The sequence below is a fragment of the Cajanus cajan genome, chromosome 5 (genome assembly GCF_000230855.2).
Source record: "Cajanus cajan strain Asha chromosome 5, NIPB_CcT2T_4, whole genome shotgun sequence".
Classification (NCBI taxonomy): Eukaryota; Viridiplantae; Streptophyta; class Magnoliopsida; order Fabales; family Fabaceae; genus Cajanus; species Cajanus cajan.
The window spans coordinates 11721463-11793551 of record NC_138521.1 but is presented as its reverse complement, the minus strand read 5'-3'; the positions used below and the strand labels follow the sequence as shown (position 1 = coordinate 11793551).

The 72089-nt window shown below is 30.9% G+C and overlaps 3 protein-coding genes across 4 annotated transcripts; 2 read left to right on the top strand and 1 right to left on the bottom strand.

Moving 5' to 3' along the window:
• The first annotated feature begins 6594 nt into the window (after window positions 1–6594).
• LOC109813836 (uncharacterized) lies at window positions 6595–7896 on the top strand. Its single transcript, XM_083074139.1, has one exon. It carries the CDS (start codon window positions 6769–6771, stop codon window positions 7627–7629), a length of 861 nt encoding a protein of 286 aa, XP_082930265.1. The 5' UTR covers window positions 6595–6768; the 3' UTR covers window positions 7630–7896.
• A 45004-nt stretch (window positions 7897–52900) lies between these two features.
• LOC109813817 (uncharacterized) lies at window positions 52901–56301 on the top strand. The gene is made up of 7 exons (XM_020378079.3): window positions 52901–53294; window positions 53390–53470; window positions 53594–53770; window positions 54256–54426; window positions 54651–54863; window positions 54944–55032; window positions 55277–56301. The coding sequence occupies exons 1-7, from the start codon at window positions 53201–53203 to the stop codon at window positions 55961–55963; spliced, it is 1512 nt and encodes a 503-aa protein (XP_020233668.1). The 5' UTR covers window positions 52901–53200; the 3' UTR covers window positions 55964–56301.
• A 1959-nt stretch (window positions 56302–58260) lies between these two features.
• On the bottom strand, window positions 58261–62385 carry LOC109813822 (NHL domain-containing protein). Of its 2 annotated transcripts, none has more exons than XM_020378084.3 (6): window positions 62202–62384; window positions 61951–62127; window positions 61706–61870; window positions 60325–60525; window positions 58986–59083; window positions 58261–58900 (listed from the first exon to the last, which is right to left on the bottom strand). In XM_020378084.3, exons 1-6 carry the CDS (start codon window positions 62254–62256, stop codon window positions 58430–58432), a joined length of 1167 nt encoding a protein of 388 aa, XP_020233673.1. In that variant the 5' UTR covers window positions 62257–62384; the 3' UTR covers window positions 58261–58429. The 2 variants fall into 2 exon arrangements, with proteins under 2 accessions (XP_020233673.1, XP_020233674.1); XM_020378085.3 differs by having other exon boundaries at window positions 58644–58904; window positions 62202–62385.
• Window positions 62386–72089: the final 9704 nt, after the last annotated feature.

Here is a 72089-nt window from a genome sequence, read left to right as displayed (position 1 = left end):
GATCCAAATGCCCAATTCATTTCCCAACTCTACTGACTCTACTTGTGTTCATTTAAGAAAAGACTCAAAATCCATGGCTAGAAATAAAATGCATTTTGACAGCAAAGAAAATGTTGAAGAACAAGAATTTAGTTTTGCATGTAGTGATCTCCAAGAAACACTTATATTTGCTGATGAGATCTTTGACAATGGCAAGATTCGACCATCATTTGCTACTTTCAACCAATCCATTGTTCTTACCACCACATCTGAATACAACACTTTGCCTCTTCAACCACCACTGAAGAAACTCTTTGTTGTTGAGCAACCCAATGATTTTTCCTTTCACTCAAAAGATATATTGGAAGGATCATGCAATGAGGCTTCACCAAAAGTTACAATGGTTGATGCGGATGCTTTGAATGACAAATGCAAGAAGAGCAAATCTTCGGGTTTTTCAAAGACATGGAGATTTCGGGAAAACATTAAGCTTCGAACAAATAGTGATGGACAAGACGCTTTTGTTTTATTAAGTCCTTCAGGGTCAGTACCAATGAGCTTTCAAGATACAAAGGAAAAAAATAATTTTCCAAATAAAGGAAAGGATGGTAAATGTAAAACAACTTTATCTCCTCACGAGAAGGTTTATGTGATGAATAGAATGAGGACGAAAAATAGTAAACAAAAATCATTCTTACCTTATAGTACAAACTTGATTGGGTTTTTCACCAATAAAAATAGATTTATTAGGAATGTTAATCCCTTTTAATATCCCAATTCTATATTGTTGTAATAGTTTATGGGATTTTATCTAATTATGATAAAGCAACTTTTTCATGTAAATATTCTATGAATAAAATAAGAAGGTTATGTGTAAGTATAATTTGGGAAATTTTTTTGATCTTGATGAGAAAAAAGAGTTTGTATATTCTTGCACAACAATTAAATTGTGTAATTTTTAATTTTTGCATCCTTTAACAAGAGTTTGGAATGCTTGGTCTGAGTGTTGGACGATTCTATGTTATGATGCAAAATAGAGAAAAAAAAAAGTGGAAATGACGTGTGAATCAACCAAGTTTGAAGCGGTTTGGGCTTCAGCCCATAGACCAACCCGGTCCACCTTGAAAATAGACCAGGTCAAGCCAAAAAAAATAAAAAAAAATCATAATGGGTCAAAAAATATAACCCAGCCCACTTTTGACTTGGCCCATCCGGGTTGAGCCTGTGGTGGGCTGGGTTGCCCACCTAACCCACTTACACCCCTATCAACCCTACCCATTTAACTATTTTAACAATATATCATTTTTTTAACAAGATATAATTTTTTATAGATAAAGTCAATGTTAAACAACATGAAATTGTTATAAATTTATCTACTTAAACCTCCAATGAAATTTAATATTGATGAATAATCACTCTCATGAAAGAATTTTTGTTTTTTGTTTTGATTTTTTAAAGTTGTACACTTTTTAATAGAAGTTTAATATTGTATGCATGATACTTATTTTGATAATTTTTACTTTAGATTAAAGATTATTTTATATTGGAGTTTATTTTAAATTAGAATTTTTTTTATACAAAATTAAGTGGGTTGATGGGCCAACCTGTTTAGCCCACCAATCCGTGGTGGACCCGAGTTGGAATAAGAAATTTCGGGCAACAAATTTGGTGGGTCGAGCTGGGTCAACCCATTTAAAAAGTGGGTTGAGGTGGATCGGGTCAAACATGTCAGACTGACCCATTTTGACAACTTTATTTACAACTGTTATGTCGTCTGTCTGTTTGTATGGCTTTTCTTGTATTTTAGTTTCTTTTGAGCACTAGTATGCTAGAAATGTTTTGTATTGTTTTCTTTCAATTGGTTTAAATATTATTATGGCATGGGGAATTATGTATTAAGGAATAAAGTTTGGGTTATGGTATAGGGAAACGTTAGGCGGATGTGTGGATAATTATAGAAATATACTAGGTTATAGGAAAAGAGGTCTTTTGACTTTGGGAAGTTGGAAGATGGTGAATCTGACCCATATTTGGTGTACACATTTGATGTGTTAGAAATCATAGGCCTCACGTTCCACTTCTAATGTTAATGCAAATTGTACATTTAGCCAAGGGATTATATGCTTTGACATTGTATATATCTAGAGCGTTGATCAACCGGTGATTATCCACATGTGGCGTAAGACCATCATGAACAAAGAGGTTTTGATGAAAGCATTTAGGCCCAAGTTAATAGATTAATGTGTTGATGATCCTTTCACAATACTTGAAAGTAAATTTTTTATAAAACCATTAGAGATTGTTGAGTGATAGTGTATTGGTTTATTTTAAGATGTATTACTATATGCTTGTTATTATGTTTGTGGAGTTTGAAGAGTGGGGGAAACTCACCCTTACAACCCATATTTTAGGAGATGATGACACTCCAAAGGACCCTTCATCTCATTGAGTTTCATTACAACTATGAGGAAGCCTATAAAGCCAGAAATCATGTACATTTTAGTTATTATAAGTTCTTAGTAAACCTTAGTAGAACAGTCCTAACCTCAAATCACTATAGAGGTGAATGTGACTTTCATGATGCCTTTCGGGGGAACACCTGGTATGAGGATTCATCATGTATGATACTACTATGTTTACTATGGCATGGAGAGACCTGAAAATGCATTGAGGTTTCTTCAGGAGCTCTTTGATCATGATGCTTATGGAAAACCTACCCATCAAACTTTTCAACAAGAAACTAGTGTTGAAGTATATGTTGATGAGGGGATTTCTGACCCCGACGATGTGACTTCAGAGGATCAGGAGCACTATGATAGTTTGTTTGGGGAGGGTTAGTCTCCATAGGTTTTCCATTTTCCTCTTATTTTGGGTAGACTACTCTGAGTATAGTTTATTTCCTTTTTGGATGTATATTTGGGGTGGGAAATTTTCTATACTCTACTTGCTAATACAAGTGATGTAATCAATGTCTATACCTTATATTTTGTTGGCGGCTACATCTTCTAATTCTTTTTGAAAAAAATAGTTATGGATGTATTAACATACATTATATGTACAAAGATATGACTCACCTTAGGTTCTTGCATATAAAGTTATATATCTTTTAAATTATCATACTCCTTTAATTATGCTTATTTCTTCAATAAAGATTCAATCTATCAATATATTTTGGAAAATGTAATTGAAATAATTCTAGTTACATGTTTGAATATGCACTAATTCAAATACCATTGTGTTTATACATGTTTTTTTTAGAAATTTTATTATTGATTATATTTTGCCAAAATTAATATATTTAAATAAATTAAATGTTAAAAATCTAATTATATTAGTAATGATTTTGAACGTCACAGTGATGATTAAGAACACGTATCCTTTTTTAGGATAAATAACTTTATGGACCAATTAGTGGGAGCTTGTGTGTTCAGTAAGATAAATGTTAGATCAAGTTATCACCTAGGTAAAACCAATATAATGGATGATGCCTTGAGTATGAAATCCTTATATGTGTTAGCCTTGATGATTAGGGAGACAAATTTGATTGTAGAGTTTAAGGATATGAGCTTAGCATGAGAGATTACCCCTAGCAGTGTGAGACTAATTATGTTGAGAGTAACTAATTATTTGTTGGTTGAGATTAGAGAAGGTCAAAAGGTTAATAGATGGTGAGTTTAAATAAGAGTTGATGAAGTGTTAAGGTTTAAGGTTTTTATGCCTAGTGGCTCCGAGCTTAAGAAGTTGATCCTAGAGGAAGAACATAGGAGTGAGTTTAGTCTTCATTCAGGTGCCACTAAGATGTATCAGAACCTTAGGAAGATGTTTTGGTGGCCTAATATGATAAAAAACATAGTTGAGTTTATGTGTGCATGCTTAGTATGCTTGAAAGCTAATATAGAGCACCCAAAATCGTCAAGTTTGTTACAGCCTTTAAGTGTGCATGAGGGGAATTGGAGTAGTGTTTTCATAGACTTTGTGATTGGGTTGCCTAGGATTACAAAGGGTTTTGGTTCCATTTAGGTTATGGTTGATAGACTGACTAAGTTTGCTCACTTTACTCCAATCAACATTAGGTATTCCTTGGAGAGATTAGCTAATCTCTACATTAGTGAGATTGTTTGATTGCACAATGTGCCTTCTAGCAATGTTTTTGATAGGGGTCTTATATCTACCTTTAGATTTTGGAGGAGTCTTCACCAAGCCTTGGGAACCAAGCTTAGGTTAAGTTCAACCTATCATCCTCAAATCGATGGCCAGACCGAGATAACCATCTAATCCCTAGAGGACTTTCTTAAAGCCTATGTATTAAAATAAGGGAGTAGGTGATATAGTTTTATGCCTTTGATAAAGTTTACCTACATTAATAGTTATCATTCTAGTATTGGGATGACACCCTATGAAGCCTTGTATGAGAGGAGATGTAAGACACCTTAGTGTGGTGTGAACTATAGATAACCTTATTTGAGAACCTGATGTAGTATAATAGACCATGAAAAATTGTTAAAATGATCCAGGATAGGATGAAAGAAACCCAAAATAGGTAGAAGAGTTGAGGTAAAAGGAAGAAGAGCTTAGAATTTCTAGAAGGAGATCATGTGTTCTTTAAAGTTACTTTGTGGACTAGGGTTGGTAGGGCATTCAATTCTAGAAAGCTTACACCTTGTTTCATTAGTTCGTGCTAAATTCCAAAAAGAGTTGATGAAGTAACTTACAAAGTTTCTTTACCTTGACACTTGTCAAATTTCCATATTATCGTCTTTCATGTGTAATAACTTCGTAAATATGACCATAATTCGTCACAAGTGATTGAGTCAAACAATCTTAAGGTTAAAGATAACTTGTCTGTTGAGACCTTACCAATGTGAGTTGAAGACCGAATGGTTAAACAACTTATAGGCAAGGATATTTCTTTAGTTAAGGTTGTATGGGAAGAAACTACTTTTGAGAGTGTTACTTGGGAGCTGGAGAACAAGATGAGAGAAGTGTATTCGAATTTGTTCATTATAGATAAAATTTAAGGGTAAATTTCATCAAGAGAGAGAGAGTTGTAACATCCTGATTTTGAAATCAAAAATAAAATAAAATTATTTAAATAATATTTATATTACGGGCTTAATTAATTTATTTAATTGGGTTTATAATATAAGCAAAGGATATTTAATAAATAAAATAAAAGAGAATAAACAGTGGGATAGAGATGAGTCTTTGGGTTAGACTCTTGAGCCCAACCTAGAGCCTTTTTAAAAATAAAAGGAAGAGGGTTTGATTAGTTTTTTGCATCAAACTTCTAAATGCTAAAATGTTGTAAAGGAAAACCCCTTAGAGCCTGTGGAGCAGTTCTAGAGACGACGAAGGTGTGTGCCTATGCCTTAGAGATCATAAGTTGAGGTAAGGAAGTGAATGAGAGTGTCTCATTACAGGCAAATATAAGAGGTATGGGGGTAGTGAGGTGAGGTGACCCTTGAGCCTTTGAAGGATTAATAATTATATTCATTTTTATGAAATTGAAACTATTTAGAGTTAATTGTTGATGTATGAGCGTAGATGAAATTCTTGATTTTTGATGTTGAATTATATTGTGTTGTATATTGGGGGTCAGGGGTTGTTTTCAGCATTTGGGGATTTGGTGTAACTCGTTTGATTCTGAGAATTATTAGAGTATGATGTGAATTTTGGAATGATTGGTTTAAGTTTTAAATGATTCTATGTTGTGATGCAAAATAGATGAAGAGGGGGTGGAAATGACATGCGAATCAGCTAAGTCTGAAGCAATCTCGCAACTTTGGACTGATAAGCACGATCTACTTAAGTGAAGTGCACTCATGCAAGCCTGTGCAAGACATATCATAATTGTGCTTGGGTGGGAGCCTGCTTGTTTTGTGTCAGATAAGTGGACTATGGCCATGATTAGAGTGGTACATGCCTATGCTACAATGAGTGATAATGACAAAGACGTTTATGCTTGAAGATAACAAGCTCATGCTTCTAGGGAGTAAGCTATGTTGCTCCTATGCTCGCCTGAATGAACCATAATTTAATTTAATAAAAAAAAAATTGTAATTGAAGTGGGTTGTGTGAATGCATGACTAACAAGAATTAATAAGAAAAATATATTAGTGATTTGTAGGATTTAGGGGTAATGTAATATCTAAAAGAGATGGTAAGTGAATGGGTTGGGTTATACATGTGTTTCTACTATTTTTACAAGGAGTTTATTGTTCATAAAAACAATGAATGAATTATTTTTAAATATAATTCAAGTTTCTTAGTTAAATTTATAATAAATTAAAAAACTTCTTATATTTATAGATAATTTATATAAAAATTCTCAAATTTATATTTACAAACATATTTTAAAACACTAAAAACTATATATGATCTTATTTTACATAAACTTTTAAATTTTGTTATTAGTGGAAACCTACCTAAATATTTTTAGTAAAGTGTATCTTTTATTTTAAAATCAAATGTGAAAGTTTAAGATCAAAAAAAGTTTCAATTCACATCTTTAATGAGAAGCAACCCATAAGTTAAGAAAGGAAGTTGCACTTTTAGTTGGATTGTTATTGTAAGTTTAGGTTACTAAGATGCGAAGCAATTGCAAAGTGAGTAAAATAGGAAAATAATATATAACAAACCAAAATCTATTATTAGTGAATAAAATAAACGACACAAAAATGTTATCTAACTAGTTTAAGGGATAACTTGCCAATAGTTATGTTGGCTCTCCACACCTTCCCTATCCAACCACCTCCTAAAAATTGTTAAATGAACCTAACATTATAACGCATGTATAAATATCTTTCATCTCTAAATTCATTATCACTTCCATTATTAGTTTCACCTTGTTTCCCATTCACACACTCAAAAATTGAGAACAACATGCAGAACGAGGCTGTTAAGAAATTGACAGTGCAAGCATTGTCCATGATACAAATGCCTAATTCATTTCCCAAATCTAATGACTCTACTTGCATTCCTTTAAGACAAGACTCAGAATTCATGGCTGAAAACAAAATATATTTTGACAGCGAAGAAAATGTTGAAGAACTAGAATTTAATTTTACATGCAGTGAACTCCAAGAAACACCTATATTATTTGCTGATGAAATTTTTGACAATGGAAAGATCCGACAATCGTTCGCTACTTTTGATCAATCCATTGTACTTGCCACCACATATGAATACAACAACTTGCCTCTTCAACTACCATTAAAGAAGCTTTTTGTTGATAAGAAACCCAATAGCTTTTCCTTTCAATCAACAGATATATTGAAAGGATCATGCAACGAGGCTTCACCAAAAGTTACAATGGTTGAAATGGATGCTTCGAATTTCAGATGCAAGAAGAGCAAATCTTTAGGTTTCTCAAAGATATGGAGATTTCACAAAGACATTAAGCTTCAAACAAATAGTGATGGACAAGATGCTTTTGTTTTATTGAGTCCTTTGAAGAAAGAAAATAATTTTCTAAATAAAAGAAAGGATGGTAAATGCATAACAACTTTATCTCCTCACGAGAAGGTTTATGTGATGAATAGAAAGAGGATGGAAAATAGTAAACAAAAATCATTCTTGCCTTATAGGCCAAACTTAATTGGGTTCTTCACCAATAAGAATAGATTTAGTAGGAATGTTAATCCTTTTTGATATCCCAATTCAATTTGTTGTAATAGTTTATGGGTTTTATCTACTTGTGATAAAGCAATTTTTTAATGTAAATAATCTATGTATAAAATAAAGTGGTTACATGAAAGCATAATTTGGGAAATTTTTTCGGTCTTGATGAGAAAAAAGAGTTTTATATTCCTACACTAGAAATAAACTGTGTAATTTTTTATTTTTGCATATCTAATTTTTTTATTTTTGTATGCTTTAAAGGCTATAAGGCCTATATTGTACATGTGTAGAGGTTGGTGGATAATGAAACAAAAAACTGTAATGGGTTACCTTTATACTGATATAGATAAGGCCAAAAAGATTATTCAAATTTCTTTCAATTACAATGACGAGAAATATGAGCATATCTTTGCAATTATTGGTAGAAGATGAGGTTGTCAACTTCATCACCTTTTGCTTCCAATGACATATTATCTAAATCTCGAGCTCTTTCACATCAATCTAAAAATTGACAAATACGTTGAAGTGGTGAATGACCCCTACAAATGTATTAATAAGGTTAGTAAAACTTAAATAATAGACTATTCACAGTTAGTTGCTAATGTATAAGAGGGTAAGAGGCAGGTTTTGTACTCCTACAATAGTGAGAGCAGTGGTTAAAATGATTTTTGATAATTGAAAATTTTCTTAACATCGCTTATAAAGTTGAATGATTATTTAATAATTATGTGTAAATAATATTAAAGCATTGTATGTGAAATGAATTATAATTGAGTGGTGGAAGAAAGGACATACACCAAACTTAAATTCTTACCATTCAATTTCTAAGCTTAACTTATACATCCACTAGTGCAAAAATTAGATTTAAAATCGGAGTTTTAAGATCGGTTATAAGGTAACCGATCTTAAAAGTGGCGCGGTGACAATTTTGTAAATAACATGAACACTTTTAAGATCGGTTAAAATGTAACCGATCTTAAAAGTACTTTTAAGATCGGTTATTTTATGACCGATCTTAAAAGTATGCCTGACACAACTTTTAAGATCGGTTACAAAATAATCGATCTTAAAAGTACTTTTAAGATCGGTTATTTCATGACCGATCTTAAAAGTGGCACTTTTAAAATCGGTTATTTAAGAACCGATTTTAAAAGTGCTACTTTTAAAATCAGTTATTACAGAACCGATTTTGTATGTGGTATACAAAATCGGTTCTTAAATAACCGATTTTAAAAGTATCGTCAGAAATCTTTTATATTCCCATCCATTCTCATTCTCTTTAATCTTTCCCTCCATTCCTTTTTTTAATCTCTGACGCTCTTATTTTCTAAAGTCTCCAAGGTAAATTTCGTTTTCATTTTCGTCTTCTCATGTTCTAATTGTAACTCTTTTCGTTTGCTCATACTTTTCTCATCTCTATTTTCGAAGGTTCAGTTTGGGAAAAATTTGAACCTGGAACGGCCCGTTCTACAAGGAGAACGGGTCGTTCTCCTTGCAGAACGGGCCGTTCTGCAAAGAGAACGGACTGTCCTCCCTTGAGAACGGGCCGTGCTGCAAGGAAAACGAGTCGTTCTCCTTGCAGAACGGGCCGTTCTCCATGGAGAACGGGACGTTCTCCATGGAGAACGGGACGTTCTCCCCCCGTACTGAAAGTTAAGCTTTTGGTCTTTTTGCAGTTTTGGAACGGCCCGTTCCAGTTTAATTTTTTTTCACCGTCCAGACTTTTAAGATCGGTTATAAATCAACCGATCTTAAAAGTATACTTTTAAAATCGGTTTATAACCGATCTTAAAAGTCTACCTTTTCAACATTGACTCTTTTAAGATCGGTTCCATAACCGATTTTAAAAGTCCAAAATAACCGATTTTAAAAGTTTTTTTTCCACTAGTGCTTATTAGGATGTGAGCATAATTAGAGGGCCTTTGAGAATGTAAGTTAATATACATGTGCAATTAAACAATTTAAATTTGAGTTTATCATTGAAATGAAAACTTAATTGACATTCATGTTTTTTTATATTATTATCACTTGAAGAAAAGAAGTAGGTTTGAACACCAAAAGCTTCGAAACTTGGTTTATATTAAATATAACCAAGCTCTTTAAGAATATCTTAAGTGTTGGGATGTAATTGATCCTATTGCTTTAAATGGAATTGATTATAACAATGAGTGAATCTTTGGAGATTTGGATAAAGACAATGATGTTGAAGTTGAGTTGGTTACTTATGATGATGTCTTGACTTGGACATATATTGCTAAGGCAACTAGGGTTGATGAACTTTTAAAATAAACTAGGAGACAAACAAAAAATAAGAAGGCAACAACAATTGCATCTACATCTAGAAAAGTAAAAAGGAAAAAGAGTGATGGGAGTGATGGGAAAAAAGGATTTAAATAAACCAAGTGAAGATGAAGTAATAGAAGAATAAAATTATAATATTAGTGGGAGTGACAAAATTTAAGAAGGTGACTTGGATCTTGATAAGGATGAAGATTAACTTTTAATGATAACTTTTTAGTTATTTAGTACTTTAGTTACTATAGGTTTTAGCTTTATATGATTTAACACTTTAAGCACTATGTTTCCTTGGCTTTTTATTTTCTTTATTTTAAGTACTATGAACTATTATTATTCAAAATAATTAATAAATGAATTTTGAGTTATTTTTCTATTTTTGAGATTATAAATATAGCATAATATATATATACACATTATTATTATTATTATTATTATTATTATTATTATTGTATATATATTAATAGTAGTCATCATGCTATTTCGCTATTAGAGATTGATAACTATGCTATAGACAAATATTGTCATTTGTTAAAAAATTATCAAGACATGATAATCTCAAAACAACAATGAATATTTTAGAAATATGAAAGACATGCAAAATTTTGAAAATTATTCAAAATATGAGATCAAATACAACAAAAATAGTTGAAAATGTTAGTGATATTAAATAATTTGGTTATTGGATACATGTAATTAGAGACGGAGATATGAATTTGAATGAAAATGGAGAAAGACAAATTGACATACTTGGAGATCTTCTTATTCAAAATAATGAAAACCTATTACACACATTGAATACTTTGTGTGGAAGAAAATATGCACAAATGTTTTGATGATGCCAAAGTGATTATAAAGCATTGAAGAAAAATCAAGGTTGAACTAAAGCAAGTTGATGCAAGAACAAGATCTCAAGTATTACATAGATAAGTTTTGTCAACTTAGCTAAGAATGTAAAAAAAATCTTTTAGAATTGCAAGTATGCTTGGCCTTGAGAATAAGTTTTCAAAAATCTCAAATTAATCTCTTTAAATTTAAGCAAGTTTTAAATATTTTAAAAGTAAGTAAAAATATTTTTGAAAGACTTAACAAAAGCTTTAAAGAGTAGTTCAAATCATTTCTTAAAACAGATTTGTGAAAGAAATTATTGATATGAAGTTTTCTACATAAAATTTTTTGAAACAATGCAAAAATATGTTCTGGTAATCCATTACCAGACCTTGTAATCCATTACCAAAACAAGGAAACTTCAAAGTTCATATTCTGAATACAAAATGTGTTCTGGTAATCGATTACCAGACCTTGTAATCGATTACCAGAAGAGGAAACTTCCAAAATTTGAATTTAAAAGATACAACGTTTCAATTATTTTGAACTTAAAAACCGTTGTAATCGATTACCAGAGTATCTTTTCTGAAAAATTATAAAGAGTTACAACTCTTCATGGAAAGACACAACCTAAGAAATAATTATCTATAAATACCTATAATTTTTCATAAGAAGGTTACGAACTCAAATGTAAATCTATTAAAAAAAACTCCTTGGCCAAAGTCATTTGCAAAAATCTCTAAAGAGTTCTTTAAGATCATTAAAGCGTAAAATCTACTCTTCAAATAGAGTTACTACATTATACTCAATTGATCATTTGATCTGTAAAGGAGAAAGCATTTTTTTCTTCTTGTTGGTTTTTTAATCTCAACACAAGGAAAGGGAGTTCCAAGGTGTTGGAGGATTCAAGTCTTGTAAGAGTTACAAGAATAGTGGAAATCTCAAGTGGGAGACTTGAGGACTGGATGTAGGCAAGATTGGCCCGAACCAGTATAAATTGAGTTTGCAATTCTTATTTCCCTACACTTTTTAATTACTTGTTATTAATTGTGATTGAGTAATTTGCATCAACATTCATTCTTTACATATAAATTTATCTAAGGAATTGAATTTGTAAGAAAGTAATTCGAAAAAGTTTTATCAGAGGAAAATTTGGAAAACTTAATTCACCCCTCTCTTAAGTTATACGAGGCTATTTGACTAACAAATGATATCAGAGCAGGTTTTTTGTATAAGGCTTAAAAGCTTCAAGAATAATAATGGCCTCATCAAACTTTCTTTTTCCCGAAAGAAATTCTATTAGTAGACCTCCTATATTTAATGGTGAAGGATATCACTATTGGAAATCCCGTATGCAAATGTTTATTGAATCATTTGACTTAAATATAATGTGTGTTAATTTTTTTTTAGGAGAGTAAAAACCTTTGTTCTATTATAGAATCTATTGAAGAGTTTGATTACTACATTTTATATTTAATACATGCAGATGAAAAAAACTACTTGAGTTTAGACTAATCAGATGCATATCAAGAAATTCAAGGTGATTGGTTCACCAATGTGTTTTTGAATGACATCGAGTGTTTAGAAATAATAAATCATCACTTAAATTAAAATTTGGTGTACTTGTCATGCTTTCAAGAAATATGAATCAAGCTAATAACCGGTGTAACAACACAAGGTTGCAAGTGGGTGATTATGGAACAAATGTCCTATCAACTACTAATATTACTAACAAAAATATTGGTAATAAAACTTTTATACCAGGAATGAGTTTGATACCTTCTAATTATACATGTACATTCAAATTTCAAAGACAATTCCCTGTGTCTTTGTGTTTTGCAATGATGATAAATAAAAGTCAAGGTCAACAACTTTCAAATGTAGGACTCTATCTTTCATGCATAATATTTACCTATTGTCTATAAGTTTTATGATTTTCTAATAAATCATTATAGAAAATTAAAAGGATCTTTGAAATTCATGATACTAACATAATAATAAGAAATGGTATGTACCTTTCTCTATAATGAAAATCTTTTTCGATCCTTATAGTACTTTGATCTTCTTGAGAAGAGAACCAAGATTTCACTCCCTTTGACTTTTCTTTTTACTTTCTCTATCTTCTGTGATGACTAGGGTTTGAGAGAATACTTTCTGTCAAGGGTGTGGACCTTGTTTCACATTAGTGGATATTTATAACCACTAAAGATTTTTATTCCCATCAAATAACAATTATTCTCAAAATTGCTCCATTAAACTCATTTATGATTTAGTCCCTAATTATTTAATTATTTATTTATTAGTCCCTTTATATATCACATGTTTCTCACATGAGACATAATTATCTTACATTCTCCCACTTGACTCGTGTGACATTTCTCATAATGGACAAATAAATAAATTAATTAAATTAACATAATGCGCATTAAAATGACTAAATCATTTTATATGTTGGGTTCATCATAATTTCATAATTAAAAATATGAACTAATTTGAGTCATGGCGGTTGTACATTAGTTTAATCGACATAGTCCCTTCCATGTACTACAAACGAGTCTTCTTCTTAATATGATCATTAATAAGGAGCACATAATTGGTCCAACATGATATCATTATTCAAGATTACACTTATTTACATTACTCTAATACAAATATGCATAAAACCATAGAGAACAGGTACTCAGAAACATATCATTAATGAGCTCAAAATGTCAATCACTTAATATAAAATAAACATAATACTCAACAATCATTAGTAACAATAATGCTCATATTTTTAACATGCTCAATAAATATTTTGGCCGATAATCCCTTTGTTAAAGGGTCAGTTATCATAAGGTTTGTGCTAATATGTTCTATTGACACTCTTTGTTTCTGAACTTTTTCCTTTATGACAAAGTACTTTAATTCCATATGCTTAGCACCCTTAGAGTACTTGTCGTTCTTAAAAAAATACTGCTGCAGAATTGTCAAATTACATTTTCAGCGGCTTGGCAATACTGTCGACAATTCCAAGCCCTGAAATAAAGTTTCGCAACTAATTAGCTTGAATTGTAGCCTCAAAACATGCTACAAATTCAGCTTTCATAGTCGATGAAGCAACAAGTATTTGTTTTGCACTTTTCCATGATATTACTCCTCCATCTAAAAGAAATACATAGCCAATAGTGGATTTTTTTTAATCCACACATCCAGCAAAATCAAAGTCTGAATATCCAATCATCTTAAGGTGATTAGACCTCTTATATGTAAGCATATGAAACTTTGTTCCTTATAAATATCTCATAACTTTCTTGGCAACTTTCTAATGTTTTATTCCTGGATTAATTTGGTATCTTTCTAACATTCCAGCTGCAAAGCCTATATCTGGTTGAGTATAGATCTGAGCATACATGATACTCCCAACAACTGATCCATACAAAATTGCTTCCATTTGTTTTCGTTCCAGGTCATTTTAAGGACATTGAGTGAGGCTAAACTTATCTCCTTTCTAAATTGGAACGGGCGATGTTGAGCACTTTTCCATCCTAAATCTCTATAGTGCTTTATTGATATATGCTTTCTGAGACAAGCCTAACAGTCCTTGTGATCTATCTCAGAATATTTCTATTCCTATCACATAGCTTGCCTCGCCCATATCTTTCATTTCAAAGTTACTAGAGGAAACTTCTTAGTCTCATAAAGAAGACCAAGATCATTAGTTGCAAGCAAAATATCATCAACATACAAAATTAAAAATATAACTTTACTCCCACTGACCTTCAAATATATGCTTCGATCAACAATGTCTTCTTTAAATCCAAAGGAAACAATGGTATTATTAAACTTTAAATACCATTGGAAGGATGCTAGCTTAAGTCTGTATATTGATTTCTTTAATTTACACACCATGTGTTCCTTTCCATCAACTGAGAATCCCATTGGTTGGTCCATGTAAACAATTCTCCTCCAAATTTCCATTTATAAAGGAGGTTTTCACATCCATTTGATGTAGCTCCAAGTCATAATGGGCTACTAATGCTATGATAATTCTAAAGGAATCCTTTCGTGAGATGGGTGAAAAAGTCTCCTTGTAATCAATGCCATCCTTTTGAGTAAAACCCTTAGCAACAAGTCTAGCCTTGTATCGTTCAAGGTTGCCATCAGAGTCACGTTTAGTCTTAAAGACCCACTTACAACCAACTCTCTTGCAACCTTCTGGAAATTCTACAAGGTCCCAAACATCATTTTGTTCCATGGATTTTAATTCTTCTTTCATGGCATTTAAACACCTTTTAGAATTATCACAACTTACAGCTTGTGAAAACGAAACTGGATCATTTTCATTAATGCTTGAGTTAGTTTCTAACTCATGTACCATATAGTCATTCGAAATAACTGGTCTCATTTCTCTTTGTGACCTCCTTAATGTTATTTCTTGTGGTTGTTCTACAATAGGTTCATTATAAATCATGGGTTCATTATTGTGTTGCTCCTCTTCATTTTTATTTGAATCAACAGTTAGAGGAACACTTACTTTATTGCTAGAGGCATAAGTCAAAGGAGCTTGCTCTCTAACTTCTTTGACTTCCACTTTCTGTGGAATTGTACTCCCACTGATTTCACCACTTTCAATGAACCTTGCATTTCCAGTTTCAACAATTCTCATATTATAATTAGGACAATAAAACATATATCCCTTTGAATTTTCTGGATAACCAATGAAATATCCACCGATTGTTCTTGCATCCAATTTCTTTTCTTGTGGATTATAAATCCTTATTTCTGTCTGGAAACCCTAAACATGCAGGTGCCTTAAACTAGGTGTCCTACCAGTCCACAAATCAAAAGGTATCTTTGAAACTGCCTTACTAGGAACCTTGTTTAACAAATACATGGGTAAAGTTGAATTGCTTAACATACTCCTAACCATATCCATTAATGTTTTGTTATGCATTTCTGGTACACCATTTTGTCGTGGTGTTCAGAACATTGTATATTAAGCACAAATGCTACATTTCTAAAGGAGTTTAGCAAATGGACTTGGGTGTTGCACAGTTTTATCATATCTTTCATAATACTCACCACCTCTATCAGATCTTACAACTTTCACACTCTTGTCTAATTGTCTTTCTACTTCATTCAAGTAAACTTCCAAGGCATATACTATTTGAGATTTCTCATGCAATAGATAGACATAACCATAACATGAATAGTCATCTATAAAGGTAATAAAGTAATTTTTTTTCAAAAGAATTGACATCAAAAAGACCACATATATCGATATGCACAATTTCAAGAGGCTAAGTACTTCTTGTAGCTCATTTCTTTCTATGTTTTATTTGTTTTCCTTTAATAAAATCCACACAAATATTTAGATTCGTAAAATCTAGATTCGAAAGAATTTCATTTTTTTTAATCTTTCCATTCTTTTTCTAGAAATGTATCCTAAACATTTATGCCACAAAAAAGTAGAACATTCCCAAGGAAGTTCTTATTCACAGCCATTCCAAAATACTTAAGTCTTGTTGTAATATTTGTCATCTCAATGACATGCTCATGCATAGTACGTGAACCATCAAACTTCATGGTGGTCAGTGTCTTCATTAGTGTCCCAACAAGAGACTTATCAGCTGTTTGAGAGCGCTCTCCCACAAAACCCATAAAGTCTTTAGTACTTTCAATTTTGGGAAGAGTTGTCTTAATATTGTCAATGACAATCATTCTCATGAACATTAGGTAAAGTCTGTTAGACTTTTCTTAAGCTTGATAATAGACTTTCTCTTCATCGCTACTAGAATCAATAATAACAGCAGGTTGCTCTTCCAATATAGCAAGGTCTAAATCCAATACACCGAGGTAAAATTGGACTTGCTCATTCCAGTCACAGAAGTTAAGCCTATTAAAAAATTGGATCAGACGCTACAAGAGAATTCAGTAAATTGGGAACAAATACTTTATAATAAAAATTTCACATGAGTGTTTTGAGACATAAAGTATATGATACACATAATATATTCAAACATCAATCAATAGTATATTGATGTATTCTCTTTTGGGTGATACATATCAACACACAACATACAAACATAATGATACAAATAAATTTAATCATTATTTTGCAACTATACATGCACCAATTAAAATTATCTAATACCTTTGGGTATATAAATAATTTAATAGCACACATAAGTCACACACAATTATATTCATTAATTATGAGAACAACTAATCAACCTTTGGGCGATACATAAATGTCTTATAATAATGAATTTCAATATACTCGTAAATAAACAATTATTTTATTCAGCATCCATTATTCTATGGGCAATTGAATTAAATCACCATTTATTTGGAATTAAATAAATATAAAATTTGGCCACTTTGGTGACTAACAAATTCATCATACAATTAATTCCAAGTAAAGAAAAACTTTACTAGTCCCAATTTAAAGTCATTCATGAATTTCATAAAAGAAAAGAAAATAAAACTTCATGCTTTAGAAATTGAGAACATTGGATTTCTACGTTGAAATACATGAAGGTAGCATGCACAGTCACGAATTTCAAAATTTGATTAAAAGGAAAAAAAATCAATTCTCCAATTTGAAATACAAATTTCTACATTGAAATACATAAGGGTAGAGTGCACAGTCACGAATTCCAAAATTTGATTAAAAGAAAAAAAATCAATTCTTTCCGATTTGAAATACAAATTCAAGCATTTAAAAAAAAGGAAAATTTCTTTCAATCACTTAATTTAAAGAAAATAATTCTTACACAAATGTCATTAGGATTTTGATAATGTGGCATTTAATATATTGATCATAATTCAAAATTAAGAATTTCATTCATGATCCAAATAAACAACATGTAGCGGAAAATTAAATCATAATTCCTAATTTATAAAATTAGGGTTCATTTGAATTGGGATTTATATGTATATAATTGTCCCAAACATCATTTAATATTGCAACAATGACCTTGACAAAATTATTCCACTTCCGGTGGTACTCTTATTTATATCAAAGGATCGAACATAATATTTATATCATATTTGTTTCTTTATCTATCCTTTCCCTTTTCACTTTTCATATTATTTTCTCACTTCTGGTGTGTGGAAAATATTCTTTTATTTTCATTGTTGTACAATTATCTCACTTCTGATGAGAAAAATACTCTTTTATTTTCATTGTTGCACACTTATCTCACATCCGGTGGGAAAAATATACATAAAATTTCTGCATTGACAATGTCTTCTAGATCATTGCAAAATCATTACATAAATAAATATATATAACATTCATGGAAATTATACAATTTCACAATACATATCATTCATGGAGAATCATACAATTTCTAAAACCTTGCTCTGATACCACATGTAAGTTTTATGATTTTCTAATACTTCAATTATAGAAAATTAAAAGGATCTTTGAAATTCATGATACTCACATAGTAATAAGAAATAGTATGTATCTTTCTCTATAATGGAAATATCCTTTGATCCTTAAAGTACTTTGATCTTCTTAAAAAGAGAACCAAGATTTCACTCCTTTTGACTTTTCTTTCTACTCTCTCTTTCTTCTGTGATGGCTAGGGTTTGAGAGAATACTTTCTGTCAAGGGTGTGGACCTGGTTTCACATTAGTCGATATTTATAACCCCTAAAGATTGTTATTCCCATCAAATAACAATGATGTAGTCCTTTTCTCCATGGGATGATCAATGGAGACCAAGAATGAAAATGAACTTCTTCTTCACGGTCGAAGAGGAATGTGAGGGGCTGGATGTTTCTTCAAGGGTGAAGTAAAGGAGAGAATGGACGTGAGAGATGATGATGGGCGAATATGATTTATGGAGGTAGGAAGGTGTTTTTATGGCTCTAGGTTTGCTCACTTCACCAAGGATGGATGAAGGCCACTCAAAGGAACCCTAACACTCACTCTTGAAAGAAAGAAGAGGCTTAGGTCATGGAACCCTAGATGACTAAGGAAAGCTTTTAAGGCAAATAGCTCACTCAAATGCATATAATCCAAAGTGTGTACATGGAAGGAGGCCAAGGGTATATATAGGAGTAGGAAAGCATCTAGGGTTGCATGGTCGTGTAATGCACCCTAAATGATGTGTGGGTTCCCTTCCCCGTAAAAGACTAAAATGCCCTTTGACCTAAAAATAGAAAAAGGTGGACTTTGACCTCATAATTCAATGTTTAAGCCCAAAAATAAATCCTAAGATTATTTGCCCCAAAATACAAAGGCTAAATGAAAATACAAAATAAAACCCTATCATCTAAAGTTCCCTAAAATACAAGGGCAAAATGGGAATAAAAGCAATAAAATCTTATACTACTCAAAATAGGTCTAGGAGAGGGTCAATACTCCACACTCATGATGAGTATAGCCTTAGGCATGGTGTCTCCTCCATCTTCCTCCATTCTCCTAGCCATGAACCTAGTAATGGGTTCCACATGAAGCTTCAAGGGTTGTCCTCCATCAAACAATTATTCTTAAAACTGCTCCATTAAGCCCATTTATGATTTAGTCCCTTATTATTTAATTATTTATTTATTAGTACCTTTATACATCACATCTTTCTCACATGAGACATAATTATCTTACATTGTCAGCTCTATGTTGATTTATCTAGAATTAAAATAAAGATTTGAAAATTCTAATATTTGATAAAGATGAAAATGTATGCACTTTAACCAATAATTTGAGTATAAAGAAGTTCTTGAAAACCTCTAGTAGCAAAGAAATATCAAGTTAGACTTTGTTAAGTGTTGGTCAACTAATTGAAAAAGGATTTAAAGTTTTCAAAGAAAAAAAAATGTTTAATTAAAGATGCAACTGATCAAGACATCTTTAAAGTGAAAATGAAAGAAAAATTTTCTATGAACCCATTGGAGGTGGAGCAACTTGCTTTCTCACTAAATTTTTATGAAAGTTCAAAGCTAAGCTTGAGAATGAAAGTAGTCTTAAAATTCAATTTTTTTAGGTCAAACAATTGTAAGGAGGACACATCTGAAAAGTTCAATAACTTTTGTGAGGATGCAAGCATTACATATTGACTTACCACTCCCTATACTCCACAAAAAATAATGGAGTTAGTGAGAGGATAATATATCTTAGAGAGGATAAGATGTGTTTTGTATGATAAAAATGAGAAGAACTTGTTAAAGAAGTTCTGAGAAAAGGTAGCAAGCATAGTTGCTTTTCTTTAAAATAGAATTCCCACAATGTCATTGATGAGTCAAACACCATTTAAAGTTGATATGGTTATAAAGCATTACTAAAATTTCTTAAAATATTTGATTGGGTGTGCTTTGCTCATGTTTCACCCAACAAATGAGATGAGTGTAACAAACGAGCATCACCAAACATTTTTATAAGGTGTAGTGCAGTCAACAAAGCCTATAAAATCTTCTAGCCATAAACTAGAATAATTATTATTAGCTAGGATGTGTACTTAGTGTAAGAAAAAGAATGGAATTTGGATTATCCAAAGAAGACAAATAAATATCATGCTTCTAAATATGTTAACTTAAAGTTTCTAGCATTAAGTCTAGGAGATGAGAGTTGGTAAAATGAATTAGTTGATGATTTTTAAGTAAGAGGTACTAGATTGCTCTCTAATATTTATGACAACTATAACATTGTTGTATGTGATCCTACAAACTATGAAGAAGTAAAGAAAAATCAAATCCATTTGACTGCAATGAAGGAAGAGTTACTAATGATAGAGAGAAACCAAACTTGTTATCTTGTAGAAAAAATTGAAGATAGGAATAGCTACTAAGCCACGACACACAGTGGAAAGATATGCTCAAATTTTTAATGTTGATTACTTAGATACAGTCCGAATTGGACACCATCAGGTCGTTGCTTACTGTAAATTCTCAAAAAAAATTGGAAGGTTTATCAACTTGATGTTAAATAGACATTTTTAAATGCCTTCTTACAAATATAAATTTATAACCCTAGGTTTTGTAAACGAAGGAGAAGAAGATAAGGCTTATCTTTTGAAAAAAAAAACACTTTTTAGGCTGAAAACAAGCTCTAGAAGCTTGGTAAAATATTAGTTGAGCTTAGGAATTTCAAAAAAAATTTCAAAGTCAACATTATATGTCAAAATAGATTGAGCTTATTGAAAACACAATAATAAAAGACAAAGTATAAGACTAAGCAAAAAAATAACAAGTTGATATTAGAAAATCTACAATTTCACACATACAAAAAAGAGTAAAAACATATATGATGTATCTTAGTTATGGACTTTGTTTTTCATAAATTAAAAGTTTTACAGCAAGTACTTAAAAACTAAAACTAAGTAACCCTTGATTGAGTAAAGCTAAAATGCAAATAATGACTAAGCGATCAAACAAACATCATTTATTGACACAAATTACATTTCTAAACATAAGCAACCTTTAACCAACCTTACAAGAAAAATTTCTTTTGTCAACCTCTAAGCATTGAAAAGAAAAACCATGAGTTTTCCCTCACTAAAGATTAGAATCCATAAGATTTGAAAAAAATGTAGGTTTAGGAGAAAGCATATAAAGGTTGAAAAGAAAGAAAAGTATAAAGGATTAAATAATGATGATATGTTGAGAGTTTTCTCATGTTACTTGTACTTTTGATTTCTATTATCTCTAAAAGTTATAAATAAATAAAAAAGCAAAGAAAAAATAAAATAAAAGAAACAAATGTAATGTGTGTTGTATATATTTATGGTTGTGTATAAGAAAAAAAATCCCCTTATCAATATGTGATTTCGGTTGTTATTTAAGAAAGATAATGGGAAATTAGATTAGCAAAGAAGTTGCAATGGAGGAAAGAAATTGAGAGTGAACTAAAGTTGAAATTTCACTTATGCTCTCTTAACCTTTGGTGTTTTGATTGCTTATCTAGAAAAATTGATTTATTTTGGAGCGCAATCCTGTTACAAGCCTTTAAAGATCTTAGTGATTCATGGCTTGTTTTGCAATTGTGATGATACAAAGATGAACCTTAACATTGATTTCTAGAGACAAATTGGTTGGATTGAGTGAAACAACCACATGTAAATTTGATTGAATTATGAATGAAACACTTTTGAGGAATCATTGAACTAGTTGCAATTTTGGATCATTTCCTTCTTTGATCTCTAAGTGATTTGCTAATTTGTCTTGGATTTGTTGAATCTAGTGGGAACGATATGATCTTTAATGTTGAATGTTCCTGATTCTTCTTAAAGGGTTAATGATAATTAGTGCAATTTGTTTTTAATGATGAGATGAAATCTTTTCAAATCTGATGTGTGAAGTTGATGTCAAAATTGTGAACTTTGTTGTTTTTAGCAAAAAGATAAGTTGTGAGGTAGTAGTTGTTTTTGCTTGAGGGCAAGCAAAGATTTAGGTTTGAAGGAGTTGTTAGATGTCAAATTTACTTGAATTGAGTATTTTTAAGAAGACATTATACTATATTTCCAAGCCTTTTTCTTTGTTTAAATGTCAAAATTAATTAACCTTTGTAATATATTTAGTAAATTACTTTTTATATTTATAACTATTTTGCTAATTAATCTCAATTATATTTTTTGTTCTAGGTGTAACTCATATCAAGTGGAAAACCAAGACTTATGAGAGGAATACAACAAGATCACATTTTGAAGCCAAAATAAGAGAAAAAAGTGGAAGAGTGAACATTTGGCTAGGCTAAGTTTTGTGATCAACAAAATTAAGACAAGACAAGCTCCATTATCCAGCTTAAACATAAAATGGCTGGGCGAATTTGTTACCTTAGTGTGAAGAAACCTCAAATTTGCCACAAAATTTATTTGGCTAGGTGATTTTTGACAAAAATAAGGCATTTTTTTTATTGAAGCTTGGTACAAGGAAGAAACTTGAACTCGTTGTTCTTGATGTTGAAAAAGCGATAGCAAAATCAAGTGATGGAATCATTTTGTAATCTTTAGTTGGCACTCCCTAGTATAAATAGCTAACTTTCTTATTTGTTGGTATCACTTGCACCCGTTGTTCTTGATGTTGTTCTTGATTGTTTGTGACATGATTTATGATCTTAGATTGATAGGAAAATAATCCTTGAATCAATAATTAAGTTGAATCACCTAATGAATTGGATTGTTAGAAATAGAGTTCAACTCATTAGATGTATGAATGGTTGGATTAATCATATGTGAAGATGCTTAGAACTAAATATCAAGGAATTGATTTTTAGATATTTAAGTCAATTGCGTTGATGGAATATATATGACTTAAGCATATGTGCTAGATTAAGGAGTATATTGAATCTTGATTAAAGAAGTTGGTCCAAACAATCTAAATCTATTGAATTAAATTTTTTTTAATATGTGTTGCATCTTATCCTTTACTTTGAATACCAAATTACATCACAAAATATGTTATATATTAATAGAATTATGAATAGTAATTTCTTACTTAATTAGCTTAAGTGCGAGATTTGATTAATATCTACCAAGTTCATGTGGAGATGACCCATACGCACTACTAATTACAAGTTGATATTAGTACACTTTCCAAAGGATCAACAATAATAATCTCAACTAAGTTTTGTTGAACAAATTTTTTATCTCCTCTAATGACATGAAAAATAAGTTTGTGAGCAAATTTTATCCATCTTCTCATTACATTAGTGCTAAGTCAGAAATAGCGACCTTTCAACAAGGGTTAGATGAACTCCTTTTGTGAAGCATGAGAGTCATTCAAGTCTCTTTTAAGAAAGTACCTAAATCATGGCTTTGAGGATATTGCTCAGCCAAATTTATTTTGCTATGGAGTAAAGCCAAATATCAATATGCTTTTAGACGCAACTATAAGAGGCAATATGAAGACTGCTTATATTGATGAAGTCACTAAAAATATTGAATCCCTTGCTTTTACTGATCATCAAGCACACTATAACAACATAATTTTTAGAGGAGGGGTGTTCTTAATTTGAATATCGATGATGCCATTCTAGCATAACATAAGCTCATATCTAAACAAATTAAAGCCTTGACAAAGCAGATGGAAAAACTTCCTCAACATTCACTCTATTAATATAGCTCCTACACAACACCAAGTTCTTAGATGTGACTTTTGCAATGGAGATCATTCATTTGATTTTATTGTAGGCCTCAACAATTTTCAAGAAAATAAAGTTAATTATATGGGCAACAAAAAAAGAGGAGGTAGCTTTAATAATCATAATATTTCTAACAATTTTTTGCAAGGATGGAGGAACAACAACAATCATAACTATGGCTGGAAGAATGAAACAAATGCTTTCAATAGACAACCACCACAACACCAACAACAAGGTCACTACTCTTCTATACATGAAAGAATAACTAAGTTGGAAGATACATTGACCTAGTTCATGCAGGCCTCTTTTGCTAATTAGAAGAAAACAAATAATTCCATAAAATATTTGGAGGTTCAGATTGGTCAGATTGCAAAGCAACTAACAGGTCAACAAGGAGGGTTATTTTCTACCAATACTCAAACTAATCTTAAGGAGAATTGTAGTTCCATTACAACAAGGAGTGGTAAAGTGATTAGGAGGGATAATAGTTAGAATTTCAAAAATAAAGAAAGTGATGAGGAAAAAACAAGAGTGACAAAATGGTTTTTGAGGAGATGAAAGAGAGGGTTGAGAAAAATAAAAGTGAAGGTGTAAATAATGTGAGTTTGAGTGAAAAGGAAAAAAGGGAAGAGAAAAAAATGATCATCTGAGGAAGAGGTAGAAAGGTGTGGCTAAGAATCCCCTTTTGAAGAACATGTCATATCCACATGCTCCATCCAAAAAAAATAAAGAAAGATAATTTGTTTGGTTCTTGGACATTTTTAAGAGACTTTAGATAAATATTTCATTTTCAAAAAGCACTAGAATAGATGTCAACATTCCAAGAAGAAAAAGTTCATTAAGGATAAAATTGTGGAGTTTCAGGTTGGTTGCAATGTCATCATTCAGAAATCTAGGCCTCAACAATTAAGAGATCCTTGTAGCTTTACTATTCTAATCACCATTAGAAGCTTACTTGTGGGAAAAACATTATTGGATTTAAGGGCTAGCATCAATTTGATGCCATTATCCATGATGAGGCAAATAGAAAACTTGGAAACTAGGCCTACTAGGATAACTCTACAATTGTATTAAATCAAAAATATTGTTTTAAGAGAATAGACGATCCTTTAAGTTTTAATGATGACAAACAAAATATTTTCTTTAGGCAAAGTCAACTTTTTTAAAGATATAACATATCAGACAAAATGTGGAAAATATATATCATCTATTAGACAAAGAAAATTAGAGTCATCTATTAGAAACATATTAAGTCACAAAAGGCTGAAGTAATACAAAGAAGCTCTTCATTGTAAATCTTGTAATATTTCTTTGTAGACTATTTGTGCTTAATTTTCGTAGCATCATGTCAAGAAGAGATGAAGCTATCTTTATAACTCTTTTCAAATTTATTTGTAAGAGTTGAGCCTGGAGAGACTTGTTAAAAGAATACTTAGTGTTCAAGCTTGAAGAAGATTGGTTGAAAAGAATACTTGGTGTTAAGCCTAGAGAGACTTGCTGAAAGAATACTTGGTTAGTTGCTTAAAGAGGCAAGTCAAAAACTACTTAGGTTTTAGCCAGAAGTGGCTTGTTGAAAAAATACTTGTATCTTGAAAAAGATAATAGAACACAATTTAATCGGATTAAGAACTAGACGTAGTCTCTGTTTTGAGAGGAACCAATATAAAAGATATGTACTCCTTCGTCTGATTACTTTCAGGTACTTCATCTGCCAAAGTTTCTACTACTTCACTATACTTTAAAAGTGTGAGTTTTTTATATACATTATTCAACCCCCCATTTTAGTGTGTATCTTTTTTTCCAACAAATTGGATGACAAATCTATCAAATTCCTAAATGGTGTTATTGAGGATGTTTTGTTAAAGGTTGACAAGTTCATATTTCCTGTGGATTTCATGGTAATTGGCATGGATGAAGACATGGAGCTTTATTTGATTTTGGGAAGGCCCTTTGTTAAAATTGTCAAGGTATTTATAGATGTGGATGATGGAAAAAGAAAAGTGAGGGAACAATATGAGGAAGTTAACTTTAGTGTGTTTGAGGATAACCAACAACCAAGTTCAAATAAAAGAGAAAAATGCTTCATAATAGACACATTTGATAAGATTCACATTTCAAGTCATTTGAAGAAGTCTAAAAATTCATGGGGCTCCAAAATTGTCAATAAGCTTGTGCCTAAATCAGTTAGGAAAAAAAGAAAATCCCATGATAAGAGGATCCTAAAAGGAGAGTTTAAGCCTGGCCAAATAGTTATTTGTTAATTCCAGGTTGAGACTTTTCTTGGTAAAGTCAAATCCAAGTGGTCAAGTCTATTTTTCATCAAAGAAGTAAAACCTTATGGAGTAATTAAGCTTGAGGATCCTTCTACCAAAAGAAGTTGGATTGTGAATGGGCAAAGGTGAATCCTTACATGGGTGGTGACTTTGAAAGAGTCATCACTATGTTTGAATTAGAAGATAATTGAATATCTTAGGTTCATCAAGATAATGATGTAAAAATAACACTTTTTAAGAGGCAGCCTAGCTGTTTTCTCTTCCTTTTTAAGTTGTTTGATCTTGTTTTGTTCAATTGTTTTAACATAATGTAGTTTATATGTGTGTTTATGTGTAGTTTATAATAGCCTACCAGGTCACCAAACATTACAGCTCAACACTCACAATGAAGAAAATAAATACAATTATCTATATTTAACATACAAATAATTTATGGATATACAAGTAATAATATATGTATAAGAGTAAAAAATCAACTGAAATCATAATATGTTCCTTAGTAGAACTACATCATATCTTGTACACACACACACATATATAGTAATCCATAAACAAAACTATAAATATAAACCTAGGTTTTCAGTTAAGCAATACTACAATGACTAACTAGTTAAATTAGTAGCTTAAAGAGTACCTACACTGCCATCCTCCAGCATGGCTCACAAACAAAAAATTTGCCTCCAACCTATCCTTGCCTTACTCTCATAAAATGATCACCGCCATTCAATCACAAGGAAACATGCAAAGGTAAGCTAGTATTCAAAAGAAATCAATATATCAAGTATAGAAGTAAAATGCAACTATACTACCAACATAAACAACTCAACTGCACCATACAATCAATTCTCAACATACAACACTATCATATAATCGTCACATATCAACATGGTAGGAATAGCACAACACATCATTCAATATGAACAACACCACAACATGGCAATTTATCCATAAACAAAATAGCATATGCATCACACAACTCAACCATATATGTACAACAAATCAACCACACGCATTGTCACACATTCAACTAAGAGATCTCTTACAACAAAAGTGAGTAGTATAAATGGTTTGACCCCTTACCGAAGCAACAACAATGTGATCTTTTTACACCTGCTAGATCATTAACCAATTTAGGTAAAAATTCATAATAACATAGTTTCTTGGATTTCACCACTTAAACTAGGAAAGTCTAGTATTCTTCTCAAGGTAGGACAACATAGGTGTGGGCCTACCATAACATTAGTATGCATAATTAAACCTCTTATGAGATTAGTCCTCGACTACCCTCCAAATACTATGTCCCTTGTAGTACTTAGTTAGGGATTTTGGTCTTCAATTTTGTACCTTACTCAGTTTGATCATTTTGTATATGTATGGCACGATATGGCCATCAATATTGGTCACTTTATAATTAGTATAGACCAATCTAGCCCCTATGTTGTGTCACTTTTAGATAGTATGACTCGACCTTACCGTTAAATCTTATCAACTAAGGTCCTAAAAGAGCCTCACCTATCAACTTCAAGAGTTAACTTCTCAAAAAAGGTTTTCAATAACTGGACTCGTGGAGCACCACAACAATATCCTCATAATGGGATATCCATCTTTTAAAACACTTTCTCCCCTAGTTCTAAGTCAATCAACACGACACAACTTAATGTCTTAAGCATTCTCAACATCATCACCTCAACATTTCAACAATTTAGTCATCAATATACATTATCCCAAATTAATGTATAAGCAACTAACAACATATATCAATATACAATATGTAGTGAATTCAACTAACATATACATATTCAACTCTTATTCAAGAAAACCACATGTTTTCATTAGGCAATCCACACTCGGCATCATTTTCCTGGCACCTAGTGTCATTGAGGTAGAGAGTCTCTAACTCACCCGCGCCTAATGCCAATCAACCAACACCGAACATCAATGAGGTAGAGGGCCTTTAGGACAATCACACCTAGCATGGCTAAAGCCACACTGGCCTTATTTCAGGTACAGAGCCATTGCCTAACTCACACCCATCATTACACCATTGGCACTTAGTGTCAATCATGCAAAGAGTTTTTGGTCTTGATCATGTTATCACCTTTCAACCCACACCCAACATGACTAAGTCAAAAATCTATCCTCAAACTCACACCCAATACTACCAATCCCACGCCCAACGTTAGTGATGTAGAGAGCCTCTAATTTGTGTTATGCCCAAAGTCATGAAGTAATGCCTTGTGTGATGATGAATTTTGTAATTAGTAGGTTCATGTTTTTTTCTCAATCCACCAAAAACTCATAAGAATCCAAGCAAGTAGTGTAAATACTTACAACTTCGCTCAACTTAAGGGAAGGATCAAAGGTCAATTGTGGAATCAAAAGGAAGTAGGGTCACTTATGGTTTTAGAGTTCTTCTCTTTAGACTATCTCTTTAAGTTTCTTTAAAAAGTTAACTTATGAAGCTCAAATCTTAAGGAAACCTTATATAATTTCCCCCTACAAGTCAAACTTGACCTATACTCAAAGGCACTTTCAAATGACTAAAACTCCTGAGAATTCCTAAAGTCCCAAAGTTCCTTAACATATAAGCAATAAATCAACACAACAACATATATTTTAATAAAATCAACAATAATTAAAATGCACAGCGTTACATAGTTTAATTCTTGAAGTATAACTTTGCATTTTAGACATAGCCCTTGCATTATGATTTTTTTTATGTTTGTGTGTTTCAAGACATAATTGTTGCATATTTTAGTTGTAATATGTTTTACATACTTGTTGATACTTATTAGACCTATATTACAATGACAATCCATCTTAAGAGTCATGTGCACTTAGTTCCAATTGAATTTTGAAAGGAAAAAGAAAAAGAAGATGGTTTTGCCTTAATTTAGCTGGCCATGCATTTTTTGCCCAACCAATTATGCAGATCATGCTGAGGGATGTTCTTTTTTGCAAAATTTACTTAATGTATTCCTCATTTTAGCGAAGAAATGGTCACAAATTGCATAAATTAAGATATTGCCTCAATTTTGCGAGGCCACAAAATCTTGGCCTAGTGAAATTTGATGAACTTGACCTAAGATGTTTTTTGGGTCATTTTTTCCCAGCTTCATATTCATTGCCCAATGATTTTTTATTGACCAAATCCAAGAAAGTGGTACTACTTTGATTTGGCCAAGCCAAGGATTCTTGGCCCAACTATTTTCATGAGTATTAGGCCTCAAGTGCAATTTCGCCCAACAAAGATTGTGTCTCCAGTGAAATTCATTTCTCTTGGCCTAGGAGGTTCTTCTCTTATTTTTTCCTAGCCACAAATTTGTGGTCTAGCCAATTTAGGTGCATCTCTAAAAATTAACTTCCAACCACCCATTTTGATCTTTTGTTGCCATCACCAATCCATTTGTTGGTTTTAATGATTTTTTCTTTTCCCCATTTTCACTTACTAGTTTGTTGTATATGGTGGACTTTTTGTATTTTTATTTCAAGAATGGCTCTTGCCATATTTATTGCCCATGCCAAGAAAAAAAAAAGAGCAATTCTTGTAGCTCAAGCCTAATCACCTACTATTATTGGTGCCTCCCCACCACCAAAAAAAATTTCTACTTGTGTTGCTTAGCCTAGAGACCAACCCAATTATAAGAGGTGGAAAAGAGGTATATTTAGAGTGTGCACACTAACCAATATGCCAACTAGAGCCTTTCTTCATTTTTACAGGTTTTATTTACTTTCATGCACTTCATTTTTGTTTTAGTATTTTTGGTTTTGAAATTTCTTGATATTTTGGGTATTTCATTTGGAGTGCAATGTTAATTAGTTTTTGTCTTTTTTAGTTCTTATTTTGTTATGTGCAAGTTTGAATCTTTTCTAGTTGGTGATCTTATTTATCAATGGTTATTTTTTGTTGTTATTTATATGTTGTCTTATTCATGATTTGGAAGAATTAACTTGAATCACTCAAATTGCATACCAAATATATTAATTGAAAAAAATTGAGAATTCAAATTAGGAGTGAATTATGGTTGCACTTAGATTGTAAATTTAAAGATGTTAATGATTCATGGATGAGTTTAAGGATGTGGCATGAAAAAATCTTGAACTAGTTTCAACCCTAAGCCAAATGAATTGAGTGCATCTAGAATACACTAATTTTGTGCCACCATTTTGTTATGTGTGATTAACATTGAATAAATCTTTATTTATCACAATGCAAATGAGAATCGAAGATGATCAAACATTTTGTTATTTTTGTTTCTTTGAACCAAGGGCCAAATAGCCAGCCTTAAATGTTTAAATTTCATTTGAACCCTATTTGAGCCTTAAATATGAAAATTCCATTTGTAAACCTTTAAGCCATGAAAAGAAAAACCATGAGTAATCCCTCACTAAAGATTAGAGAGCATAAGTAAGATTTGTTGAAATGCAGGTTTAGGGGAGCATGTGAGGGTTTAAAAGAAAGAAAAGTTTGGGGGATAAAAGAATGATGTTATGTTGAGAATTTCTCTCTTGTGCTAATTATATTTGTGATTTCTATTATCTCTAAAACTAAAAAAAAAAATGTGATGTGTATTTTATATATTTGTGGTTGCATATAAGAAAGAGAAAAATTCCCTTGTTAGCATGTGATTGGGGGTTGTTATTTAAGGAAGATAATGGGAAATTAAATTAGCAAAAAAAGTTGGAATGAAGGAAAGAAAATTGAGAATGAAATAAAATTGAAATTTTACTTATGCTCTCTAAACCTCTGGTGTTTGATTGTTTATCTAAAAATAATAATTTCTTTTAGAGCCTAGCCTCATTTCAACACTTTAAGGACCTCAGTGATTCATGCATTGTTTTGAGATTGTGATGATACAAGGATGAACCTCAATGTTGATTTCTACATACAAATTGGTTGGATTGAGTGAAACAGACACCTAAAAATTTTATTAAATTTTGAGTGATACACTTGTGAGAAATCATTGAACTAGTTGAGATTTTGGATTGTCTCCTTCTTTGATCTCTAAGTGATTTGCTAGTTTGTCTTGGATTTTTTGAATCTAGTTGGCACCATATGAACTTCAATGTTAAGAGTTCTTGATTTTTCTCAAAGGGTTAATGAGAAATGGTGCAATTTTTTTTTTGTGATGGGATAAATCCTTTCAAATTTGTCATGTGAAGTTGTTAAAATTGTGTACTTAGTTGTTTTTTTAGCAAAAGGATGAGTTGTGAGGTAGTAGTTTCTTTTACTTGAGGGCATGTAAAGATCTAGGTTTGGGGCAGTTGTTAGATATCAAATTTACTTGAATTGGTTATTTAAAAGATGACATCTTTAAAAGATGACATCTTTAAAAGATGACATCTAACTTGATTTCCAAGCCTTTTTCTTTGTTTAAATATCAAAATTAATTAGTTAAATGTTGTTAGTAATATAATTAGTAATTTTTTTATATTTATAACTATTTACCTAATTAGTTCATTTTCTTCTTTGATGGGATCAAATGTAATCAATTGACATTATGTACTTCTCTTGATGAATACATATATGTTTATCTCTATTTATTTTCATTAGTGATTCCCTTCTACTTTTAATGCTTGTCTCATCTTGATTTTTTGTGATATAATTTATGAATATCTTGGATTGATTGAAAAATGGTCCTTGAATACAGAATTGAATTGAATCAACTAATGAATTGGATTGTTGGGATTAGAGTTCAACTCATTAGACATATAAATTGTTGAACTTAACGCAAATTTTCTTCATTAGTCATGCAAAGGATTGATGATCTATGAAGATGATTAGAACTAAATATCGAGAAATTGATGTTAAGATATTTAAGTCAATTGTATTTATGGAATAATTATTAGTTAAGCATTTGTGTTAGATTATATAAGGAATACATTGAATCTTTATTAGTGAAGCTTGGTCCCAATAGTCTAAATCTATCGAATTAAATCTAGTTTCAATACATGTTGCCTCTTATTGTTTACTTTGAATTCCAAATTACATCACAAAATATGTGTTTTATGTTAATAGAATTATGGATAACAATTTCTTACTTAATTAGCTTAAGTGTGAAATTTGATCAATATTTGTCAAGTCCCTATGGAGACGACTCGTACTCACTATCAATTATAAGTTGATATTGTTATACTTGTCAAAGGAACAACAATAATAATCCTAAGTAAGCTTTTCCAAACAAAATGTTTATCTCCTCCATTGGAAAAAGTCATCACAATGATTGTTGTAACTTCCAAGACCCATAAAAAAATAAAAATAAAAAAATAAATTCTATATAAATCCCAAAATATTCAAAACCTTTGTCTCCTTTTTCTCCTCAAATTTATTACACCCAAAGAGGACACTTTCTCTTGAGTAGCTTCTTTTATGAGCCCATTTGATTCACAATTTGGAGCCAAAAATCTTCATCTTTCTTTTTAATAGATTGTATGACCTTTTTTCTTCCATTTTATTGGAAAAATTTTATCTCTCATTTTATTAGACATTAGCTCACACCCAAAATGGTGAAATGTGGTGCATCCCATATTTCTAAAACACAAAGAATTATTATTTTTTAACATTTGTCTCATACTCAAAAGGATTTTGATTTATTTCAAGCACAAATAAAACATCTAAAATATATTTGATACATGAAGTAGTCTCAATAATAACAACTCATTTACCTTTGATATTAACACTTTATCCATTGTCTATACTAATTTTGGAGATGTATGACTAATTTAATTCCTTGAAAATGCTAGCATCGTGAGTCATGTTTTATACATCCACTGTCTATGAGTCATACCTCTTTGCTATTTCTTGTTAAATAACTAGTAGCAAATAAATGTTTCTCATATTATTCTTCATGCTCAAAAATTTAGCCTTGTTGTTCTTGTGGGTTTAATTTATATTTACAAACCTTATACTCATTAATTCAAATTAATGGATAACATGTTTTTATGATAATTCGTCAATTTGAATTAATGAAATGAAGTATCAAATAATTTTTAATTTTTTAAAAATTTGTAAATTTGATATGTACATTAAGAACTTTAAATTCAATGGTTGGATCGTTGAAATTTGATATGGAGCATGAGTTATTGAATGAAGTAAGTCTAGGTAGACTTACTCTTGGAATAAACGAATCCCTCATCTCTCTCTTTCTCTCTCTCTCTCTCTCTCTCTCTATATATATATATATATATATATGTGTGTGTGTGTGTGTGTGTGTGTGTGTGTGTTTGTGTGTATGTGTGTGTGTGTGGATGTATACATCAAGTCTGCAAATTTTTAAAAAATTTAAAAATTATTTGATGCTTCATTTCATTAATTCAAATTAATGGATAATAATAAAAACATATTATCCATCAATTTGAATTAATGAAACGAAATATCAAATTGATTTTCAAATTTTTTAAAAATTTGCAGATTTGATCTATACAAGAACTTTAAATTCAATGAGTCCCTCTTCATATATGTGTATATATATATATATATATATATATATATATATATAAATTAAAGTTAAGATTTTACTTTTTTATAAGTATTAAAAATAAAAATTAATTATTTTAATAGTTAAATAATTTAAATTATAACATTAACTAAGTAACAAACTTAAAATTGTATGTTTAAAGAAAAATATAATTTAATTCTTAAATTTTCTATTTGTAAGTTACTTCTTATTTATTATTTACATTACAATATAATTATTTACTTAAAATTTAAAAAATATAAATCAATTAAAATTATATTAAAAAAATGTGATGAGTTCTTTGTGAGTATACTCAAACTTGACAACACCTATCAAAGATGAAGATAGGTTTTGAAAATATAAATTCATCGCTTACCTGAACTCTTTTTACCTTTTACGAGGTGAGGATGAGTACAACAAAACCCACCATTGGTCTTTCTCATTGTGATTCCTAATATTGTGTCACTTATTTGTAAATGCAACCTAGCTAGTGCTATCTTGGGTGTAACCACAACCTAATTGACATATGAAAATGACCCCAGCCCAAAATTTATTTTCTTTTTGACAAATCGTGAGATTTTTTAATTGCGACAAGTATTTGCTTCTTAATTTATTTATTAAAAACAGTCCTTGAAAGCTCATAGTTTTTACAAAGTAAATGAGAAAGTATTTGAAAAAAGTTGATGATATTGATTTATATAAAAATTTGGATTCACTTTGAGTCAATTTAAAATTACAAGTACTTTTGACTTTGAGAGAGCTTTTTTTAAAAATAAAAAAAAAATCATTTTCAATAGAAAAGTTTTTAAAACTTTATCCTCGTGGATCTAAACGAGCTTTTTATCTAGTTATTAGTTAATTCTTCTACATGTGTTCATTAAAAGAATCATCTAAACTAACTCATAATTAATGTATATAAAAATTTAATTACAAACAACTTACTTTGTCTTCTTCCATCTGGTTCGGTGGACATCCATCCGTTAACATGAAAAACTATGCTTGTGTACGAGTGGAAGGAATGAATGTTTTCACAAAAGAATAGAAAATTGGTCACATATGTGTAGCACTATTACACCATGTTTTCTACCCATGGGTGGTTATATAAATACAGAATAAAATGGTTAAATCTGATTAAGATATGCAAAGCTAACAATCTCATCACGTGGCATGGCATCATTGCCAACTTGCTAGCCTGATAAATGGAGTTAGATAATAAGTGGTAACAATCTCATCTGGTGCAGTATGGCCTTCAAAACAATAATCGATCTTTCGGATTATTGGTGTGTCCTAAACCAATGTGTTGTTTTGTGTTGTATTTCATAGCTAATGCCTTATTGTATCTCTCTAACACACTCCACAAACACCCAATAGAAGGAAACACGTTAATTTTGATGGATGGAAATGCATACCCTGATGCTACAAATTAATCACAAATTATTTCACATAAAAAAAAACTAATGAATTAGTGAATAATAATAATAATAATTTGAAAAAATTAAGATTAATATTCTTTATTAGAAATGATGTGGTACAAAAATCATTTTCTATTTAATATTATTATTTATGATATAAATAAAAAAAATATGTAATCAACATTGTATTAAAAAATTAATATTACATTTATTTTGAGACTTATTTTTCTTCTCATGATAGGAAGTAATTAATAATATCATATCACTCCATGTGCCAAGAGATTATTTATTAGTTACCACCACTACTAGTCAAAACTAAAAACAAAGGGAAAAATTAATGACGGACAATGACAATACCTCATTCATTCATTCATTGAATGTTGGCATTGGCAGGACCGTAAAGCCAATTTCAGTTATGAGGATGTATAATAGAAATGAATACTTGAATTAATTTGCTGTCAAGAAGAAACGGAGTACAAAAAAAATCTTAGCTTGAATGTATGCTTAGATTATGTTTGCCCTACATGAGACTTTTGAAAAATATTGTCCATATACAGTCATATAATATATAATAACAAAACTTTATAAAAATTCTTTAAAAATTGTTGACTAACAATCAAAATCTTATATCATATTAAAATTTAAAAAAGAAATATGGATTTCTAAAGACATATATCTCAATTGATAAGAAATATTTTATTTGATAATCAAGAGCTAAATTATGAAGATTTAGATCTAAAGTGAATAATATCATATTAATGTAGAGATATATGTGTATGAAATTTAGTGTCCAACTATTAGTATTAGAACTGTTAGTAAGTCAATATATGAAGAGTCTTTCTTTTATTAGGAGGTATCGAGACAGAAATTTTCTCATATAAAGAGAAAAGGATAAAATGTATATTATTATGAAATAAAAATTAAAACAAATAAATATAAGGATATGCAAAAAATTTAAACTGATTAATACATATAATCAATCTGATCCATATTAAAAATAAAATTGTTCCATTTTGAGAAAAAATTTGAACCCATTCATTTTACAAAATTGGTTCAATTACCGAATTCATTTTTACAAAATGGATCAATTTGGTTCAATTTTTGTAAAAACAAATCGATCAATATATGAGTATAAGGTGAATAATTACACTATACCAAATCAATCTAATCCATATTTAAAAAATGGATCGATTCGATTAAATTCAAATTTTTAAAAAATTTAATCCATACATACCCCTAAATAAATAAAGGGGTTGTTACTTATAATATAATAACTCATTTATTTAAATAAGTCTAACTCAAAATTTGAGTTTAACTTATGATAAAAATAATAATTTTGAATCTTAAATTGTTTAGCTCATCTATAACTCAATGAATTTTATTTTTATAAAAAAAATAATTGTTTTTTAACCTTATCAATTTAATATTTAATAGATCATTTAATAATAAATTAATAGTAATCTATGAGTAGAAATCTATGTCAAATGTGTGGTATAAGAATGAATGTTAAGTTATTATACTTAATAACTCATTGTATACATTTAATTTCAATAATTTGACCATAAATCAAAATTATTATTGAATAAATCAAGCTTATAAATTCTGTGAAGTTTGAAAGTTATTTAAAATTGCATTACATAAATTGAAATTAATGTGTAATAAAATTTTATGAATATTCATTAATTTGAATTTATATAACAAAGTATTAAATAATTTTTAAACTTTGTAAAAGAAATTGTAAACTTGAGCATTTTAATAAAAAATTTAAATTTAACAGTTGAATTGTTAAAATTCAATGTATATCACAGGTTATTGAATGAAGTAATTATATCAAAAAAAACTTGATACCTAATCTCTAAAAAATGTAAAATATACAAAAAAAAATACAAATAATGCAAGCTTTATATATATATATATGGAGAGAGATCAAATTAGACCAGTGTAATTTTAACAAATATTACATCATTCAATAAAGTTTAATTCAATGATGTTTTCTTAAAATTCACTAGATTAAAACTTTATATTACATTGAACTTGTATGTCAAATTTTATTAAAATTGAACAACAATAAAAATGCAATCAAACTATATATATTTTAGTATATTTTTAAAAGCATGAACTACTTCAATTTTAATTTATATGAATGAGATATTTAATAACTTTTTATTAATATAAAATTTTATATATATAATCTAAATAAAATGAAGTTTTAATCTAGTGATACCTTTTAGAAAAACACTATCAAATTGAAAGTTATTTACACATATATACCATCAAAAATCAATGACTTTAGATATAAATTATTGAAATTACACCTTTAATTATTTTTTTATAAAAATACAAATTTAATGAATCCAATCATTATATTTGATACTCTTATTAGTTATATTAAATGTAAAAAAAATTATACAATACTAAAATTATTTAATAATTCATCCCATCACTTTATTTTAAGATATAGTATAATATTTAAAATATATATAATTATCTATTATTAGATAACATAATTAGAAAATTCTAAATTACATGAAATTTAATATACATTAACATGAGTGTGACACCAAATAATTCAATTAAATTAGTTAAATTTATATTTCATTATAAAATTACTAAAAATATAATGTTACTATAAATTTAACATATATCAACAGATCGAGACTCACACTTTAAAACTTCAACTTGACTCATTTCAATAATAAACTTTATATAAATCTCGTGTTTGTTTATTTATATAATTAAATAATTAAACGGACTCGATCTATTTACCCTTATGCATACAGCTAGCTAAATGAATATTAGTATATGTCTTAAATGGACAAACTTCAACAGTTTTTTTTAACAACACTACCTGGCATGTATATGTAATATGTACAGCTTAGCAAAGCCGTGTTTTAAGTTCTCACATTTTAAAATGGTTTATATAATTATAAAGTATTCATCATATCATTTAATGGCTTCATAGAATAATAATTCAAAATAATTATTTCTATATTCAATGTAAATACACGCTGGAATGGACCTATTTGGTTTCTTAAACCCGCTCCCCATTCTTTTTATTATCTATACCTATAAAAGGATATATTTTGGTAACTACTCTTTTGGTCTTTATTTTTTAGTATACTATTATATTCCTTGGATGTAAAAAAAATATTTTTATATTTACTTGAAACAACTTTCCGCAATTTCTAATATTTGTTTGTGTGTAATTATTAGAGACACGAAGTGCCTTAACCCCTCTAATATATATATAAAAGGAGAGATTCTCTTACTCCTAAAATAAGTTTATCTAATCTTACTTTATTTAATAATTCATGTTTTATATTAAATTTTAACGATCTAATCGTTAAATTAAAAAATTTTAATACATAGATCAAATAAAAGCATTTTATACGATTTAAATTTATGTAATAAAATATCAAATAGTTTTCAAATTTTTTTAAGTTTTACATACTTGATTTGCACATTAAGAACTTTAATCTAATGGTTGAATCATTAAAATTTGATGTAAAATATAAATTATTGAGTGAAATAAGTTTATGTAGAATATTGAGGGATAACAATAAAAATATTTTACACATTGATTTAAATTTATATAACGAATTATCAAATAGTTCTCAAATCCTAAACTCTAAAAAAATTTAATTTAATAGTTGAATAGTTAAAATTTGATATAAAAAAATAAGTTATTAAGTAGATTAAAATAATAAAGATAAGAAGATGTTTCGGAGTTGTTTGTTGGCTAAAATATACACCAAAATAATCAACTCTTATATATTAAAAATACAATTCAAACTATTTATCATAAATCTAAAATATAATTTATATGTTTATAAATATTTATGTATAAAAATTTTAAATAAAATATACATATATTAAACCATAGTATATATATATATATATATATATATATAATTTATCAACTCTTATATATTAAACATGAGTTTGTATCTTACACGAGAATATTTTTAGAGACTTTTCTTCAATGAGAGAATTTGGAAAGATGTTTTTAATTTCTTATTTAATTCAATTTTTATTTATCATAATTATTTATTAATTAAATATTAATATTTTAAAATAAATTGTCAATATCTAAAAATAATTTTTTTGTTACAATACAAATTATTTATCATAAATCTAAAATATAATTTATATATTTAAAAATATTTATGTATACAAATTTTAAATAAAATATACATATATTCAACCATAGTATTTATTTATATAAAATTTATTATAAATTTTAATTATATTATACATAATAAACATATATGTGCATTGCACAGGCTAAAATACTAGTATTTATTATATGCAGATGTTTCGATTCCTATTCCTATGACGAGGTGTAATTTTCAATTAAACTATGACTGTAATAAGGTTGAGGTATTTAAATATTTATATTTATTATATTAAAGTTAAAAATACCTCTTAATTATGGACTCAATGACAACTGTTGTAGGGATAGGTATCATAGACCACCCTTGGAATGGTTCATCTAGTGAGTGCGGTGATGGAGTCGTCACTATGTGATATGAGAAAATATCTAAATGACACTCACAAAATAAGATACCTATGCAAGATTGTAATTTATACAATTGATTAGAACTCAAAATGAACACCTATATTATTTCGGATATGTTCCAAGGCTTAAAGGGGATATGACTCAAGACAAACAAGTCCTTGTATTTTCCTCATGTAAAAGTTTATATATACTAAGTATAAGGCTCAAATCCAAAAGGTTTTTTGTATTGAAAAAATAATATGTCATGCTCCATTACTTTTTTATTTTTATTTTTAAGATTTTCATATATTTTGATTCATTATTTAAATTTTAAAATATTGGAAGATTTTTTGAAAATTTTATTATAATTTAAAATTTAATTAAATGTTTTTATTTAATTAATTTTTCTATTACATTGGTTTATTAAATCAGTTTTATGTTTTAATATTTTTTAATTACTTTTAATTATCATTTAGTATGATTAATTAATTATTTTTTATCTAGTTCTTTTAATAAATTTGACCAAGTTTTATTTTAGGCTAAATTACAATTTTGGTCTCTATTTTTATTAATTTACATTTTTTATCCCTTTATTTTAAAATTAAGATATTTAGTCCCCTATTTTATGAAATACAAAATTTTGGTCCTATCATCAATTTGATGTTCATTAATCGTTAAATTTTGATGTTATTTGGTGATTTGCCTACTTAAGTAATATGATATTTAGTGATATATCATATAGAGATAAAAATTAAAAATAACATATAAAAGATCTCTGTTTATATCTATTTTTAAGAGTGATTGATATTTATTTTATTAATAAAAATCTTATTTGTTTTTTTTTTTAGTTTTTTATTTCTAAATATCATGCTATTAAAGTTATATCACTTAAGCATGAGTAAACATTAAAACTTACTGATTAGTAAATGTTAATTTGATGAGACGACCAAAATTTCGTATTTTTAAAAGTAGAGAGACTAAATGTTTTTATTTTAAAATAGAGGACCAAAATTGTAAATTGGTGAGAGTAGAGGAACCAAAATTATGTATTGATAAAAATAGAAAGACTAAAAGTGCAATTTAACTTTTATTTTACTATTGTGTTGGGAAGGTATTTTTCATTTTGCACATTAGAAACAATGCATGTTACAAAATTTGTTATTTGGTTGCTTATATGTTACATGAATTTTGTTCATTTTTTTGCTATAAATATATCTCTTGATTATTAGATAGAAATAACTATGGAAGACACACTATTGTGAAAATTATCTTTTCCTCTTAGAGAATTATTTCTTTATTATTAAATATACTTTATAACAGTGTTCTTTGATTTAAAAATCTTCCATTGCACACTATCAATCTAACGAGTTGTCTTATCTTGGGGGATAAGTGCATTACAAATTAATTTTTCAGTGGAGTGTGGTGCCTTCCTTCTAAGTATAGAGCCTAGCATACTTCAACCCAATCTTCTCTAAACTCTTATCTTATTTATTTTAGTCTTTGTTATTTTAATTTATCATTTTATTGATTTTCACCTTAATGTAATTTTATTGATACTTAAGATTTTCCTATTTTTATAGTTCTAACAAACCTCACCTTCACCATCCATCATACAACAACATCAAAATCTACGCAATTGTCAGCAATTGACAAGACAACATAGAATTTAACATCAACAACACAAGAATAATCAAAATAACAAGCTTCACATACCACAATTACTTTGAAAACCAAGAAACTCAAGAGGAAAATGGGAGACTATAGACTTTTGAGCGACAATTTCTTTTTTCAATTCTAAGCTCCTCAGCTTGAATCTCAACTTTTACAATAAAATCTAGACTTTGGGAGAAGAAAATATACTACAGGTAGATTTAGATTAAAGAATAGACTTCTTTGACTTTAGACATCATCTTTATAACTTTTCTCTAAAATCCTAAGGAAAATGAACTTAAAAAATTCAAATTTTCTTAAAATCTTCTATATCTTCTCATGATCTTGGTAAGCTTGACCTCAACACAAAATAAGTCTAAAAATTTCAAGTCATAAAAATTTCTTAATCTTTAGAATTCACAACACAACTTAGCAACTCAAGACATCATCAGCCATCAAACAACACACAACATGCATAAAAGCAAACATAAAATGTTACAAAAATAACCACAAATTTTTTAATAGTGACAATTTTTAACAAGACAAAATTCAAGATATTTTAAAATTAGAGAACAAATTTGGCTCCCCTTTAAATTCATCCTAGCTTCGTCTCTGTATACAGGCATGGAATAAAATAACATAAGAGATCAATTGCATGTAAATGATAAATGATATTATTTTTTATTGTAACAAATAAATTTGTATCTGGTTTTCTGATTATTAAACTTATTTGATTATTAGATGACATTTTATGATCCTAGTTTTGTAATAGTGGTAGACATTACAATCTGATGATTATCTTTTGTATAGACTACGTTGAGTTTTGTTTAGGTAACTTTGTATTTTGTAATGGGTTGGGATACCCCTTGTATTCCCCTTAATTTATTTTACTTATAAAAAAAACAAATAAATTTGACTAATGGTCATTTTTCATCGTATAGAATAGTCATAGATCAAAATTGAAAAATGAGATTAAAAGAATCATAAGCAATTAATGGTTTAAAAATACTGCTGAACATGAAAATTAACTAACACAAAATTATTTCATCTTATCTAATAATCTTGAATTTGAGGATTGAATATACAATTACATTAAATACTTAAAATCAGAACTCTATTATCCATAATGATCTCACTTAACTTCAGTAAAATTACAAATATATGTGATCTATATAATTTTTTATCAAAATTAATCAGTAATTATTACAGACTTCACATGCAAAATACGAGAGGAAGAAATTGGGTGTTAAGATTTAAAAGTTGGAATCCGAGCTAAAGAGAAAGGTATATCCATTTAAGCCAGAACTAATGTGTATATTTTTTTTTTCGACAACGGTAAACAACTTTATTCTAAAATGTTAGTTACTTATGAAAGGACACATATATTTTGCATTCGTAAGCACTTACCCCCACCTCCCCTTTGAGTGATTTTTCTTTATGGCTGAACGATAATATACACGTATATGTATATTTCTATATCATATATCAACGAATCAAAAAAATATTTCTATATTATCAGACTTTTATTTATCTATTTTGCACTTGCAAACTTGATTATAAATAATTTTGATTAAATATGATGAATTTCAAGTAAAGTGAGTTATATTTAAAATAAGTTTGTGATAAAATTCAATATTAATTTGTAATATAATGAACCTTTTAGAAAAGTATTTATTACAAATAAAAATCAAGTTTGTTGGTGGCAAACTATTTTACATTAACCACTATAGTTAACTTAATAGTTGAGATAAATGTGTGAAAACTTTGATTTCCATGCCATTTTTGTAATCTTACTTATAAGATAAAAAATATATAAAAAATTAAAATTAAAAAACTAGAGTGCATCTATTTCAGACTCTATAAATTACAATTTTAATAATCGTGTACCAACGAGATACAACATAATTATTAGATATTTAAATTCTTTAAACATGTTATTACAAATTTGATCACTGTATTAATGAAAAAATTACTTCTTTTGACAGGAAAAAAATATTGAGAGACATAAAATTCACTTTAATAATTTTTAAATTTCAAATGCTATTAATCTCGGAGAAGACACTAGGTGCAAATCAATTTGTTTTTTTAATAACCATATTTTCGGTTCGTAGATATTATTCATTTGATATCTCAAAATTAAAAATCAAAGAATAATTTATTCTCATGACGTAATTTTTATAGACTAAATATTATTTTAATAATGCATATTTTTAGTTATCATATGGGTTCGTCTCCATCAATATTTTACACTTTTTTATTGATAACAGCAAAAAATAAAAACAGAATATACGTTGTGGACTGTTTGGTGATGGTGTGGGTTGTTGTAAGTTAACGCAGATTCACATGGTCGACAACAAATAAATATTGATGGCGCGACTGTTTTCAATGTCAAATTAATTTCTCTTATCCAGTATTGCACGTTTTAATATGAAAATTAAATTTGAATGTATAATTTAATTATATTTAATTAGTGGGTTGAGACACTTCGTGCTTGGTTGGTCGTATTCAGGCTATGTCATCTCTGTTTAGAACGTTATGGGGACCACAGGAAAGGGTGGCTCGACAGGAGCGTCACGTTACATGCTTACAAGCTAGCCAAGGGCAAGTCACGGTGCATGTGGATGGCAGTGCGCTTGGTAGCCCGGGTCCAGCGGGTTATGGAGGTTTATGTAGAGACAACTTTGGTCGTTGGCTTATGGGTTTTTATGGGGATGTTGGAGTTGGGGACAATCTCAAAGCAGAGTTATTAGATATCCTACATGGTATGAAGTTGGCGTGGAGAGCTAACTTTCGCAATATACTTTGTGTTTCTGATTCGTTACTGGCAGTCAATTTGGTGTTGGGACCATTGGATGTGTTGCATAAGTATGCTCCTATCATTGCTCACATTAAGGAGTTACTGCAACAATCTTGGAGTGTTTGTGTTTGCCATTCTTTTCGAGAAGGAAACCAAAGTGCAGATTTTTTGTCGAAATTAGGGCCACATTATGGTGTTGACCTAGTAGTTTTGGATACCATACCTGAGGGTTTACACCCGTTTGTGACGGCGGATGCAGCTGGAACAGTGTTCCGTAGGATGTAATCTTCATTTTTTTTTCTGTTTGTTTTCTTAGCTTTGGCTTACCAAAAAAAGACACTTCGTGCCTCTATTATTATTTATATTTATTTTATTAAATTATTTTTAGAAAAAAGGAGAAGCCGATTGGGAAGGATAATGAGTTGAGTTAATCCGGTCCGAGGGAATGTCGAGAAGGGGAGAAAAATTAACCCTCATTAATCTCATTTGGCATTTTCTAATAGAGTAAGAAAAACAGGAAGGAAAATACAAGAGCTCTGAAGAGGAGTACCCAGGAAGAGATCAGGAACGACTTCCACTAAATCAAGAGTATTCTGATTAATGCAACTAGATACAGGAAAAAAAGGATTTTTATGAAATGTGCCTGTTAGTTAAGGTTCATGAGGGATTGAAGTTTTGATAATCGATAGGTTGTTTTGTGAAATTGATGATTCAATCGGGTTTCATATTGATTTATAAATCTGGTTATGATATTATTTGGTAAAATTGATGATCTAGATGATGATTGGATTTATTGGATTGTGCTCTGTAAGTTAAGGTTCTTGTAGATTGATAAACACTCTTAATTATATGAATTGATGAGTAGTTGAGAGATTTTACTTATGGATGTACTTTAGTATTTTTGTAATATCTTTCTATCACGGAGCCAGGATTTCAATACTGGGGGGCCGAGAATTGGAATGATCAAATGAGGCGCTACATTTTTTTAAAAAAAAAAAAATTCCAAAGTGATACCACATAGCAGGCCGTACCAGAAGTCCAAAAGTTGAATAAAAAAATAAATTTGGGTTATTCATTTAATTATACATATGAGTTTATATTAAAAATAGGGGGTGCCATATAGTAATATATATGTATATAAAAAAAAATTAAAATTGTTGGGGGGGCCGTGGCACCCGTAGGTCCCCCCTTGGCTCCGTCCTTGTTTCTATGTGATTAACCAAATCAATTTTCATTTGTTGGGTTAGAAAGTAGACACTTGGGGTTATAATTTAGACTCTAGAATCATGTAAAAATGTTAAGAATTGATTGAGTTATACGAGTTATAAGTTCAGTCTGCATTCCAATGCATGAAAGATTAAGTTTTGTGTTGTCAGCCATGCAAGGTGACCTTAAAGACCTTTTTGGGCTTCATGTTCTTCACAAAAGTTGTAACTTTGGGTGTTATATTTCTAATGGCTTTAGAATCACTCAAAAGGGATGTCTAGAACTCTAGATATGACTATTTTAGTGAACAGGGGTCAAGATACCAGTGTAGATTTTATCTGTTTCAGATTTTGAAATTTTTAGCTAAGTAGATGAATCTTTTTAGAATTTCATGTCTTCATAAGAGTTGTAGATTATTCTCTTATATTTCTTTTGAGATAGGTGAGTATAACTCTCTATGTGTTGTTTTCTTTGACAGTTGTGGAAGGGAGATGTATATTGTTTTAATGTTCTAAGGTGTTATCATGTGGATTGAAAAGTGGTTTAAAGTTGTATGATACTATGTTGTAGAGTTAGTTCATATATGTATGATGATGTGATGTGAGTTCATGGTGAATTGTGTGAGGGGTATGTAAACCATCATTTTGTGTGGATTTATCCATACTATGCATGTGATGTGGAATTGAAATGTAAACTATGATATGATGATTGGACACAGTCGTATGCGTGACACCAGGTCGTAAGGGCGTGCATGTGATACAGTGATATTTATGTTTTTTATGGGTATGGTCGTATGCGTGATACGGTACTAGATGTGTGATGCGTCGATACAATTGTATGTGTGATATCAGTTCTGGTAGTGGAATGCATTGACACAATCGTGTGCGCTCATGATGCTGGGCGTGTGATGCGACAGCAGGGCATGTACGTGATGCGGTGTTGAATGTGTGGCATGGTGTATATATGATTGGTTATGAGATAGTCTGTGCGGGATGTGAGATGTATCGACACGGGCATATGCATGATACAGTATTGGTTATGTGATGTTTGGGCACGATCGTATGTGTGACATGGTACTGGATGTGTGATGTGTCGGTACGTTCGTGTGCATGATATGGTGCTGGTAGTGAAATTCATTGGCATAGTTGTGTGCGTGACACGATGCTAGATGTGTGATGCGTTAGCATGGGCATGTGCGTGATACGGTGCTGGATGTGTGACACGGTGTATATATGATTTGTGATGTGGAAGTGGAATGGATTGAATTTAGAGTTGATGATGTTAAATATGTTTGGATGATGGATATTGGGTTACATATTGTTTGAAATTAAGATTATTTTGTGAAAATTTCCTACTATATTTTTCATCTAAATGTCTTTTTTTCTCACCGTATGTTTTGTGGTTGATTTTAGGTGAGAAAGTTCCGGATATGAGTGACATTTAAGGTGCTAATAGTTGAGTCATGAGATTGCTATAATAATGTGAAATCGGGGCAAGGGATTTTAGAACGCTGATTTCATTGTTATTGGAGTTTATACTCATTTGTTAGTTAAATTTATGAACTTATATTTTATAAATATTTGTTTTAAATCATTTGGATATTGGAAGTATTTTAACTGTGGACCATTTTACCCAAGTTGGAGAATTATTTCTTTATATTTTTATATTATATGTGTGGGGGTAAAATGAGTGTCACATATAGTTTTCTGGAAATCATTTTTATCCCACTTTCCTTCAAAAACAATTTCCATGAGAAGGTGAAAATCCAATTTTTTTGAGTTAGGAGAAAATTTTATATATATAAAAAAATCACAGTTCCTTATATTTCTCTTTCTCCCTCTCTCTCTCTCTCTCTTTCTATTTCTCTTTCTCCCTCTCTCACTCCCCCTCTCACCCTCTCCCTTTTCCCTCTCCCCCTCCCTCTACCTCCCATATTTCTATTTCTCTCTTTCTTGTATCAAAATAATAATTAATTACTTTGTCAAAACTTGGAATTTTTTAAATAAATAGTGAGTTGTGCAAAGACATCACTATAAATCCAAGATTTCACAACAACATTAGTACCCCAAGGACTATATCAATCATTTGCAGCATGTTCAATAAAAATTAATCACAAAATAAAGTAGACAAAGTGGGAGGACTAGACCAAAACCCATAAGAGAAATTTAGCAAAATGAAAGGAAAGAAAATTACAACAATTTCTAAAAAAAAATCCCAAGAACAAACATGAAGAACATCCCACCAAACAAAATCAACTCTAGAAGAAAGGGCAAGAGCAGCCAACCAAGCAATGCATTGATTACCTTCCTTGTAGATGTGTGAAGAAGAAAAAATGCATGGATGCCAACAAGTGAAGACACCTACGCCATCTACCTCTTAGAGGCCAAGGAACAATATTTGCATTAGATAGAGCAAGCAACACAAGCTTAGAATCACGTTTGAGCCATAAATAAGTCACCCCCTATCATAAGCTTTTTCGATAGCAATTATAGCCGCCACCACCTCAGCATAAAAAGTAGTTTGGATACCAATATAAGTAGAGAATCCACCCAAAAATTCACCTTTAGAATTTCTAAATATTCCACCACCAACTCTGTGTCCTAGACAACCAACAGTCGCACCATATATGTTACATTTGACAAAATCACTAGCTGGAGGATGCTAGTCAACCTATATGATCCAAGGAGGCTTGGGAGGATGAATAATGCAAGAAAGTTATTTAAGAAAATGTACATCTGTCCAAGAATGAAAAATACAACTATTTATCAAAGTAATGGATATCGAAATAGCTAGTTGAATCAACACAACGGTCTTCTCCACAGGAATAATGATATTATTAAAATGAACTTGGTTTCTACAATGCCAAATTACCCAAATCATTTGCACAAAAGTAGCAGATAGGACATCATTAAGTTGCCCACTCCAAGATTTGCTAAAGAACGACAATATTGATACTACTGAAGATTGATCTAGTGGATGATTAATAATACATTGCAACCAAGACCAAATCGAAATAATAACAATTGAGAAATAAATGTTCAAAAGTCTCATTAGAGGAACCACACACACATAAACACCACCATGATACCTCTTAACCACAAATTGTCATTAGTGGGAACTTTATTATGAATCAAAATGCCAAACTAAATGGGCTATGGAGGGAGGGACAACTTTGATCATATGACAGATGCCTAAGGCTGTTGCGATACCCTAGGTTGAAGGTATTGATAGGCCTCAAGAAAATTAAAAATTTCACTATTAGAGTGCTTCCAAATAGGTTCATCTTCCTTTTGAAGAGTCAAATATTTTTAACTTGAACTTGGATTTTGATAACCAAATATTTTTAAATAATTATAATTTTATTTTTATTCTCACTTAAAAATATTTTTATTAAATAAATGAGATAATAAAAATGAATTTATATTATTATTTTGAAAATTTATATTATTTAGAAATGTCATTTATCGATTTTTTAAAATATTTTTGAAGAAAAAAAATTATTGCTTTCCGAAAGGATGGATGTTGCGTCACTTATTTAATTAATAATTAACTATTTCTAAAAATAATATTATAATTTAATTCAATAAACCTTTGTTTCTTTAAAACTAAATTACTTATTTAAATTTTGTATAGTTTTTCAATAACTTTTCTTTTAAAAATACCTTTTTATAATTATATTTTTATCAATAAAATTAAAATAAATTATAAAATAAGTAACATAATTAAAAATAAAAATAAAAGTCGTTTAACGACAACAAATGTCAAACGATGATATGATCAAATTCAGCGCCATTTCTATTGAGACTTGAGAGAATAGTGGAATGTAAAAATAGTAGAAGAACGTTAAATTTATAAAACTAAACAAATAAAAAAATGTAAAAAAAAAAACCAAAATGTTAAAGCACTTTCGGAATACTTAAGTATTTTTTATTTATTTTTTATTTCAGATATGTTCTCGGGATCGATTGAGAAATATTTCTATCGATGTTGAAATAATGTTTTACTAATAATAATAACATTTGTATATTAGTTTTTAGTCATCAATTATAACATATTGAGTTAAGTGGAGTTTGGTATATATATCAATTTGATAATATTTGATTTATCTCGTAGTTTGATTCAAAGTTTGGTATGAACCTTTTTTCTTATGTTCAAACTTGACTCGGTTTAAGTTCTTTGGTTCAGTTCGATAATTCGTTAGCTCTAATCACATAAATCAAAAGGTTAAATTTTTTAAAATTTTTATACATTTCAAAATTTCAATATAATAATAACTTTCTGATAAAATAATTGTTTATTATTTAAAAAAATAACTTATTATATTGGTTTTCAAGGTTACAAGGTATAACTTCAAGGAAACATATGATGTTAAATTAAAAGACAATCTTGGATCCTTTAGGATATAAGTTTTAATGATAACAAACTTAAACATTTTTTTAGATTATACTATAAGACGAATCAATATAGATGATTGGTTATGATAATGTATAATCTCTCAGATGAATTACTTTATTTGTAAGATGAATGCATTTAATATATATCTTTTTCTTATTTGATAACCAAATCATATTTGTCTATGATATTCCTTAACAAATCAAAAGGAATAAAAAACTCCTTCAGTACTCACACTTTAAAAAAGAACAAAGACATGTTTTGTGCTAGAGAAAAGATAAACAATAGTTCCTTTCATTTGGTACTATAAAGGTGATAAGTAGCCTCATTGATCAGATAAAAAGTGACAATTTGGTAAAATATATTTAATGCACCAATAGACACCTCTTCTCACAAGGAAGGAAGAGAAAGACAAACGAAGTAAGCTTATGAGAGATGCTTAAGTTTTGCAACTGTCATCTTCATGAAATACTTATACAAAAAAGAGAAAAATCATTGTAAAAGTTTATATTCATTCTTTTTGTAAAAAGTTTTATACTTAATTTGGTCGTATCATGTCTTGATAGTAAGACAAAATAACAAGTGATTTTCTAGTTTTAACTCAATCTTATTACTTGAAGCTTAAAGAGGCTTGTTTGTAAAAAATACTTGTTTGTTGAAGGCTATAGAAGTTTTACTGTAAAAGAATACTTGGTTGTTGAAACTTGTAGAGACTTTATTGTGAAAGAATATTTAGTTGTTGAAGCTTAGAGAAAGTTCGTTGTTCAAAGAGTACTTGAGTAGTTATTTGAAAAAGTAAGTCAAAGAATACTTAGGTTTAGCCTAAAGTATCTCGTAAAAGAATACTTATCTTTGTAAAAGATAGTAGAAATTGATCGAACTGATTAAGAATTGAACATAATCTCAATAGTTGAGACGAACCAATATAAAAATATTTTGTGTTTTTTTTTCCTTAACTCCTCATTTGCGCTCATTGTCTCAAAAAGTGTTGAGTTTTTTTATTGATATTATTCAACCTCCTTTTAGTGTTTTTATTTTCTCCACACATAATTACAACTAAAGTCTATATAAATAACAACTACTTTACCTTGAATAAAATAATAAAAAACACAATCTAGATCATGAAATTCTAAAAATGTTCACTTTTTTTCTCATTATTTTTAACTTATAACTAAGTTTTGAAAGCTTTTTTTTTTCCTTCAAATTTTAATAAGCTAAAATTAAATAGAAAGTTAATTATATAAATTATATATTTATATATTGATCTAATTTATAAACCAAACGAGTTGAACTATACATAACTTAAATTGACTTATTCATTTATCAAACTCAATCTTTAATTCAAATTTGACTCATTTAGATTTCAACGAATTAATTATTGAATCGAGCTTATTATTAATTATTGGTTCAACCCATTATCACTCTCTACTTGTAGGTCATGTTCATAAATTAAAAAAAAAATTCTTTCTTGTCTTGGATAAAAAACTATATATATATTTGTCTTTGTCTGAAATTTAAATAAGTCACAATTAATATTATTTAATTTAATTATATCATCTCAAAATATTTCTGTATGTGATTGAGACTTATTTTCTAATGACTTTTTTTTTATTGATATAAGTTTTGACCAATATTAGTTTAAGAAAATAAGTTATTTTAAAATAAGATTAATAAAATTAAATAATTTTAATTAACATTTTTAGCTAACATGGACTATTTTTTTCTTCTCACGTACGATGCTAAATGAATTACTAATTTAAAAAATAAATTAAAAGTAATTAGCAATTTAGTATGTGTTTATTACCTAAGGACTTATATTTAATTCCTGACTTAAGTATAAAATCACAATTGATGTATTACTTTATAAATGAACCCACTTAATTAGAGATAGTTATCTTCAAAATCTTAAATAGATTATTTTTGCTAAAATAATATATTAGTTTAAATATAATTTTATTTCTTTAAATTTATAATAAATTTATTTTTTATCTCTTAAATTTAAAATTACTCTTATCAATCTTTTTAACTTCAAAGAAAAATTATTTGTGTCTTTGGGTGTCCACCAGTAGCATAACTAACAATAAGAGATTGAAACTATTATGTAATATTTATTAAATTTAATATGATATTTTTACTAACAAAAATATTAATAGATAAATTTTGTGCGAAGTAAATGAGTTTTATTTAATGGATTCAATGGGATGTTCATGAGTCAAGTTAGTTCAAATTTGGGTAAAAATTCAAACTAAACCAATTAAATTTAATTGGTTTGAAATAGTTCGGTTTTTATAATTTTTTTTGCTTAATCAAAACTAAACCAATCCGATATTGATCGGGTTGATTCGATTTGGGTCATCGAATATCCAACGAATATTTAAAAAAATTAAATTAATTTTTTCTCTCAAAATAAATAATTTTTCAACATTAACTAAATTGATATATTATCAAAAATTAACTAAACTGTTATATTTATAATATAGTTTTTCTTGATTTCTTTTCTTAATCTACTTAAGGATTTTAAATACACTATAGTGTATGAAAATAACACTTAATATATTATAATATAGTTCTTTTTTATAAGTATTTGAAATAAAAAAAAATTATATATTGTAATATAAAAATATCTTCAAAATAATCAAAAAGATAAATACATAAATTGTTAACCAAATAAAAAATAAAATATAAATTAATTGGTTTGATTTAAGTTGGCTCGAATTTTGAATGTGTAAATTCAATATCTGAACCATTCAACATTGAGTTTAATTGGTTTGTTTCGGGTTGAACTCGAACAAAAAAAAATCTGAAACAATTTAATTGGTTCGGTTCAGATTGGTTTTGTTGGACCTATCCAATGAACACTCTTAAGACTCATTAACAACATCCAAGTGAACTAAAATAAGATTTTTATTCAAATTAAAAAGACTAAAAAAATCAATTTTAAATTTAAAAAATCAAAATTAAATTTATTCATATTTTAGTATTGTGTTTAAGTCTATTATATTTTAGGCTTAAATATATTTTTAGCCCATCAATTTTATGATAATTTTTGTATCTCTCAAATATAAAATTATTGTTTTTAGTCTTTTTAATTTTTAAAAATCTTGATTTAGTTTCTCAAGTCATTAATAACATATCTAAAAGTGATAGATCAAGATAATGATGCAGTATCATGATTTAATATGATATTTTTATTAACAAAGACACTAATAAATAAATTTTATGTGATAATATTTGATATATTTTTAAAAAAATTTAAATATAAAAATTAAAATAAAATTTATAAAGTTACATAAATTAAAAAATAATTTACGTTAAATTTAAGAAATTAAAATAATATATATTTTACTAACATGAATTGAAGCATGTCGCAAGAAACGCTTTTAAATTTAAGACATGGATATCAATTAAGGGACCCTCTCTTTCTCTCTCCACAGCAGTGTCCCCATAAACTAATGACTCTCCTTTGCTCTCTCTCCCCTCTTATTTTATGCACTGTACCTTTCCTCCTCTCTCTTCTCTCCTCTGCCTTTTTCCTTCACTCTTTTCACTCACTCAAAAAGTGAAAACCCACTTCCTTTCTTCCAAAAACAAGCATTCTCATCTTCTTTTCCTTTTCTCTTCACACCACTGAGTGTGAGTTAGGGTTCTTCTACATTCGCCCCCACCATTGTTGAAACTTGAAACCCCGCATTCTCCGAACCCCATAGCTTCAACCTTCGGATCAAATGGATAAGCACCTTCTCGCGCTGGCTCTCACTCTTCAGCTCCTACTCGCCACTCTCCATGTTTCTGCTGCACCTTCCACCACTTCCCCTGCAAGTAAGTCCCATTCACTTGTGCTCATTCTTTTGCTTCCTCTTGATCCACGTTCTCTTCTTTAGCTCATAAATAACTTCGTGTCTTGGTGGATTCAGAAATTGTTAGTGGGTTTCTCTCCAATGCTGTGCCTGCTTTCACCAAGTGGGTGTGGTCGCTCAAGGCCACCACCAAAACGGGTATGGATCTGTTCAAGTTTGGTGTTTGCTTTTGGTTTTGTGGTTTTCTGTGGTTTTGTTCTTCTGGGTGTTGGTTGGTTGTGAGGTTTGAATGTGGGTTTTATTTTTTATTTTTTGTTACAGCGGTTTCGAGCAGGTCAATGATGAAGTTTGAGAGTGGCTACAGTGTGGAGACTGTGTTCGATGGAAGCAAGCTTGGGATCGAGCCTTATGCTGTTGAGGTGTTGCCCAATGGGGAGCTTCTCATTCTTGATTCGGCTAATAGTAACATTTACAGGATTTCGTCCTCGCTTTCTTTGTGTAAGTGTGCCAATGTGATTTTGATTATGGGTTGTGGTTGTAAGTGGTTGGTGAAATTTACTTTATTCAATTGTGATATTTTGGAAAATAAGAAGGAACAAAATCATAGATTCGTTGCTATCGTGGAGAATTTGATGATCAGCTGCCTTTTTCTGGATTTGGAATGAGGATTTGGTAGTTTTAGCCTTTTAGGTATATCTAGCTTGTTGTCATTTTGAATTTGATCCCTTCATTGCATCATGTGGACTGGTGTTTACATGATGTGACTCTGAATATCTAGTAGTTAGATTATGCCACATGATATCATGTCACTTCAGTTCATGATTTTGAGCTGAATGAAGATGTATTGCAAGATTATAATGCATTTTGAACAATGTGTCTATGGGGCTTGTCTGTTTAATATGATGGCTGTGACTGTAAAATTGTGTGCATGAATGTATTGTATTATACACTTGAGGACGACAATGTTCGTTGCAATTGTGCAGACAGCAGACCCAAGCTGGTGGCAGGGTCAGCCGAAGGATATTCTGGACATGTTGATGGGAAGCTAAGAGAGGCTAGGATGAACCATCCAAAGGGGATAACTGTTGATGACCGAGGAAATATTTATGTTGCAGATACTACAAATATGGCAATTAGGAAAATTGGTGATTCAGGTAAAATAATCTTTCATTCTTCTCTCCCTCATGGTGATCCTCTTTTTGTGTGCACTCTAGGGCATCCTCTTTTTCTAGAAATTCTTGACAACTAGCAAATCGTGTGTGTACTCTTGCAATGATATTGCAGGCCGAGTAATCTTTGATTATAAAATTGTTACTAGTTATTACCACATTAGAGTCAAATGAGGGAACTTTTCATTGAAGTAAAATTTCTATTTCAGGGGTCACAACAATTGCTGGAGGAAAATGGAGCCGTGGTGGGGGCCATGTTGATGGACCAAGTGAAGAAGCAAAATTTTCTGATGACTTTGATGTAGTTTATGTTGGAAGTAGCTGTTCGTTACTCGTCATAGACAGAGGAAACCGAGCCATCAGGGAGATTCAACTCCATTTTGATGATTGTGCCTATCAATATGGCAGTGGATTCCCACTTGGTAAACTAAACAATTCATGTTTTCTGTAGAAATCATGTCAAATGTTGATCAAATTTAGACTCATTGCCTCAATGTTACAGGGATTGCAATGCTTGTTGGGGCTGGCTTCTTTGGTTACATGTTGGCATTACTGCAGCGTAGGCTCAGTACAATTGTAGCATCCCAAGAAGTTAGTGATTTAATCTTGTCTTATTCTTTGCTATACATTTCACTGAATGAGAACATAAATGATCATCAATGAATAAATTCTCATGCATTAGCTGCATAAATGGCAGAACTATCAATCTTGAGCTATAGTTTCAAGTTATTACATGTCAACTTTGCATTACCTTTATAGTGTTGGCAACTACAACATCATGATATACATATGCATGCTCATAAACAGTCAATAATCCATCACATGCTTTCTGTAGGCTGAGGTTCCAGTTACAGTAACATCTTCGGTTCCTCCTAGTCCATATCAAAAGCCCTTGAAATCTGTCAGGCCTCCTTTAATTCCATTGGAGCATGAACCTGAGAAGCAGGAAGAAGGTTTCTTTGGATCCCTTGGGAAGCTTCTCACCAACGCTGGCGCATCAATGGTGGAGATAATGGGAGGATTATTTCCTTCTTTCAGAAGAAAATCGCTGAGTCACCAATTTCACCGGCAACCACTGCTCCAGCAGCCTCAGAAGCAAGTAAATGCTTGGCCAGTGCAGGAAAGTTTCGTGATTCCTGACGAAGATGAACCCCCTTCTATCGACACAAGAGCACCAACCCCACGAAAGACTTATCCTTTCATGTCCAAGGATGCTGAGAAAATGCAGCAACTGCGGCAAAGTCGAGCATTCTACAGTGGATGGGATGGAGATCTCCACCAGCAGCAACAACAGCAACAAAAATATCAGCATCGTAACCAGTACCGATCGTCGATCCCCCACACATACTACGAGCAGAGCCATGAGACAACCAACGAAATCGTGTTTGGGGCAGTGCAGGAACAGGAAAGGAAGCAAGAGGCTGTGGTTATCAAGCCTGTGGATTATGGGGAGTCACCATACGAACATCACAATATTAGGTCTAGAATGAGTTCCATGGGTTATGGCTACAACAGGTATTGAGTATATATAGTTAGGAAGTTTAGATTTTAGGAGTAATGACCTTAATTCAACTTTGAATGGAGAGGGGAATGAAATCAGGTATAGGTAGTGGTATAATGATTTCTTTTAGTGGGATCTTGGTAAGGAGAAGCTGGTAATCATAGTTATGAATTGTTTATTCAATTTTGCCAAAGGTAGGTTGCTATGGTGTGTAGTGTAAGCAGCAGCAGCTCTGGCAATCATGATGGTGGGATGGGATCAAGAAATTTTGCATGCTATTTCTTCTGATGATCTCATCAACTTTAAATGTCCAATAGTTCTCTGAAGATAAGATATTGTAATGTTTTCTTTCTGTTCAATACTTGTTTTCGTCTTAAACGTGGGCTTAACATTTTCTGAAGTCCAACAAAATCAAGAGTCTACAATATTATACAATATTAGCCACAATGTTGAACTAGTTTATAGAAAAATTGTAATTTACATCAGTCTTTAAATGAATTTGGCTTTAAAGTACCCAAGAACTTATTTTTAAATTTTACTGAATCAAAATAATTTGTTAACTTAAGACAAATATTAATTAGTGTTTAAAGATGTTGATTAATGAACTTTGGTGGGGGATTTGGGTAGAACGTACACGTCTAAGGTTTCAATTTTGTTGCAACCATTGTGATAAAAAGATGTTGATTAATGAATAATAGAAAATGAGATGTTTTAGACAGTATTGTTATTAATTAACATCTCAATGAGATGTTTTAGTTAAAATTTAGTCATAATGAGATGTTTGTGTTTTTTAACTAAATTTTATATTTTTTATTCTTTTATGAATAGTATTAGGACATTGATTAAAAAGATAACTCAATTTAGCAAGTGTAATTTTACAATTTCACTTATTCATTTTAGAGATATTTACTTTAAAGTAAAATTAGTAAATTTGTAATATGTATTTGAAGTAAAATCCCTGCTGAAATTGGATTTATAAGAATGCCAAGCATGAAAGCGTTGCGCAGACATTTGTCGACTAAAGTCTAAAACTAAAGTGTCTTTGGCTAGTTAAGGTCAGGTGGCTAGACTTTTCTAAAGAAAATTGCTATATCCTCCGAATGCACATTCTAAATGATTATCCGATTAATTAAAAAGCATTTTTCTTTTTAATTAAAACTTATATTTTATAATTAAAAAAATTATAAATCTCTATCATAATTAATTCGGACGCATTTGAACATCATAATTAATTCGGAAGCGTTTTCGTTCAAAATTTCGGAGGATTATCATTGCTCTTTTATGAATTAACATGGATTACGATGTGTCGATGTGACACATATAGTTCCCCCTGCGCATGTGAAAATGAAATCGTCACAATTTCATTATTTTTAAAAAATTAGGTTAAATGACAAATGATTAAGTATATAAAAAAAATTAAAATACACTAACATGTCATTCAATTGTAGATTTTCATATACGGTAATACTATAGATTTTTGCAATACTTGTTTTAAAGTTATATCTAAAATAAGTTTAATTACTTGATAATATAAAATAATTGTACACCAATAGTGGTACATGAAAATTGAATTCATAAAAAAATATTACGAAAGTAAAATGTTGCACTACAATTAAAAAGAAAATACGATATTACTGAAAAAAATGATAAAATCACGTTTTTAATGCTTGGAACATATTAGAAGTGAGGAATCCTAGTTCCACAAATTTTAGTATTTTATTTCTAACACATTTTCTCTTATTAAAATTGATGTTAAACTACAATAGGAAGGAGCCTCATCAAATAGTGAATGGAACTCGTGTTTAATAAAAAGAGAGTATTAAAATAAAAGTCTCAATTAAAAAAAATATATGACATAATAATTATAAATAAATAAAGAAAAATGAAAAAAATCAAAATAATTTAATCCAACATGACCATTTAAAAAAACTAAATTATGTTAAAAGTTAATCATTCTTACAAATATAAAACTTAAAATCTTAAAGTTTGCAAATCAAACATTTTTATTAAATATATAAACTCGAAGGATTTCACCCACTAGTTATAATAAAGTCCATCTTTATTTTTAAAAGCTAAATATTTATTACTTTTTTTTCTCTTGAGTGCCAAGTAATTTTATTATTATTTCATACTCATTTTTCTCTTTCTTTTTTAAATAAATAATTATTTTTTAACTTTACTTTGACTTTTTTTATCAAAATATTTATTTCATCTGAAATCTCAATCATTTAAAATCTATATATAGTTATTTTTAATTTTATTCATTTCCTGTTAAACTTTAAATTACATTTTTTACTTATATGAATTATACATACTAATTCTCCAATCAGATTGAGCAAGTTTTCATTAGAAAGTTCAAATGTTCATGATTTTTAACAGTACAGATCCATACTTTACATGGTCACTAATAGATGAAAAGAGCCGAAAAAAAGATATGGATGTTGGTAGCAAAATATATGCAAAATAGTATTGTTCTTACAAATAACTTCATCTACGCTTCACAATACCCAAATTACACACAGATGATCCTTGTTGAAAAATGTTATCCTTAGGTAGCTCTACGAAGCCCATGTTAGCCTTTATCATGACATCATCACCTTCATACCCCTTGTTGAAGGTTGCCTTGGTTGAATCTTCATCAAAACTCATCAAATCCTTCAATTGGTCATGATACTTACTTGCCTTTATTACCTCCCCACTATTGTAGCCATCTAAATCTAGCAAAGACACCGATTCTAGATGTGGTCTTTCAGTCACTATGTTGATTCTAACTCTAGACATGCAAACAAGATGAGAGAAACACAATCTCCAAAGCCTCGTCAGGAATGTGCAAACAGAGGAACAACTATAGCTAGCAACTGCGCTTTTCGTGCCGAAGAAGAGCATCGTCACTAGCTTCCCCAGACTGGTTAGGCAATGCTTCCATGTCACGATGAATCGGCAAGGGTTGTAGCCTTTCTGTCTACACAGTTCAGTAGGACAAGGTGTAAGTAATTTTACACTTTGGCAATATAAAATCTGAATAAGAAGTTGAGTAACTTACATTAGGAATGATGTAAGGGCGCACTGCAATCCCAATTAGTAAGCCCAGTAAGCATGAAAGTCCTAATGCTAGAGTCCAAGTCATAACTGCACCTAGCCCTGAACAAAAGAGGTTTTTATCTTTTTACATTACAGTAGAATTAGTGCATCTAGGTTAGGTAGAAGGCAATGTAAAAATTGAGCCAGGAGAGACTCAATACAAAGTTCATGCTTCCAGGATGGATAAGAGGAACTCTCACTTCATAGAAAAAAGTCGAGATGAAATCAAATGGGGAAAAGATAAAAATAAAATTTGAATTGCTTTGAAATTAATCATCAACTAGAATCATGAAAAAATGGAAATGAATTGACTAGGGAAAAAGTTAAGCACTATGGTGGTCGAAGTTTAATAGGGAAAATAGGCAAGGACAGGGTGAATAATAACCTTATCTTTTTTAATAAAATTATATTTAAGTGAAAAAGAGCAGCAAAACCTGCAAAAGTACCCCTAATATCGAACATGTGGATGAGAGAAATTTGAGTCAAGGTTCTTTCTGGAATTGTGCAAAATGTAGATTTAGTTAAGAGGTGTGCCCACTTGTTTGCCGGTCAAAAGTGACTTAAGAGACATTGGTCCCCACTGGGTTTCCTTCTGTCCACTTGTTCCCAAATTCCAAACAGTAGAGGAAGTATACACTCTCATCTTTCACCTTATCAACTGCCCCATATCTTCTTCCCAGAGATATACTAAAAGCATGTTTGGATACAAGCCTAAAAGGACTTTTAACAGCTACTCTACTAGAAAATATTCTTTATTTTTTCAAGACTGATTCCAAATAGGCTCTAAGATTAAGACTGTTAAATAGGAATCTTCATTTGTATAACTCAAGTAATGAGATAATTGATGGAGCGATGATCTACATTTTAAAAGCAAGTCAATTGAAAGGTTCATTTAATAGATAAAAATAAGTGTATAACATTAAAGCTTTAAATGAACTGCTTGCTTCGCAATGTTCATGTATCATGGCATGTTTAATATCACAAAACATACAAAGTGTCAGAGCCTTGGAGCGATAGAAGAAATCATATGATTCAAATCCAGTATATTTATGTCTAGGCATTCATTTTAGCTAATTATATTATTATTACATTATAGTTTGGATTAGGTTGGATAAAAATCTATCACTTTCTCTCAGTTCTGTCTTTTTTTCTTTCTATCTCTCCCTTCCTTCCATCTCTTGTTCCCCAAAACATGGGGTATACACTCATCATTTTATGAAACCCAAAAACATAAAATGTAATATAGAAGGCTATATCATACACTAGCAGATATACACATGCCACAAATTAAAAAATCTAACCGGAATTAGAACCAAGGGTACAATCCTCCTCCTTCAAATTAATCTGGCGGACCAATTGATGCATGTGATCTGACACCAGCAAAGCACACAGACCAGGAATGAAAGTCAGGTCAAAATCATTTGAAAACGATGCATTCAGGGCAGGTCCATCCTTTGTGCTTGACTTTTCTGAGAACCGTCCTCCAGCAATTGTGGTCACACCTAGTCAAGACTCAAGACCAAATCAGACAAAAGGAATGTTCAACATTTTCTGATAACACAATCCACAAGATTCACCATCCTAATAACCATGCTTTTAAGAAAATCATTAAGCAACGCTAAGCTTAAAGCAAACCTGGAGGGCCACCACACTTAACAATTCACATACATAGTTTGACCCACACTTTGCTTGCAGAGTTGACCTTCCCCCGTCCTTTATTCCCTCTCTCTCTTCCCATACAACTATGAATTTGGCTCAATTGAGGTGAGAAAATCAATTGTTCATTTGTTCATATTCCAACACATTCATGAATTTTTAATTTCTATATGTAATATCTACCGTTAATTTTCTCATCAATGACCAAAGCAACGTGTAAATAAACTTCTCAATAAGTACTCATAGAGGAAGAAAATAAGAAAACAAAATGAATTGTGTTTCTCTCATGAGTTAAAATCAACTAATCACTTAATTTTATAGAAGCTCTCTCATCAAACTTCTTCAAAAGTTAAGGTGCATAAGTTGATTTTAATTCTCAAGTAACTCAATTCATTTTCATTCACAAGAAAACTCAATTCATTTTCCTTTTTTATTTTCTTCAATGTTTATAAAAAAAAAGAATTAGGCTTAATTGCACATTTTTCCACCAAAGCTTCACATTTCTACAAATTTTGCCACCCGAACTTTAAAATTACACATTTTGCCACTCAACTTTCAAACTTTTGCATATTTCGTAACCATGATAATTGACTTTTGTTAATTGATTGCTGACATGAAACTTTGCGAATTAACTACCGACATGTTATATTGACTATTGACATAACTCATTATGTCAGGTCATCATCCATATGTTACACCAACACTCCACATCTTCAATCAACATATCATGTTAGCAGTCAATGTATCATGTAGGCAATGGGGTGACAAAATATATGAAATATTAAAAGTTGAATCACAAAAAGTACAATTTTAAAAATTAGGAAACAAAATTTGTGAAATTGTGAATCATGAGTGCCAAAAAGTGCAATTAAGAAAAAATAGATAAAAACTATCCATTGTCATGCAACTATGCACCCGAAAACAGAACAAATGCATTTTCAATCCACATCATGCAGTTGAAGGCGATTTCATGAAGCCAAAGACAAACACAAGATGACCAAATTATGCGATTATTTACAAACATACCCTTAGCGCTAATTTTCCTTATTGCATGGTTGGACTTGTCAGCAACATACACATTCCCTCTGAGATCAAAAGCAAAGCTTCTGGGTTTGGCAAACCGAGCCGAACCCACGTCCCCATCCAAATACCCGACAGACCCATCTCCAGAAAACCTGGTGAAAACGGTTTCTGCAGCAGAACAAGCGCAAAAAGTAAAGAAAAATGGAAACTTTGGCGCAGCCCAGAAGAGGGAGAGGGAGGGAAAGAACCTTGGGAAATGGGGAATTGCGCGGTGTAGAAAGTGCTGTTGACGAAATCGAGAAGGATGAGATCGGAGGAAGAGGGTCGTTGGAGGAGGCTGAAGGGGTAGATGTGAGGCTTGTGGCCGTCGAAGATGGTGCTCACCGTGTAACCGTCTTCGGGGATGACCACTTCTTTGGCGTTAACTGAAAAATGGAAAGAGAAAAAAGTGAAAAATGGAATCGGAAAGGAAAGGGAGAACGAGGGAATGAGTTGTTACCGTGAAGTGAGAGAAGGGAGAGAGTGAGTGTGAGGAAGGTGGAAAGAGAAGCCATGCCTCAGTCTCACTTTGCTACAAGAGTAAGCAGAGGTTTGGTATTATAGTGGTAGTAAGGGTTCCTTCTGGACGAAGTAGACGAAAGGAAAAGTTTGGGATCTTTCCTTGGAAGTTGACCCAAACTAGTCTGAGCAGCTCCCACGAATATTTTACTATTATAATAGTTTTTATAAAAAAAATTCCCTAAATAAATCCCCCAATTTATTTATTCGAACAACACTCTTTCCTGTAGTTGTTCGATTTCTCCAACGGTATATTTTGTTTTTTTATTTTATTTTATTTTTTAATTTTTTAATGTAAAAAATTATTTTATTAATTATATAAATTTATATATAAAATAATTTATAGTTATAAAATTTAATATATTAATAATTTATAATTTTATAAAATTTAATAATTTATAAATATAATATATTAAAATTTTAATCATTTATAATTTTAAAAAGTTTATATTTATAGTAAGTTAAAAATTTGAAGAAGTTAGAATTTTATTAACTTTTAATAAGTTATAATTTTAGAAAATTTAAATTTATAATAAAATTTAAATTTAAAAATAATATTTAATATTTAATTTTTATAATAAATTATAAATTTAATAAATAATCATTTTAATACGTTATATTTTTAATAAATTAGAAATATAATAAATAATAAATATAATAAGTTATATTTATGTGTGTATTTAAAAAATATTAATAAAATATATAATTTAAATATCTTTATAATTAGTAAATATAATAAATTAGTGTGTAATAAATATATTAATTATAATTATAATAATGTATAAATTTAATAATTTATAATTTAATAATTTATAATATTAATAACTTAAATATTACATTGATGAAGAGACAGTGCATTAAAAGTAAAAATTCATAATATTAAGATAGAGTGAATTATATAAGGTTTTTAATCTCCATAATGATGTCCAGTTCTACAACGAGAGCGACGTCTGTTGCGATCTAGGTTACACCATGGAGGTTGTTGCTCAGCAGGATTTGGATCATCATCAAGCACTGGTTGTTGGAATGCAATTGAAGAACTATCAAGTTTATTAGCGAATTCCGGTTGGTAAAGAGATTGCATGTATGATTGTGCTGAAGATGGAGTTCTAAAATCTACTCCAAATAAATTTGTAAAAAAATACTCTGAAGTTGTTGCAAACGAATATCTTCTGTTTATTATGTTTTCTTGTGGTGTGGAGGATTTGATACATGTTGATGAGTCTCTTCATACGACGACATGGAAGTCGCACCGGTTTCAAATGTTGTGGAAGTCCTTCATTGTTGATGGGTCCTTGGATCCTGAGTAGTCGTGGCACAGATAGGAAATAGATGGAATTGGCCATGTACCATTCCATGTATTCTCGTGTGTGAAACAATGGGCCTTGCATTGGATGACCCATTAATGTGTGCTCACGTCTATTGTTCCACATGTCGATCCATTGAGCATGTCTTGTAACCCAATTTTCACCTTGTCTTCCCCTCATGTCAATTTTGTGTAGGTTATCCAAATTATTGGGTGGAGAAGGGACATCCTAGAAGAGACGAAATTGCAATTTCACTCTATCCGATTGGTACCATTCAATAATTGCAAAACAAATGATTGAGGTACTTGAAGTGCACAGTTGAGCATCTCTATATGCTTGCATGGGTATTGATATTTGCAAGACTTGATATGGAGCCCATAAAAATTACAAATAATTTAAACTTTGTCAGTTAAGAGAATATGCTAAATAAAAGAAAATAAGAAATAAATAAAACTTTGTTACAAAGAATTACCTACTTAGCCTGAATGTGATCAAACCTTGATCTGTATCCGACAACTTCATTATTAGGTACACTTTGAAAGTTTAGTACTCTACCCCCGCTCCATTTGCAGACCAAATGGAATGTTGGTGGTACTCTGGAAATTGGCACAATATATGGCGTCCGATGCCATGCCCAAGACTGTAACAATGATGCAAAACCACCAATTGTTCTACTCGTAACATTTGTGGCTTTAAACGTTTCCCTATATAACATAGATAAACAAGTAGACCCCTGTCGCAACCCGAAAATTTCTGATCTCGCGACCTATGGTTTAGACATCCTTTTGAAAATCTCATCAATTAAGGAATGCCCGGACGCCAGACTAATCCTTAATCAATGGTTTTGAAAATAGGTTTTTAGGAGTTGCCACCAATGTTTTACTCAAAACATTGGAAAAAGAAAAAGGTTTTTTAAAATTTAATAATGACCTTAATAACCAGAATTGGCTTCGAGGGTCGGTTACGTGTAGGGAAGGTATTAAGCACCCCTACAACGCCCTTAATCGGTACTCTATGACGAAGTTAACATTATAAACAATAATAATATAAATATTAAATCCCCTTTTATTGATGACTATTTACATGCTTGAAATTTAAATTAAACAATTGACTCTAAAATATCTACATGATTGTTTTTATTATAACAATACTTATCAAAAATAAGAAATAAAAGAGAGAGAAGAAGGTTGATTGAAATACCTCGTAGCAAGCTTTGTTAAATCTTTCGATATGGAAATTCTAGGTGCTTTGTGGCAACCTTTCACACTACACAAATGCCCCACAAATCTCAAGAAATACAATAAGAGGGAGAAAGAGAGAAATTTTGAGCTCTAAGGAGTCTTGGACGAAATTTTGAGGCCCTGAGAACTGTGCCCGACCTGTCTATTTATAGACATCAAAAAGTTGCCAGAACGGCCCGTTCCAAAATCGAAACGGCCCGTTCTGGATTTGTACATTATGTGTTAATTTCATATCTTGGAATGGCCCGTTCTGAAACCAGAACAGCTCGCTTTAGAGGTGAGTTTAACACAAAATTGCCTGTGCTAGACGACCCGTTCCAAACTAAGGTTTTAGGCCTTTTTTGTAACTTGGAACGGCCCGTTCCAATTTAGGAACAACTCATTCCAATTTAGGAACAGCCCGTTCCAGACTTAGGTTTTAGCCTTTTGTAGGAGTTTGGAACGACCCATTCCAAACTAGAGTTTTAGTGTGACACCCTTACTACCCCAATACATATATCGAAATATAATAAATAAAAAAAAAATTAAGGAAAATAAACTTTTTAAGTTGGTAAAAGGGTTCACATAATACTTCATAACTGTTCTGACTGAAAAATAAAACTTGAAAGATAAAATTCAAGAGTTTACACATTTTTCAAAGAAAATAACATTTATTACAATACCAAATATTCTATCCTAGAGATCCTCTTGCCCCGATGTCACACTATCAGAGCATTTCCCAAATTAACGGATGGCATTCTATATACCACTTGCAGTTGGATCCTCTCCACCTAAAATATCAATAATTTATACGGTGAGAAAAGAAAAATTATCTATATGCAAAATACATTCAATCATATCACAGTATAATTTCATCATAACTCATTATATAGTGTATATATATATATATCAATTACTCATCATATTCACATACAACATTCATGTCAATCCAACAATTAACACTATGCCAAGGCCTCGCCACATCTGACACAAGTGATACAGGTTAATTGCCTCACTCAACCCACACCAGACCAGGGGTCACGCCCTCCCTGTAGCATCACTTACCCAGGGGCCGTGCCGTCCCTCGCCATTTTGGTGTGAGGAAACACAATCACATTACAATCAATACAATCTCTTGCAATTAACCCTATGCCAGGGCTGCCATAAGCGACATAAGTGGTGGTGTTAACTGTCCTACTCATCCCACATCATACTAGGGTCACGCCTTCCCTATAGCACCACTTACCCAGGGGTCGTGCCATCCTAGTCATCAATGTGAGACATCACAATCATAATCATACAATATCTCAACTCATAATTCAAATTCACATCAATATCATCCATCAAATAACATAACAATAACTAATATAATAATCAATAGAATGATTAGTATAAACTATAAACAGCGTATCAGGGGTTATACTACTCCTACCATGCTCATCCTTATTTCATATGAAAGATAAGAAAATTTCCTACAATTCTCATGAAGACATCAAGTCCTAATTCCATCATCTACTTTGTGAAAAATGATAAAAACCGCAACAGCTATAGATAAAGCTGACAGCTTGACCCCTCTTCACTAAAACATCCATATCTGGAGTTCTAGACCTCCTTTTTGGGTGATTCCAACGCCATTGGAAAGCTAAAATCCAAGGCTACAACTTTCATTAAGACCTCAAAATCAAAATATTCACGCTCAGCGCCCAGACTTGCACTCAGCGCGCCCAGCGCATTCTGCAACCAGCAACCCATGAAAACCTTGAAAATTCCTTCCAATCATGAATCCAATCCAAATTACACGAATTTGAACCATTAAAAAAAAACATAAACAATATCAAAAAACATCATTTTAAGCAATAAATTTAAGTTTTAACCATTAATCCATGGAAATCATGAAGAAATCATGAAAACCCTAACCAAAACCTTTTCCCTTCAATCCAACCTCAATCATACATAGAACATGGAATTAATGTGATAATTCAAACTCATACATACCAGATTAAGTCTTATAAGTACTACCCTTACAATATAGTGAAAAACTAGGAATACATATATATATAGATAATAATAAAGAAAATATAAATTAACTCCAGTAAAGGTGGCAGTGCCTCCTAGTTAGGAATCCATTTATATTTTCCAAATCATAAAAATATAACAAAGATGTAAATTTTAGTCTTTTATCAAGAACATTTAAATTACAAAATAATAGGAGGCTCAGCCTTCCATTCAGATAAATTCCAAATTATAAATTAATAGGAGGCTCGGCCTTCCATTCAGATAAATTAAACGTGATTTTAAGAAATTATTCCTCTACCCAATTCCCTCATGTACTCTACATATAAATAATCCCCTTTTCCCCCGTACCTGGATGAATAGGAACTTGGGCAGAACCTCCTCCTCTTTTTCTTAAATCGGGATCGGAATTAGAGCAGAACCTCCTCTCTTATTCTCTCTTTTTATTTCTCTAGAATTTCTTCTCTCTAAAATTATGAATTTCCAAAAACCTTAAACTCCTATTTATAGAATTTTATGAAGTTACTATGCATAGATTAAAATAATATTATTTCATTATTATATATTAAAAGTTACTTTTTATTAAAATATTCAAATAAATAGAATTGGAATTCAATTGAATTCCGCAGCCTCTGCATTCCACCGCAGCCATTTCCTATTCAAATTCTAATAATTGAAAAAAAATACTATTTAGAAATACGTATACATGAATAGTAAAATACGTATACATAAATAGTAAAATACGTATATATAAATAGTAAAATACGTAAAAATATGATAAACCTTCTAATAATCCCAATACATAAAAATAAAATTTTGGGATGTTACATTACTCCCCTCCTTTTAGAAATTTCGTCCTCGAAATTACCTGAATTAAACAAAAATGGATATGAAGTTCTCATCTTCTCCTCTAGTTCCCAAGTAGCACTTTCTGGTATAGCTCCTCCCCAAATAACTTTTACCAAAGGAATTTCTTTACCCCTAAGTTGCTTTACCATTCGATCCTCGACCCTCACCGGGGTAGCTTCCATCGTCAAGTTCTCCTTAACCTCAATATGATCCGACTCAATCACATGCAAAGGATCATGAATGTATTTTCGAAGTTGAGAAATGTGAAAAACATCATGAAGATTTGATAGATTAGGAGGCAAAGCAATTTGGTAGGCAACATTACCGACTCTTTTAAGGATTTGAAAAGGACCAATAAATCGAGGAGTAAGTTTTCTGGATTTCAATGCCCTGCCAACCCCAGTCCACGGAGTGACTTTCAAGAATACATGGTCACCTTCTTGAAATTCTAAATCCTTTCTTCTTCTGTCAGCATAACTTTTCTGTCTACTCTGAGCTGTCCTCATCCTATCCTGTATCAATTTAACTTTTTCAGTAGTTTGTTGCACAATCTCAGGTCCTAAGATGACATTGTCTCCAGGCTCACTCCAACACAAAGGAGTTCTACACCTCCTACCATACAAGGCTTCATAGGGTGCCATACCTATGCTAGAGTGGTAACTATTATTATAGGTAAACTCTATCAAAGGTAAAAGACTATCCCAACTACCCCCTTGATCCAACACACAAGCTCTAAGCAAGTCCTCCAAAGACTGAATAGTCCTCTCAGTTTGACCATCAGTTTGAGGGTGGTAAGCTGAACTAAGTCTCAGTTGGGTTCCCAAAGCTTGTTGTAGGCTCTCCCAAAATCTAGAGGTGAATCTAGGGTCTCTGTCTGAAATTATGCTAGATGGTATCCCATGTAATCTCACGATTTCATCAATATACAGTCTAGCCAATCTCTCCAGAGAAAACCTAATGTTAATAGGTAGGAAATGTGCACTCTTGGTCAACCTATCAACTATAACCCAAATGGAATCATGCCCTTTCCTAGTTTTAGGCAAAGCAACTATGAAGTCCATAGAGATGCTATCCCACTTCCACTCGGGTATACTCAAAGGCTGAAGTAATCCTGAAGGTTTTTGATGCTCTATCTTAGCCTTCTGACATACTAAACAGGCACTCACAAATTCAGCTATATCTTTCTTCATCCTAGGCCACCAGAATATCTTCCTGAGATCTTGATACATCTTCGTTGCTCCTGGATGAAAACTAAGCTTGCTCTTATGACCTTCCTCTAATATCAATCGTTTAAGTGTAGGGTCACTAGGCACACATACTCGGTCTTTAAATCTTACCACTCCATCTGCACCCAAGGTAAATTCTCCTCCAATCCCTTGTCCTATAGCCTTACGTCTAGCCTCTAGAAATGAATCCACTAACTGAGCTTCTCCAATTTCCCTCAACAACTCACTAGTCACCCGAGTCATACCTAATCTCACACTATTATGAGTCACTTCACAAGTCAAACTTAAGTCTCTAAATTGGGTCAAAAGATCCATCTCCCTAATCATAAGAGAAGACAAATGCAAAGATTTCCTACTCAAAGCATCAGCTACCACATTAGCTTTTCCTGGATGATAATTAAGATCAAAATCATAGTCCTTAAGAAATTCCAACCATCTCCTTTGCCTCATATTTAAATCTTTTTGGTCAAATAAATACTTAAGACTCTTATGATCACTAAACACCTCAAATTTTGAACCATACAAATAATGTCTCCAAATCTTAAGTGTGAACACTACTGCTGCTAATTCAAGATCATGGGTGGGGTAATTCCTCTCATGTATTTTTAATTGCCTAGATGCATAAGATACGACCTTTCCTTCTTGCATTAACACTCCACCCAAACCCATCTTAGAAGCGTCACAATAAATCACAAAAGTCTTGCTAAGATCAGGCAATACTAAAACAGGTGCACTAGTCAATTTTTCCTTAAGGGCTCGGAAACTATCCTCACATTTACTATCCCATACAAACATAACTCCTTTCCTAGTCAAGCTTGTCAAGGGTAATGCTAACTTAGAGAATCCTTCTATGAATCTTCTATAGTATCCAGCCAATCCAAGGAAACTCCTAATCTCACTAACTGACTTAGGTGCCTCCCAATTTAGCACAGCCTCAACTTTAGATGGATCCACTGTTATACCTCTACTCGAAATTACATGCCCTAAGAAACTCACCTCCTCTAGCCAAAAATCACACTTGGACAACTTAGCATAAAGTTGTTTCTCCCTGAGTGTTTGTAGTACTACCCTTAAGTGTTCCTCATGCTCCTCTTTAGTCTTGGAATAAACTAGTATGTCATCTATAAAGACAACTACAAATTTATCCAAGTATGGATGAAGAATCCGGTTCATGTAGTCCATAAAAATTGCAGGAGCATTTGTCACACCAAAAGGCATTACTAGATACTCATAGTGTCCATAGCGAGTTCTAAAGGCTGTCTTAGGTACATCTTCACTCTTAACTCTAATCTGATGGTACCCTGATCTAAGGTCGATTTTACTAAACACACAAGCACCTACCAACTGATCCATAAGATCATCTATCCTAGGCAACGGATATTTGTTCTTAATGGTCACCTTGTTCAACTGGCGATAATCTACACACAACCGCATACTACCATCCTTCTTTTTGACTAAGAGTACGGGTGCTCCCCAAGGTGATACACTAGGTCTCACAAACCCCTTCTCCAACAATTCTTCTATTTGCTTTTTCAGTTCCACTAACTCTATGGGTGACATCCTATAAGGTGCAATAGAAATAGGTCCTGCTCCTGGAACTAAATCTATGGAAAATTCTACTTCTCTTCTAGGTGGTAAGCTAGACACCTCAGAGAAGACATCCGAAAAGTCACATACAACAGGCAGTTCATTTACTGAAACATTTTTCTCAGAATTTAAAGAAGCTAACAACATGTACACTTGGGCATCCACTTGCATAGACACCTTAACTTGGTTGGCAGTCAAATAATCCTTACTCACTCTTTCAACAGGTTCACCAAAAACAATAGATTTACAAGCACAGTTCAAAAGGACATGATTGAAAGATAACCAGTCCATACCCAGAATTACATCTAGTTGTCTTAGAGGTAAACAAATTAAGTCAACCACGAAATCTCTACCTTCAATAGTTAGAGGACACTTTGGACAGACATCAGAAGTAATTACAGAACCATTAGTGGGTGTTTCGACAATTAACTCAAAAGACAAGGAAGAGACAGGTAATTTTAACTTAGACACACATGCATGTGATATGAAAGAGTGAGTCGCACCAGAATCATATAAAACGGTTAAAGGAGTTCCGTTAATGAAACACATACCCTGAATTAAGTCTTCGGATTGAGTAGCTTCAGCACCACTCAAAGTGAATACTCTTCCTGTGGTTCGAGGTTTGCTAGCGTTTCCTCCAGTCTCTATTGTTTCTTTCCTATTCTGGGGACATTCACTAGCCTTGTGTCCTTCTGCTTTGCATTTGAAACATGTCATTACCTTTTGCATCCGACACTCAGCTGCTCTATGACCTGGCTTTCCACATTTGAAACAGTTGTTGTGTGGAACAAAACTCACACTTCCTCTTCCAGACGTTTGGCTAACCATTGGAACTTGGCTTCTTTGTTGGATAGAACCCTGATTATTCACCTTAGAACTTGAGTCCCCTGTAAACTTGGTATAAGGTTTACCCTTGGATGAACCAAACTTATTATTTCTCATTGGTCCTCCACTTTTATAATGAGTTACCCTAGCTCGGTTGTCCTCATCATAAACTCTGCACTTGTTCACCAATTCATGGTAGTGTGTGATCCCTTGATAATTGAATACTTGTTTGATTTCAGGGCGCAGACCGCTCACAAACTTCACACATTTGTCCTCCTCATTGTCTACGCCATCATACATAGGACAAAATCTAACCAAGTCTTCAAATTTAGTCACATATTCAGCCACTGAATTCTCTCCTTGTTTTAATTCAAGGAATTCTACTTGTTTCTTATGTCTCACGTCTCGGGGAAAATATTTCTCCAAGAACAGTCGTTTGAAATTTTCCCAGTTTACTTGAGTTCCCGCAGCCATCATTCTTTGTAAAGCACCTTGCCACCAAATACCAGCCTCCCCAGAAAGCATAAAGACAGCTAAAGTCACTTTCTGTATCATAGGACATCCCATAGCTTGGAATATCTTTTCGACTTCAAATATCCAGTCAGCAGCTCCGTCAGGATTATAGCCTCCACGGAAACTTGGTGGATTATTTCGCTGAAATTTCTCTAGCCAATCAATGTCTGGTCGTTGGTTCAAATTACCAAGAGCCTGAGCCATTGCTTGCAAAGCATCGGCTATTGCACGATCGTTTCTACCTCCTGCCATTGTTTTCTGTGTTTCCCCAAAAAGTTAACAATCATAC

Coding starts and splice junctions, on each gene's coding strand:
- LOC109813836 (XM_083074139.1), top strand. CDS start 6,769: ATGTATAAATATCTTTCATCTCTAAATTCATTATCACTTCCATTATTA.
- LOC109813817 (XM_020378079.3), top strand. CDS start 53,201: ATGGATAAGCACCTTCTCGCGCTGGCTCTCACTCTTCAGCTCCTACTC. Junction 54,864..54,943: donor TGGCAGTGGATTCCCACTTG/GTAAACTAAACA, acceptor TCAATGTTACAG/GGATTGCAATGCTTGTTGGG. Junction 55,033..55,276: donor CAATTGTAGCATCCCAAGAA/GTTAGTGATTTA, acceptor TGCTTTCTGTAG/GCTGAGGTTCCAGTTACAGT.
- LOC109813822 (XM_020378084.3), bottom strand. CDS start 62,256: ATGGCTTCTCTTTCCACCTTCCTCACACTCACTCTCTCCCTTCTCTCA. Junction 62,128..62,201: donor CTCCCTTCTCTCACTTCACG/GTAACAACTCAT, acceptor TCCATTTTTCAG/TTAACGCCAAAGAAGTGGTC. Junction 61,871..61,950: donor GCAATTCCCCATTTCCCAAG/GTTCTTTCCCTC, acceptor GTTCTGCTGCAG/AAACCGTTTTCACCAGGTTT.